Genomic DNA, 72,089 nt, shown 5'->3' with positions numbered 1-72,089 from the left:
ATGAAAAAGGCGAGAAACTCCATTTCTAACTTTTTAAAAGAAGCTCAAATCAAACTTATCGTATCTTTTTAAAATGCAACCTTTTGACAGCTAGATCTTCTCCTAGCCAAACAGAAAAAAGATGAAAACACAGGTTGCTGGACTTCTAAACAGCCAACAACCCGCGTGAAAAAATACGTCAAACAAAATGTAGGTAGAACACACATTTCCCCAATTCATATTTGAATGGTTTATTGATAACGACTTGGGTTGGATCATGTTAACTTTGGCCCTGGCCTGTTCAGTAAATGGACTTGAGTATTAAGCCTCCCTCCTGGGTATAATAGTTATCATAAAGCTCAGTAGCCCAATACTTTGCCTAAGTTCGACTTCTTATATATCCATTAAAAAAAGTATAATGAAAAAGCTTCGGCTGGGCATTGAGACCGAGTGTTGTGGGCTGAGTGGTTGTTGAATGGGCTGTGGGAGCTACTAGTCCTCTTTCTAGCTTTGGGATACTTTGTGGAATTTAGGTTTAAGATATATTTTCAGATTATATCTATACCTGCGATATAAAATAATGTTGTATACCTCACCCATCTTCCCCTTGTTCTATTTCTCCTTCCTTGCATTCTCCTTTTTTTTTTTCTTTTCAGCCCTCTCCCTAGGCCTCAAATTGCTCCAAACCCCCTCCTAATTTTTTTTTTTTCTATTTTTAATTAATTTTTATCATAAACAATTCATCCATGTCATCAATTTAGTATATGTTTGACATCAATGCTTCAGTTCTACTGATGTGTGGCTTGGAGCACTATTTTCTGTCTTTTTTTTTGTTTGGAATCGTTGCTATCAGGTATGACATTTCCTGAAGCAACAATAACTTTTTCTATTTGGTACCAATGCTCCAGTAAACGTTTTCTGCACTTCTACCCATTATCTACTGCCACATCACTGCCATGTTGGCAGCAACGAGCTGCAGCTCCAGGAAACACCAAATTTGGCATTGCTCCAAGTCATGCCTTCTTGATTTCCAAAGTGTGGCTTGGAGCACCGTTTTCTATGGAAAAATGGTTCCAAACATATGGCTGTTTTCTACAGCAACGTTTTTTCCTACATGGCGCTGATGTGGCACCATTTTATGGAGCAACAGCAATGGTTCCAAACAGATGCTTAAACTATCGCATGACTCTCTACAAGTGTCTTCTGTTTGAAGATGTTTTCGATTCCAATGAATCTTCACAAATGTCTTCATTCCAACTATCACTAGGGCTAACTTTAGGCTATGTTTGGCTTGAAGCAAAAGGTAGAAAAAATGAAGGGAAAGGTAGGAAAATCTATACAAGGTTTGTAAAGGTTTCTCTACCCTTCCCTACTTTTATCTTCAAACCAAACACAATCCTAGTGTTTCTATAGATAAGTTTGATCAAGTCAAAATCTCAGAAATGGTAGAAACATCATTTGTCTCTGAAATGAAGTTGCAGCTCTCAAAAATTCCAAAAAAAAAATATTAAAAAATCAGAGTTTTCCGGAATGAAGTTGCATAATCTTATAAATTCCAGAAATGTTGTTAAGGTTCATTTGAAAGTAGTAATACAAATATGTACGGTACAAATACATACAAAATATAAGACTTTGCACTCTATATATTTATATTTATACTCCTTCCAAACTGAGCCTCAAATACAAATATATACAATACAAATACATGCAAAATAATACAAAATACAAGGTTTTGCATTCTACATATTTGTACTCCTTCCAAACTGAGGTTAAGGGGATCAAAGTTTTATCCCATTTCTCTCGTGTACATTTTCTTCAAATGTGGTATTTTTTGCGGGTTTCTTATTGAAAATCAACTCATAGGAAATCTCTGGCATCAATACAATATTTTAAAAGGCTGATAATGGGTCAGTGGCCCCTAACAGCACTCCTAATCTGTTATCAATAAATTGTTCCCATATACTTACCCACATAACACCATCGCCGTATATTAGGAACATCTCTCCATGAGTGAAAAGGAAGATATTCCCAATGCATTACTTTAATATCTTGTGGAGTAAGGACACGGGAACAACTAGTGGGTAGCAGATCCGTGCCCCCTTAACAGCTGCTATGTTCGTTGTTTCAAGCAAACCCAACTTAAAGTCGGGTGAAGAAGATAGGTTGAATGTGTCAGATCATGGCACCACATCTAACCAACCAACCCAGTACAAAAACACACTTGTTGACTCATTCATCCCTGCCCAAAAGCAGCAGAAATATAAAATATATATAAGACACCCTTTTTATTACAAACCCAAAGACCACACAATCTATACCGTGAATCACACTATATGAGCTGAGTTCTAAGTTAATCCTCTCTCTCTCTCTCTCGTTTAAACGTATAATATGACTAGCAAAAGAAAAACCCATATCAAAGTTCCAAAGAAAGAAAAAATCAAAGGTAATGTGATGGCAAGAGCCAACACGAATGAAGATGGTGACATGGAGTACCATTATTTTATGAAGATGGTCACTTATAAGGCCTCAAAAAGGTAATACCATATACATAATTACATACATAAAAATCACATATTCCAATAGTTTTATGAAGAAAAATACCATAATCAACATATGTGAATACATTCAAATTTATCAAAGTATGTAATTATCATGTTCACACTTGGCAATTCACATTTGAATTCATATTTCTTGCTTCTAAGAGGCTATAATGAAAGAATTTAATTATCTAACTCCATAAAATAGAAATCATTCATAAGAACTAAAGTAATAACTCTTTTGGTATTCAAATTAAATGGTTATTTTCTATTTATTTTTATCTTAAAAAATAAATATAATTTAAATTTTAAATTTTTGACATAAAATTGTATGGGTTTGTGGATATATCGATTTCTGCTTCTTAATTAAAAAAGAAATCATAAAACCGTATCATCATATCATATTGAATAATATCAATTTATTTTTTTTTGTAATTTTATCTAATTTTCTAATTTAATTAAAAAAACCCTATGTTCAATTATCCTATCTAACCATAAAGCATACATTGGCACAACTTCTAAGTGAATATATACTTAATATTTTTTCTTATTAAAATAATACTATCTATTTTCTAATTCCAAAAATAAAATAAATAAATAAATTTTAATTTCTCTATGGATAATGGACATGATAGATCACCCATATATATACAACAAATTCAATCCTTATCGTTAGATCACAAGAAAATATAAATAATTATTTTTTTATTACTAATTCCAAACATTACAAAAAAGTAAAAAATAAATATTAAAGAAGAAATTCCAATTGTTATATGGATATGATAAATCATACATAGATCTACAACATACTCAATCTTTATCGGCAAATCACAAAAAAATATAAATAGTTATTATTTATATTTTAATTCTAATAATTACAGAAAACGAAAAATGATGAATAAATTTTAATTTTTCTATTGATATGATTGTTTATTAATAGTTTGCAAGAAAATATTAATAATTATAATTTATTTTTTTTAATTATAAGAATAGCAAAAAAATATTGAAGAAGAAATTTCAATTCTTATGTGGATATGATAGATCATCCATAGATCTACAACATACTCAATCTTTTGAGAAAATTAAAAATATAAAATTTTTATTATTTTATATTTCCCCAAATTTCTTCAAAAAATATCCATAAATCCATTTATAAACCAAAACATCTATGATTTTTAGTACAAGAAATGTAGATCAACATAGATTTAACTATTCTCAAGCATTCAAGCAAAACAAAAAAAAAAAAACACAAGAAACATTATATTATAAGAAAATATGTCTATTTTTGCAATATTTTCCGAATCTTAAAAGAACTTCATAAAACTTGATGGCTGACACCTTTCTTGTGTGTTTCTTTTTGTATATCTCACAATTTGGAAATGGGATTTGTTGTTTTAGAGGCTTTGGGGGTGAAAAAATGCTTCTTTTGAGGGTTAGAAACCCTTTTTACCCCTATATTTTTTTTGTTTTTGCCCTTCAAAAATTCATAGCTATATAGATATGCTACTAATACTACCAATACGGGGCAATACAATAACAAGATGGTGGAAAATTAAGAAACACTATCATGTCCATGTTTTAAACCTTGGGCTACAATGGTCATCCCTTCAAATGGGGGAATGCCATTCCACCAAAAATGGGAATCAAAATACTATTCTACCCAACTAAATGGCTAGAATTGATATGGACCATTCTTTTTCTAATTGTAAACTCCTATTCTTGCAAATCAAACGAACCCTAATACAGATTGAGAAATTTCATACTTCCTCCACTAATTTATTGCAGATGCATTTGGTACATGACAAGTGTCCCATTAAATGTATAATTATGGTTTCTATTAGCAAAAATACTAGTATGAGTATCTTTATGTATGAGGTGAGACATTTGTCACAATTTAAATGAAAGGGAACCGGATGGACTAGAGACAAAATCATGCACAACAGGCTTGGCAACCTATCACGAGTGAACACGCTGGTGTTTTGCACACATGGGCCACGTGGGACTAGGGTTGTAATCAAACCGAATCGAGTTGAGTTTTAGGTGGCTTGAGCTCGAAATTGTCTCAAAAATTTGGAGCTTGAAACTCGATTCAAGCTTGATTGAGTTATGAGTTTCATAGTCAAATTTGACTTGAGTCGATTCTCGAAAGCTACTTGACGAGCTCGACTCGACTTGATCTAATTATAAATAAGTTCTATTAAAAATTATAAAAAATCAATATTATGAAATATTATAAATAAAAATATATAATGAAACTTTATTATAAATTTATTTATTTATTTATATTATAAATTAAGTAATATAAAAATAATATTTATTTATAATAAAAATAATACTTTATTAAAATCCCGATTAACACTCATGAGCTACTCAAGCTAGGTATTCTAAAGCTCAACCTTGGCTTGACTAACTACTTGACTTGAGTCATGTTCAACTTGACTTGATAATCTTCAAGTTGAGCTCAAATATTTAACGAGCTAAGCCCAAGTAGCTCACAAGTTGGCTCAACTCGCTTACACTCCTATAAAGAACCCACACCTTATGTGTACAAAATTTGTCCCCAACCAAAAGTGGAGAATAAGTGTAAAGCGATCTCATGAAGATCTGAATCTAGAATTAGAGAAAGCAAGCAACTTTCTTCTTTCTTCTTTCTTTCTTCTTTCTTTTTTTTCTTTCTTTTCTTTTTTTATTTGAATAAACCCAAGTCCAAATATCCATTCATCAACATCTTGGTTTACAAATGATTGGAAAGTAAACAAATCAAAATTGACTAAATAATCATTACAAGAAGGGGTATCTCTAGTTTAGAAGAAGTGGCCAAAAAGGCCAAGCTTTGCAAAGCAATAAGCAACCTTGTTGAAAGGCTTCCTGACATGCTTAACAAAGATCAAATCAACAGAAAGGAGGAACCACTTGCAATTAGACACATGTAAGCTATAGAAAGCTCATGATTGGTTCAAGAAAAAGGAGTCACCACTCATTTTTTAGAGGAAATTGGCCATCATTTTAGCTTTAAAATTTTGATTTCATCTGCAAAATAGTGACTCCATTTCTCTACAGGAAAGACAATCAACCTAAAGATCTTGTATTCAAATAGATTAGGAAAGGGAAGATGTTATGTATCCCTCTTGCTCTCTCTCTCTCTCTCTCTAAGTTGTTGTGGTATCCCAATATAATAGTTGTTTAGGATTAATATTATAAGGATTACCTTTAAGAAAAAAAGAGGTAAAAACACCAAACCTTAGGAGAATAATTCAAACTTTCATTGGACTTGATTTGAAGTGATGTTATCAAGATTTAGGTACTGGTTTCCCCAGATCCATTGCCTCTCTACCTCATTCTTTAAGCCTAAATGAAATATGGAATAAGCTAAAAAAAACTACAAAAAAAAATTAAAAAAAAACAAGTTGAGAAACTTACTTCTTGGATGTAGAATGCTTTCAATCACTTTTTTCAGTCAATCAAAGTTGGGTATGTCTCTTAGATGCAAGGAAGCCTTTAGGGCAGATTGGAAACTCAAGGGTTTGAGACCTAAGGGTTTCTTGTGAGAAACGAAAGTGAGGCCCCTTCAATTGTGGGAAAATGCTTCCAACTTGTATCTTTTCCTTTTGGGCTTGATTTGGGTCATTATTTATAGAAAAATGAAAGGAAATCAAGTCTAAAATTGGCCCAATTACAAGGCTTGAGTTTCAAGGGAGTATTTTATGAAAAGTGTAAGAGATTTTGAAATAAAAGGTAAAGATGAAACATTTTTCCTCGATTTGTGGTTAATTTCAAGGGGTTTTGTGCATCCAATGGGAGCCTAGGGCATGCCTAACATTTCTAGTTCGAATAGGACACCCAATGGCATAAAACATAAATTTAAGTTAACCATAAATGCCATTTTGTTTTTTCTTAGATTTAAGTAGGGGTATCTTTGGGTTTCTAGGGTTTTTAAGCCTATTAGGCACAATTTTACTGGTCCAAGTGACCTAAGGGGTTAAGCGGAGGGATGACAACAGCCCTCACCCTTTTGAAGTATGAGATGGGGACTGATAATAGGGCAATTTGATCTAGTGCATCAAAACAAAATCTTTCTTATTTAACGGTCAAGTGGAGGAATTAAGTTGTGAAACTTGACGTATTAGGGTTTTTTGGGTCTCTGAACATAGTGGTGAGGTTTCATTAATCAAATGAGATTTGAATGTTAGAGATCTACTACTAATAAGTTTTAATCAGTGAAATTTATTAAAATAGAACTTGACTTGATAGTAGGTTGAATAAGGGAATCATGGGATAAAATTTGGTGGGTAGATATTTTTGAATGTCTTGAATCTAATAGAAAAGATGGATCTTTGATCTAAAATGTGGATTAAAAGATTTAGTTCAAATTAGGTTTTAGTTTATGCTTCATCAATTAATGAGAAGGCTTGAAATGGAACCTTATTTTGGAAGGAAATGAAGGAATTTAAGGTTAAAATTGGATGGGTAGGTTATTTTGATTTTTAAGGATTTTTTAGTTAATGAGAGGGGCTTAGTTGCTTAATTAGGTTGTAATTTATTGTATAATTTATCAAAAACATCAAATCAAAATCTTTATTGACCGGATAGTTAAACAAAGGAAATTTGATGTGTGGACATGGATTAAGATGAGGAATCAGGTGGAAGGTTCAGATTTGAGAAAGAATTTGTTGATCTTGACTGTATAACTTTATCCATCTAAGGCCGTCGAAATGAAATCTTGGTATTTTATAGTTGATCATTGTAGATTTGATGTGGGATTTAACGGTTGACCTTATCTTAGATCCTTTAGGCAATGGATGTATCGGATTTGATTTTGTGAAATTGGTATGATGAAAAGTGAACCTCTAGAGTTTGATTATGAAATTCAACATATAGTTAAGTTTTAATTTCCTAAGTCCAGGGATTGTGCTTGATCGGGGTACAAAAGCTTATAAAGTGTCAGACATTGATCTCAATATTCTCATTAATCGAAGCTTAAGTTTATTGGTATAGTTTAATCGAGTATTTGACGTATAGATTGTGCATCCAAAAAAAAAGAAAATTTGGGTTTCGATAAGTCTTAGATTGATCTTATTATACTTTTAAATTTTAGGGTCTAAACAGAGAATATAAAGAAGCAAGGTGAAGGGGCTGGACAAAAATGAGGTAATGACAACACATAGCAGCTAAGGAGGAGAGAAAGAATCCTCCAACAAGTAATGAATAAGCTAACAAGTATATCTCCCTCTAGTAAGTTAAATGACTAAATCAACTCAAGGCTAGATAAAAGGGCTTGCGATTCGCCAACAAAAACACTACGTACATTGGAGGAACACACATATAAACGGGCCACTTGGTGTCCGACTAGTCACGACATAGTAGAACCATGCATGCCTCATTTACTTTAATATACCGAAGCCGTTGTGGCCTGGCCGCCAAGGACCGTTGGAAAGTTGGGTATTAATGAGAATATTGTCACTAATGGGGTCAGTGCCAACCCACATTAATCTACTCATCTTTGAGCATATGCTTAGACTTGAGGGCAGATGCAAGCAAGTATGCAACATGCAATGAAGGATGGCTCATGGCTGGGTCAGAGCTATCTACCATTCGAAAATCTGAAATCGCTCGTCCATTGGCTCTGATGTGTTCCGCCTTTCACGGCATTAAGGGTTATTTCTCCACGTGTTCGCTCCTTATTGGTTATTTGGCCAGATTCGCTCACTTTTTATTCGCATTTAGCATCATGAAAGTGAAAAAGAAAGAATGCTTAATAAGCTACCATTCTATGCTCTATTCCCCTTCCCCCAACTGCTCACGAACGTTTGGTGGCAACCACGTGACGGTGTCCCAACTAAAATTGGCTGAAAGGTTGCAATTGCCTGCTCTCTATTTAAACACTAATACTCAACGGCAACAAAATTGTACCAAACCCAAAGCAAATCAAGCAACACACACACACACTTCGAGCAAAATAACATTGAGCCTTTGCAACTCTCAACTCTCAACTCTTTTAAGCACTTGTCAATTTCTGCGAAAATTAAAGCATGGTCGCCGAGCGAGGTACCGTGTGTGTGACCGGTGCAGCTGGTTTCGTGGGGTCATGGCTCGTCATGAGACTACTGGAAGAGGGATACACCGTCAGGGCTACCGTGCGCGATCCTGGTTGTACTTCTATGCTATATCGCTATGTTCTCAACAATTAATCAAATATTCGTTTTTTGCTTTCGCTCTCTCTATTTATTTGTTGATGTTGATGATTTCCATTTTCCGGCGATTATTTAATTTACAGGCAACCCCAAAAAGGTGAAGCACTTGCTGGACTTGCCCAAAGCAAGTACGCACTTGACGTTATGGAAGGCCGACCTTGTCGACGACGGAAGCTTCGATGAAGCCATCCAAGGATGCAGCGGTGTATTCCATGTTGCCACGCCTATGGATTTTGAATCCAAGGATCCTGAGGTGAGTACTGATGATACTCTCTCACTCTCAACCCAACGGGCGTTTTGCCAACGCTCTTGACGTTCCAATTTCCAACAACTAAGGGCTTGTTTGGCATCGATGCCATTGCTCCTAAAAACAGCAACACATCAGTGTTATGTCAGAAAAAACGGTGTGCCAGGAAATGCTTATTTATCTAGAACCATTTTCCATAAAAAATGGTGTTCTAAGTCATGCCTTAAAAATAGAGAATGTGTGACTTAGAATAATGCTGAATTTAGCATTTTTTGGAGCTGTAGTTCATTGCTGCCAATAGGGACATGAGATGGCAATGACAGGGACATGATGTGAAATTAGATAATAAGTACCAGTGCTGAAAATGTTTCCGATCCACACATCACAGCACTGTTATCTAAAAAATGATACTGTATCTACAGCATGATGCCAAACATGTGTTAAAACGCCAATTGTTTTTTGAAAACACTGTCCTTTCTTCAAGAAAGGAGCCAAGCTAAAAAGCTAGTTCTTTGGATTTTGCTCCCAGGAGCACCAAACTTGTCATAATCAGACCTTAGCTGCTCAGTCCTTTTTTTTAGGGAAAAGTACAGATACACACTATTCAGAATTGTGAATTCCAGCCCCCCCCCCCCTCCCCTACTACTAGTCCTCTCCCTTATAAACCACGTCCTGCCCGTAAATTTAACATCAATTCACCGTCATGATGCATTCCCCCTTTTGGGCTATAAAATTCTGATCTGAGCTGATTGGTCATTCTCCCTTTTTTTTTTTAACTGCTTCTTCTTGATAGAAGCGTTAAGCGTGAGGCACTTTGATCGTTGTTTTAAATATAATAAAGTTGTTGTCATTTGGCAAAGTTTTTTTCTTAACTAACAACTTTAGTTTATTAGTTTTCTAGAAATAAACCCAATCGATTGAGGAAAGACGATTCTATCTACTGTGTCTGATGAGGAAAAGTTTTCACTCCGAGTATTAGAGTTGTTTTGGCCAAAGACGTTTGCGTCCTGAATTAAACCACTAGTCCTCTCCCTTATAAACCACGTCCTGCCCGTAAATTTAACATCAATTCACCGTCATGATGCATTCCCCCTTTTGGGCTATAAAATTCTGATCTGAGCTGATTGGTCATTCTCCCTTTTTTTTTTTAACTGCTTCTTGATAGAAGCGTTAAGCGTGAGGCACTTTGATCGTTGTTTTAAATATAATAAAGTTGTTGTCATTTGGCAAAGTTTTTTTCTTAACTAACAACTTTAGTTTATTAGTTTTCTAGAAATAAACCCAATCGATTGAGGAAAGACGATTCTATCTACTGTGTCTGATGAGGAAAAGTTTTCACTCCGAGTATTAGAGTTGTTTTGGCCAAAGACGTTTGCGTCCTGAATTAGATGAAATGATTTCTTGGTGGGGGATAGTATGATAGCAAATTTGAACTAATGAAACCTTCCTTCTCTAGATTTTCTCCTCACACCGAGCGGAGTCTGGGATCACTGGATCAAGCACCACGTCGCTTCATTCGTTTGGAACGATGTGAAGTATCACCATACGCATCAAATCATTAGAAAACGAGATACCAATAAAAAGCAGCTCAAATAAATAGCACCGGAAATAGCTGGTCAGGGGGCCTTGGCCTTGGGGCATCACTTATTAATTTTATTATGTTTTTTGGATAAGAAGGGAAAACGACCTTGGGGCTTGGGTTAGGGCATTATTAATTATTCTTGCATACCTAAAAATCAAAGCCCTCGGAATGTCATTATTTCTTTTCATGCTACTCAGTATTTGGTTTTTTCATTTAAACGCTCATATTTATGATAATCTTTTTTTATTGGGCCACGTACATATCCATGACTTTTTTAATCCTCAAAATCTGATCATTTCGCGTTTTGAAAAACATTATGTCGGTCTTTTGTTACCTCTAGGATGGCCAACTTGCAGCTGATAGAAGCTATTCTTTAATTGCCAATTGAAACCCAAAACAAATGAGGATTGAGGAACTCTCTCCATATCAACAGTCTTTTTTTTTTTTTTTTTTGCGTTTTCGATTTAATTATTAAAAAGTTGGGTGCCAAAGTCGCTAGAAAAGAGTGAGGAAGACTAGAAGAGAGAGAGAGAAAAGAACACAGTGCCAAGAGAAGAAGAAAAAATTAAGGGAGAAAAGCAAATGGATCAGATTTTTATTTTCTTGTTTGCATGGCGGTCCGGACATGATACCCATCTCTTTTTTCTTTGTTTTTTACTTCATAGGGCTACGTAACAGGGGTAGTCCATCCAAACTCATAACCCCTCAGTCCTGGTGCGGGTGGGATATGATCCTCAGTCTTGGCTGCAATTAGAAACCTTACCAATCAACCAGTTGGAACCTTGTGTCCAGACTTGAAATTAGAGCATTGCATGTTAACTAGTTGAGTGGGAACTTGAATTTCATCCTCACACCACTCTTGGTCTTTTTCAGTCATGTATTAGGAATATCTCTCTACTTGTATACTTTTTATTTATGGGACTATAAGGACAGTGTGAAAACAGTTTTGTGAGGATGAAATCCCAATTAATTAATTGAGAGGTACATTCCAAAAAAAAAAAGAGAAAATAGAGAATGTATGGAAATGGAGAGAGAAAATGTGAGGGTCCTGGGGAGTTTACATCAGCACCTCACAGCACATCCCGACCTTGTATTGAGAATATCACCTGATGATATCTCATCATCTCCTATACTTATCATTGGGAGATATTCCCAATACAAGGTCGGGATGTGCTGTGGGGCATTGTGAGGCGCTGATGTGAATTCGTGATGAGGAGAGAGAAAAGTAAATGTCTTAACTTTTTTTTTTTTTGTTATTTCAGGTTTATGTGGAAAAACAGCATGTTATCCCTTATACAAATTATAAATATCATAAATCTTAAGCCTTGAGGTGGAAGGTTCCTTGAGAGATTAATGTTTAGATGTATTTCCCAAGTTAAAATTTAGTTTGCAGTAAGTTTTTTAGAAGGCCCTTGAAGGAAAAAAGTTAACAGTCAGTTTAGGGAATAGAGCGCCTCCTTGATTCATTATCATTTTCTTTTATGCTTGGATTCTTATTATTTCAGAGGAGTTCTAGTAGAAAAAAAAACAGATTTATGCAACTCATAGAATTCAAAAATGGATTGTGTCGAAATAGTATTCTCATTTTCTGGGGTTGAAAACTCACCACTTGCTTGGAGATGTCTAACGGATTGGCTTGGTTGGATTTGGTTTTGCAGAATGAAGTGATAAAGCCATGTATCGAGGGTGTACTGAACATAATGAGATCATGCGCCAAGGCAAAAACTGTTAGGAGGGTTGTATTCACATCCTCTGCAGGAACTGTAAACGTTCAAGAACACCAACAGCCCGAGTATGATGAAAGCTCATGGAGTGATGTCGACTTTTGCAGGAGAACCAAAATGACTGGATGGGTTAGCTTCTCATTTCCCCTTCTTATAAGAAAAAAACATTCTAATTCAATATATGGTCCCTGTCCCTATACCCACCAATTTCTATTTCTAAAAAGAAAAGAGAAAAAAAAAAAAAAGGCGAAGCTCATAACTTGACTCTAGACGGGTGGCATTTTGGTTAGGTACTTGGGTGTAGATGGTTTGGTATGATCCACCTATACCTACTCTAAATCAATCCAATTCAAACCAATCCATGCCGACCCACTTCACTTTACCTTCCTAAATGGGTCTTCAGGTGAAATTGGGAATGTGGGATACCCAATTTAAAGAATTTATGCATCATTGGGCCCATTCAAATCCTCAACCTGAGCCTATCCAAATGGTATATATACGCCCCTCATGCATTATGTTGCCGACCCACTTAACTTTACCTTCCTAAATGGGTTTTCGGGTGAAATTGGGAATGTGGGATACCCAATTTAAAGAATTTATGCATCATTGGGCCCATTCAAATCCTCAACCTGAGCCTATCCAAATGGTATATATACGCCCCTCATGCATTATGTTGGTTGGGTCAAAGACTACCTGCCCCCACTTTATAGCTCGCTACAACTTACAAGCCACCTACCTCCCTCGCTGTTCTCATCTTCTTCTTAGTCTGTGTTTGGTTTGAAAAAAAAGATAAGAAAAGCCCCACTTGTTGTATTATCGGGGGGTTCGCAAAAACACTGCATTGCCATGTATTTTTAATTTATTTGAGAAATAGGACAAAATCACAAAACAGAGACCTCAGTAAAATGGATCAGAACTTAAGTTAAAGGCCATCTCCTTTTTGTTTGTTTTTTGAAGAACCCATCTTTTGGCCAAATTCGTTATTGGAACAGTTGCATTATTTTGTAGACTTGGCAACTAAACTCTTTGGTATTGTGTCTTCAGATGTACTTTGTCTCCAAATCACTGGCGGAGAAAGCAGCCTGGGAATTTGCAGAGCAAAACAATATAGATTTTATCAGCATCATACCAACGCTTGTAGTTGGGCCTTTTATCATGTCGTCGATGCCACCAAGCATGATAACTGCACTTGCCCTCATCACTGGTAATTAAATTAATTAATGCTAATCGACCTTTTCACCACAAAGTATACTCGATATCCTTGTCAATTCATTAATTCAACTCCACTATTATAGTAACTAACTGAATTAATGTGCATTCATTCAGGAACCGAATCTCACTACTCAATTCTAAAGCAAGTTCAATTCGTGCACTTGGATGACCTTTGCAACGCTCACATTTACTTGTTTGAGCACCCAGAAGCCAAAGGAAGATACATTTGCTCGTCTGACCAGGCCACCATCTATAGCCTAGCAAATATGTTAAAAGAGAAATTTCCCGAATATAACATCCCCACCAAGTAAGCCTAGCTTCATCCCCATCAACTCATTATATATAGATACAACCCATAAAATTATACATATATGCAGTAGATTAGATCTAGTAATAATTAGAAATTAATGGCGATCATCAATTACAGGTTCGAGGGCATAGATGAAAGTTTGGAAGCCGTCCGCTTCTCGTCGGAAAAGATTAGAAGCTTAGGGTTCGAGTTCAAGTATAGCGTGGAGGACATGTACGTTGGGGCCGTAAAATGTGCGAGAGAGAAGGGATTGATCCCGCTTTCCACCGCCGCGGAACCACTTGTCAATGAAAATGCAAAAGAGGTACTAGTACAAGGGGAAACTCAAGCCATTGAAATCATTAATTGAGATTGATGAAAATTAAAGGATGATGCTGATGCTGCTGCTGCTGCTTATCGTGGTTGTTTTACTTGGGATTTTATGTCAGTTCCATCATATATCTCAAGACTCAAGTTGGGTGGTTGTTTCAGGTTGTCATATGTCAACTTTTTTTTTTTTTTCCTTTCGGTGTTTCTTTGCTTAACAACTTTGTTATGTATCAGAAATAATAAGTGCTAGCTTGGCTTTTAACTAAGATGAATTATGATATGCGCATCAAATTAAAATGATGATGATCATCATAATATAATATATATATATATATATATATATATATATATATATATATATAAACTCTTGGTTGAATTCTTAAATAATTTTAAATGCATTGGACTCAAGTTTAAAGAAACACCTGTGAGTACGATGATCATGGCTTAAAGAAGAAGAATAAGAAAAAGGAAAAGCCTCTATGATTATTTAACAACCTGTCAACACTCAGCAGTAAGGCTGCAACTTAGCCCTGATTGGCCTGAATCCAACGCAAAAAATATCAGATTGAATTGGGTAAGGTTGATGTTCGGATTAGGGTAAAGGTTGAAATTTTTGAATCCGATTTTATTTTGGGTTAAATTGAGATTGACCCCTCAAACAATCCGACCTATCCCAGCTTAACTTGCAGCCTAGACAGCAGTGTTATCGGTGTAGTCATGGCGTAGCCATTGTTATTGGTGGACTGCACCTCGATTTTTTTTATACAATGTAACCATTGTGGCCAAAGACACAATAGAAACATAGAAAAGAAAGGGAAGTTAAATACTAGTTTATACTTTAGTGTACTGTTAGATTGATGAATTGATTGAATATAAAAATTTAGACAACAGACAAGAAGAAGAAGAAAAAGAATCTTTTTTATACCATTGTGGTCATCGTACTCACGGGTGTAACCATGATGTCGGATGAAACATGAAACTAATGCTTGCAAAAGGCAGACCAATAGGAAAATAGAAAAGAAGGGAAAGCTAAATATATATTAGAGTCTATATTCTCCACTTTGACTATTAGATTGACCAACTGATTGAGATTGAACCAACAAGTAGAAGACCTTGTGATGATTTACCAACCTGTCATCGTGGCAATCTTAGTCATCAGTGTTGGATGGACATCAGAAGAAACATATATGAAATTGCAAAAGACAAAATAGAAAAATTAGAATAGAAGGGCTGGAAAGCTAAATACTTATAAAGTCTAATATTCTCCGCAATGACCGTTAGATTGACCAACTGATTGTGAGCAGCACCTAAGAAAAAGTAGATTAAGCCTTTTTTATGATTTACCGAACCTGTCGTTGTATGGACTCCCATTGCATACTTATATATGGACATAAAATGTAATTTAAATAATCATTAATTCCATTTATATCAAATCCCTGAAGGAAGATTTGGCCCGATCTCGTAATCACTCAACACGTGGCAAAGGCAATAGCTCGGCACACCAGCGCGCCCAAGGCGCGAGTACCGAAAGGAGGAACCAGTAGTCCGAACTCCCTAGTAGGAGTCCGAACTACCTACAAGGAGCCCGAACTCTTCCTTAGGCCCTGAGCCTCACACAGGGCAACGACCTGAACTGGCCTGCCCCATGGCAGTTCGGGACACTCCCTATCCGAACTCAAGACTTCACCTCGCTCACCACTCCAGCACTTTGCCTCCAGGACACCGAACTGAACAAACGTACTATACCTAACACCAAGGAGGTCCGTATCCAAGGGCGGCGCACCTGATTGACTTGGGGTCTGACACTTGACAGCCGCACTTCAACGGCCACCTGCCACCGTCATCGCCAGTCGCAGAGACGGCTCCGACAAAGAGAGCAGTGGCGGTTTTGTCCAGTAGAGGGGATGACAACCGAACTGGCAGGAGCTCAGAGATAATCATACCCGACCTGACAGAAGCTTAGAAGTGAGTGCACGAGGTGGTTATAAAAGGCTCCCTACCCCGCCAAGAACAAGGTATGTGAACTTTGTGCCATCTGGTTTTATCTTGCCTTTGAGAGAATTCTGACTTGAGCTTCGGAGCAATCTCACCGGGTTCCCCCCGAAGTTTCCTCCTCTTCTCCGTTTTAGGTTCCCTGTAGCTCCGTTCAGAGGCAAGGTCGTTGACAGCTAGGACCAGCCGGATTGCGCACCATCAATTGGCGTCGTCTATGGGAAACGCTTCTAAAAGCCTCCCTCTAAAACTCTCATAACCTCTTCTTCTTCCAAAAACCCCAACACTCATGGCTTCTTCCAGCAATGTCGGACGTGGCACAGAGACAAACACCATCGGGGAACAACTCCAAGTCCCCATGGTGTGCATCGGACAGTTCACCATTCCCCTTTCGGTGGATGGGATCCCTAGCTTGAATGCGCCACAAACAGTGGCGCCTGTAAACCTTCCTACCATGAACATCCCTCTTCCACTCCCTATCGAAACAACTTTTGTTGAACCAACTGTTGTCCCCCTGGCAACCCGCCAGAACCAGTTTGACGACCTAATGCAATGCATTCGAGCAATGCAAGCCCAAATGCAACAATTCCAGCAGCACCAACTCCAACAGCACCAAGTACTACACCACCTCTCTCAACACCACTATCAGCAGCAGTTCCCCCAACTACCCCTGAACCAGTCACTGCTTCCACCTCGGCACCCTGCCCCGAAGCTAGTTAAGGCCTCCCCTCAGGGTGGACGCCTCACTGAGGAGAAGCCTCCCAACTCCATAACCCCCCTAACAGCCAAGCCTCATCCCCAGGCCGAAGGGAAAGGAAAATCACCACCGCCTCGCAGCCCGTAGGCAGGTCGGGAACCTCGCCCGCAAAGTCAGCACCTCGGCGCTCCAAGCCTGAGTTCCCGCTCATAGAGAACCGATTCAGCGCCCTAGCAGCAGACTACTAACATTCCGGGCCCATCGAGCTCGGCAACACAGAGGCCAGCAGCGCCAGTACCAGGCTCACTCAACGAAGGCACCGGCGAAGTCGCCGAACTGCCACCCGTGTCCTACCCGAGCTCAGAGGTAAGGAAGAGACGAGCTCGGACGAGGTAAAAGCTGCCCCAATTCTCTCAGTTCCTTCCCCACTCGCATCAGAACTCCTGGCAGTCCCCATGCCCAGAGACCTCAAGCTCCCACCTTTGGACAAGTATGATGGGTCCTTTGACCCCAAGGACCACGTTGATGCTTTCCAGTCCCAAATGCACCTCGCTAGGGCTAGTGAATCATGCATGTGCGTGGCCTTCACCACCACCTTCAGGGGGGTGGCCCGCACCTAGTACAGGAACTTAGCCCCAAGGTCAATAAGAAGCTGGACCCAGTTCGTGCAGGTCTTCACCGCACACTTTGTTACCAGCAAGCGGTGCCCCAGAACTGAGGAAAGCATTTTCGGAGTAGTCCAGAGAGAAGGAGAATCCATTCGGGGCTACATCAAGCGGTTCAATGCAGTGTGCTTGCAAATACCATGATTAGACCCCGTGGTACAGCTCGCGGCGGCCAAGAGAGGAGTAACGCACAAGGAGTTTAAATGGCACATGGTAGCTAGCCAGCCCGCGATCGTGGCCGAATTCCTCAAGCTCGCGGACAAGTTCATGAGAACAGAGGAAGAGATCAACCAAAGGACCGAAGGCGGGGTCGAGAAAAGGAAAAGAGAAGGTGAGCCCTCCAACCCAGGTGACAGAAGAAACCCGGCCCGGGAGGCAAAGCCGAGCCAGCCGTCCCGAGCTCCCTTAGCAGTTCGGACGGATTATACATCGTTAAACACAAGGCGGACCGAGATCTTGATGACGATCAAAGACGCCCCATACGTTAAGTGGCCACCTCGCTTAAAGGGGAATCCAAACGAAAGAAATAAAAATCTATACTGTAGTTTTCATAGAGATCACGGTCATAGTACCGAACAGTGTAATAATCTCCGGGACGAGATAAAGGGACTCATCCGTCGTGGATACTTGAGAAATTTTGTACAGCATAATAATAATAATAACAATAAGGCAGGTCGGCAAGGGGAGCACGGAAAGGACGCCCCCGAATCCAGCAACAGACCATCCGAAGCGTTGCAACCACAGCCTCCGGAAGAGAGGCCAGTTCGGGGAACCATCCATGTGATAGTGGGAGGTTCGGTGGTAGCAGGGTGTACTTCGGCAGCAGCTCGGACGTCAGTTCGCGAGGCAGCCCGAGAAGAACAGAACCCTCCAAAGAGGCCAAAGACAGAAGAACCGATCTTCTTCACGGAAGACGATGCGCGAGGTGTCCACTACCCCCACGATGACGCGTTCATCATAAAACTAAGGATCAGCGACTTCGAAGTCAGGCGCAAACTTGTGGATTCAGGTAGTTCGGCGAACATCCTCTTCAAGTCGGCATTTGACCAACTACAGTTGCGGAGAAGTGAGCTGAAGCCCTTAAACACTCCTCTAGTGGGCTTCAGCGGAGAGGAAGTCAAGCCCCTCAGGAAGATAACAGTACCTGTGGAAGTCGGCACATGGCCTTGTGCGGTCAGACTCAACCACGATTTCCTGGTGGTCACGACCCCCTCCCCATACAATGCCATAATAGGGTGGCCAATTACGCATATTCTACGGACAGTGGTCTCCACCTACTATCTGGCAATGAAGCTCCCCACAGACTTCGCTGTGGGGGTAGTGCGGGGCGACCAGCTTGAGTCCCGCAAGTGTTATGTTGCCGCCCTGAAGGGAAAAACCAAGGTAGCCGACGACCTCGATCTGGAGCGGCCTACGGAGCTACAGGGCGAGGAACGAGCTTCGCCCACAGAGGAAATGGTCGCAATCCCAACCTCAGCTACGGATCCGGCTCGAACGCTATAGATCGGTGCTTCCGTCAAGGAGCTTCTACGAACCGAACTGGTGAGTTTTTTACTTCAAAATTTAGAAATTTTTTGCCTAGTCCACGGCCGATATGCCCGATATTGACCCCAACCTTATAACTCACAAACTTAACACTGACCCTGTAATCAGACCCATTGGACAGAAGAAACACAACTTAGCCCCAAAGCGCTGGAGAGCGGTCGACGAAGAGGTCGAAAAGCTCCTCGCAGTAGACTTCGTAAGGGAAGTTCATTACCCGAGCTGGGTAGCCAACCCAGTACTGGTAAAAAAGGCAAACAGCAAGTGGCGCATGTGCATCGACTACACCGACCTGAACCGAGCTTGCCCAAAAGACTGTTTCCCCCTCCCCAGAATTGACCGCCTAGTGGACGCGACCTCGGGACATGAGTTGTTAAGTTTCTTGGACGCCTACTCAGGCTACAACCAAATCAGGATGGACCAGTCCGATGAAGAAAAAACCAGCTTCATAACCGAATTCGGCTTGTACTGCTACAAGGTCATGCCCTTCGAACTGAAGAATGCTGGGGCGACCTTCCAAAGACTTGTAAATAAGCTGTTTCGGCCCTTAATTGGCACGAAAATAGAATGTTATGTAGACGACATGGCCGTCAAGACGCAGTTTTCACAGGAATTAATAAAAGACAGATTCTGTTTTCCAACTTCTGTGCCAATTTAGCATGAAACTGAACCCAAACAAATGTGTCTTCGGTGTCACCTCGGGTAAGTTCCTAGGGTACATTGTCAACCGGCACGGTATTGAAGCCAACCCGGACAAGATAAAGGCCATCCTAGATATGAGACCACCCCGAAAAGTAAAAGAAGTTCAGAGGCTAAACGGCCGCATAGCCACTCTGAGCCGCTTCATGTCCAAATCGGCAGACCGCTGTCTGCCTTTCTTTAAGGCAATCAAAGGCAAAGGATTCGAATGGACCCGAGACTGCCAGCTCGCGTTCGACGAGCTAAAAATCTACCTCGCTACTGTGCCAACCTTAGCCAGGCCCGAGGAAGGCGAGGTCTTAGAACTATACCTCTCGGCAAGCGACGAAGTGGTCAGTTCGGTACTAATAAAGAAGTAGATCGGGTCCAGCGGCCCGTCTATTATGTTAGTAAAATTCTGCAGGAACAGAGACGAGATACCCGCAGATAGAAAAGCTGGCATATGCACTGGTGATTGCAGCTCAGAAACTCCGCCCATATTTCTAGGCTCACACTGTCATGGTCTTGACCGAAAAACCTCTGAGGCAAGTCTTACTCAAGCCCGAGGTTTCCGGTCGGCTAACGAAGTGGTCCATTGAGCTCAGCGAGTACAAACTCCAGTATAAGCCACGAACTGCTATTAAGGCCCAAGCCTTAGCAGATTTTATCACCGAGTACACATTCAGCCTTGAAGTCCCTAGGCCGGTTGAGCCCGAGACCCCCAATCCGGGTGAGCCCGGAGCTCCGAGACAATAGAGTCTGAACCCCGTGAAGTAGCAACTAGTGTGACATCTCTCCTAGTTAGGCCAAACGCGAACTGGGATGAGGAGCCCTGGATCCTTCACGTAGATGGCTCCTCGAACCAGCAGGGCAGCGGGGCTGGAATCGTGCTACGCGGCCCAGGTGGCACGAAATTGGAATACGCACTATGCTTTGAGTTTGCGGCATCCAACAACGAGGTGGAGTACGAGGCACTGATAGCCGGGCTGAACCTAGCGCAAAAGGTAAGAGCAAAGCACATAGTTATCTACAGTGATTCTCAGCTCGTGGTCAACCTGGTTACGGGCGAATACGAAGCACGTGAGCTCACTATGATTGCATACTTGGCGAAAGTAAAGGAGGCTCTGTTCAACTTTCAGTCACACTTCATCAGGCAAATCCCGGGGTCAGAGAACACTGAGGCCGACGCCCTGTCCCGGTTAGCCAGCACGAGTCACAACACCATGAGAACCATGTACATAGAGGACTTACCTTGGCCTAACATTCTCGGTGGGGCAGAGGAGATCGCTCCCGTCCTTGAAGCAGAGCCGAGCTGGATCAACCCACTCGCGAGCTTCTTGCTAGATGGAACCCTCCCTGCGGACCGCAATGCAGCCAAGAGGGTGCAGCGCCAGGCAGCCAAATATGTTATAATAGACGAACGGTTGTACCGACGGTCCTACACGCTCCCCTACCTGCGTTGCTTGCGACCTGCCGAAGCCGAGCTCATACTCTACGACGCTCATGAAGGTCAGTGCGGCGGACACCTGGGGGACAGAGCCCTCACCCAAAAGGCACTTCGACAAGGATACTACTGGCCAACGATGATGACAGAGGCTGTCGAGCTCGTCAGAAAATGCGACAAGTGTTAGAAGCATGCCAATATCCACCATCAGCCTGCTGCCGACCTCAAGTACCTCACCAGTCCATGGCCCTTTGCGCAATGGGGGATCGACCTCCTGGGGCCATTTCGCCAGCAACAGGTGGGAGAAAGTTCCTAGTGGTGGCAGTAGATTTTTTCACAAAGTGGATAGAAGTTGAACCTCTGGCAACAGTCACAGCCCGAAACATACAGAACTTCTTTTGAAAGAACATAGTATGTCACTTCGGGCTACCTCGGGTACTGATCTCCGACAACGGCAAGCAGTTCGAGAATATCAAGTTCCAAGATTGGTGCCAAGATATGGGAATTCGTCAGAACTTCACATCGGTCGCACACCCGCAGGCAAACAGTCAGAGAAGTAATGAACAGAGCCATCCTCCGCGGACTGAAAGCACGACTAGACCGAGCTAAAGGGTTGTGGGCGGACGAGCTACCAAGTGTTCTATGGGCTCACCGAACTACGAAAAATACCGTCACGGGAGAGACCCCCTTTAACCTCACATACGGCACTGAAGCGGTAATCCCAGTGGAAATCGAAATACCTACACTACGACTAGAAGCATATGACAATCAGATAAACGGAGACGAGTTACGTACCAACCTCGACCTACTGGATGAGGTAAGAGACCTCACGCACATCCTGACAGCGGCCTACCAACAAAAAGTAGCTCGGTACTACAATGCTAGAGTAAAGAAGCGGAGCTTCCACGTCGGCGACCTGGTTCTCCGTAAGATCATGGTACCCGAACCCGGTGTGGGCAAACTTGGACCAAATTGGGAAGGGCCTTACAGAGTAAAGAAAGCGCTCGGGGGGGCATACGAGCTCGAAACCTTAAAGGGCAAACAAGTACCCCGAGCGTGGAACATCGTCAACTTAAGGCGATACTACCTATAGACCACCAAGCGAAGTGGACAAAATCACTACCAGAGCCCAAGGGCTAGGGTGCCGAGCTAATGAAGGAACCTCGGCATAGGCAAGCAAAGAAAAGTATCAGCCAAAGGCGAAGCGGAGACAACGAACTAATGGGGACATCAGCATCTCAGAGACTAAGTATTAACACCAAAATAGGTTGTGCGAGTACAGTAACCCGATCAAGAAACAGATCGGGCATATGGTCAGTTTGGCAAATACGGTCAGTTCGAGAGAAAGAACAACCAACACTTAACCAAAAGAAAAGTCATTCCATTTCAAAATAAGAGTGTACATTTCGAACAAAAAAAAAACAAACAAAAAATTTTTCATAGGCCCGGAGCTACTTCTTTATTATCAGAAGGCACTTCAACGATACCCGAAGGTCCCACCTCGCCCTCGGAATCTGGCTCACCATCAACAGCATTGGCCATCTCCTGAGTTATGCGTGAAGTGGATATGGCACTGATATCGAGCTCGGGGTACGTCGGGATCATCCACCGGCTTAGTTTAAAACCCCTTCTGTACGAGTCCACCATCAGGTCGACAAAGCTCGGCGAGGCGATGTACTCATCGACGGCCTTCTTCTCGGCATTCAATACCTTGAGAAAAGATATGCGTCATCTCCCTAATGTCCTCCTGAAGGTACTCGAACTAATGCTGCAAATCCAGCCTCAAGTCCGCCATGTGATTCACTACGACTCCCATGGCCTCGGCATCTCTCTGAGACCTCGCCTGCCTAGTCTGTGCAACGCGAGCATCCGCCTCAGCAACTCGGGATGTCGTCTCGGCAGCACGGAGAGCCTCTTCGGCAGCTCGCGCCTGCCTCGAGCTCCTTTCCACCTGAGCCGCCAAGGCATGGATAGAAGAATTCACCTACCAAAAGGGAAGAACAAGTAATCAAAAGAACGACAGCAAGATTTTCTCAAAGCCACATCATCCATGTCATCATCACAAGTTTAAGATTTTCTCAAATATCAACAACGCCAATTTGTTATCCACCATCAAATGGAGCATTCTGTCCTTGAAAGGAGCCAAAGCTTTTTCATTATTGATGACTTTGGATGATATCTCCGTGCCAATGTATAAGCAGATCCATATTTAAATACATGCCCCATGCCTAGACCTATAACCCTGTCTGCATTACATCTATTGTCATGTAATTGGTATTGCTGCCTCTAATGCATCACCTAGTTTCCTCAAATAAAAGTGTCTACTTCTATGACTATTAAAAGTGCCTATACTTGACTTTTGTTGGAGTTTTCTCTATTCGGTATTATTGGTACAACTATAGATGCAACCATCCACAATAAGATCCTTATGAAAAATCAATTCCGTGTGAACCTAACAAATGATTGACTAGATTTAGTTTTGATGCTTGTGTTTCCATTTCAGCAAAAACAGATATCAAGGACTTTCTGCATATAAGCGACTTTGACAAAGCCACTATTCTGAAGATCCTCAATCAAGCCACTGAGATCAAAGCTTTGCTGAAATCAGGGGAACGGACATTTCTCCCATTTAAAGGGAAGACAATGGAAATGATCTTTGCAAAGCCATCCATGAGAACTCGGGTTTCATTTGAGACAGGGTTCTTTTGTTAGGTGGCCATGCCATATACTTGGGACCGGATGATATCCAGATGGGTAAGCGAGAGGAAACACGTGATGTTGCTCGTACATTATTATGGCCCGTGTGTTTGCTCATCAGGTATGATGGTGAGTCTGTTGTGTAGTGACCATTCTCTTTTACACTTTGTCTAATGTATTTATATGCAAGTGGATTCCTTGTCTTGTCAACCTGCCTATCCAGTGCTTGTCCAGCAAGTTACAGTAATACATGCTTTGTCAAGATCAATAATTTGATGAGATTGAGATTTTAGTCAACTTTGAGGAATTGCCTTTGTACAAGCTCTTGTTGACTAATATATCATAGGTTGTGATGTACATCTGATTATTTCTTTAGTTTAATAACAATGGTGAACAAATGATCTTTCAGCATTCGTAAGAAAAAGAGATCTTTTTTTATCAGCAACTCAAGAAATTTTATTAAGACTTAAAGAAAAAGAGAATACAACAAGAAGTTGTTGGGAGAAAAACCCTTTACAACAAAAAGATCCTCCACCCTATTAACATTGAGCCCAAAACAAATGATGTCTATATACTCCTTAGCTAATCCATCCGCCAAACCATTAGCATACCTCTGAATCCATCTTACATGAATTTGCAATTGTCTTGACAGCAACTTGAACCTCCTGAATTCGTTTCTGAATTTCCACAATACCCCTTCTTTTTTCAACCAATCAATGACTATTTTCGAGTCCCCTTCAACAATCAGCCTTGTAATTCCCATATGCTTAGCTTTTTGCTCCCCAACAATAGCAGCCATGAATTCATCTCTCACTGAATCACCCTGATCATAAGAAAAAGTATCTTTCAACTTGGCAGTGCTATGTTACATGGACTTCTTAAAACCCAAGGTAACCTACTGTTTACATACTAATACCCACACAACTCACACATTCATGAGGGAATCATCTCCAAGCAGAGCTCATAACATGTAGCTAAGAAATCACAAATTCTTAAGCTAAATTTTAGGAATGAATTGTAAGTTTGTAATCTCTGATGTAATCTGTAGGTGTTCAAGACTGCTATCAGTCTTGAACACAGATTTTGTGAAGAAAAAGTAGAAGAAAGAGTGGTGAGAGAGCAGTAGAACACAGATTTTGAGGAGAAGAACAGAATGTCAATCTTCTGCCGCCGCCACTTTAATTTAATATATATATGTTATGCTAGTTACATAAAATGACATATCTGCCCTTGGTGTTTACATCATAACTGTTAACACATAACAAACAATATAAAACTGAAAAATAAATAGCAACTAGGAATAACAGAATAACAAATTGACCACAGCTGTGACTAGATACATTCTACCCTACGGACAGAGTGGAACCACAGCTGTGGAGCCCACATCAATGTTCTCTACACTCCCCCTCAAGTTAGAAGTATATGTTCATCATTCCCAACTTGGATAGATCCGCTTCTAGCTTCTTTCTTGATACGGCTTTAGTGAGGATGTCTGCTAGTTGCATACTGGATGTGATGTAAGGGAGGCATACTTCTTGAGATGAGACCCTCTCTCGTACAAAGTGGCGGTCAACTTCAATGTGTTTGGTTCTGTCATGCTGTACTGGATTATGTGCTATATTAATGGCGGCTTGATTATCACAGTACATCATCAGGGGCTTCTCATACTCAATACCCAACTCCTCAAGTAGAGATTTTAGCCATAGGATTTCAACCACTCCGTTGGCCATGGACCTGTATTCTGCTTCAGCACTTGACCAGGAGACAACACTTTGTTTCTTACTTCTCCAGGAGACAAGATTTCCTCCCACAAGGGCACAATATCCTGAGGTAGACCTTCTGTCATCAACACTCCTAGCCCAATCAGCATCCGTATAGACCTCCACCTTCATGTGATTGTTGTTCTTGAATAGTATACCCCTACCTGGGCATCTCTTCAAGTAGGCTAAGATTCTTTCTGCCGCAAGAAGATGTGTGGTTCTAGGAGAATGCATGTACTGACTAACAACACTAACATCATAAGTAATATCTGGCCGAGTGAGGCAGAGATATAGGAGCTTTCCTACCAATTGCTTAAACATAACTTTGTCTTCAAGAAGCTCCCCACTCTCGGCACTAATCCTGTGGTTCTGTTCAATTAGTGTATCTATAGGCTTGACACCTAATTTTCCAGTTTCTGCCAACAGGTCTAGGACATATTTCCTCTGAGAAATAAAGATCCCCTGTTTGGATCTAGCAACCTCAATACCCAAAAAATACCGGAGTACACCAAGGTCCTTCACCTCAAATTCTTGATGAAGGAGCTGTTTAAGAGACTCAATCATGGCTATCATTCCCTGTGACCACAATATCATCAACATATACTGCCAGTAGTGTCAAAGAGGACTCCACCCTCTTTATGAGTAGGGTATGATCTGACTGGGCCTATACATAACCAAACTTCACAAGAGCTAGTCTGAATCTATCGAACCAAGCCCTAGGTGACTGTTTCAAACCATACAAGCCTTGTTGAGCCGGCAGACCTTCTTACCTATTTCTGCATCATAGAATCCAAGAGGCAAACGCATGTAAACTTCTTCCTGCAGATCTCCATTCAGAAAGGCATTTTTCACTTCCATTTGGTATAAAGGCCAAGTGTGACTTGCTGCAAGGGACAATACTCGAATAGTAGTCATCTTGGCTACCGGTGCAAAGGTCTCCAAGTAATCTATGCCATAAGTTTGTGTAAACCCTCTTGCAACTAACCGAGCTTTATACCTCTCAATAGATCCATCTGCATTATGTTTCACCGTAAATACCCATCTGCATCCAACTGGTTTCTTTCCTTTGGGCAAATCAACTACCTCCCAGGTGTTGTTTTTCAACAGGGCATCCATCTCAACTTGCATTGCATCTTTCCATTCAGGGACGGATAGGGCTTCTTGCACTGTTCTTGGAATAGGGACATTGGAAATGGAACTAAGGTAGGACCTGTAGGTAGGAGATAGGCGATCATAGGATAAAAAATGGGAAATACAGTGGGTTGTGGATGTGGTACAATGTCGTTTCCCTTTACGGACTGCAATCGGAAGGTCAAGATCATCTGTAGGGGAAGTCTCTGTGGGCTCTGGGACTATAGTATCTGGACCTAGAGCTGTAGATGAGATTGGAGCTGGCCTGGATTGCTGATGATCATGATCAACCTGCCTGCACCGCCTGTGATAAACCCGCAACTTCTGATCCCTCTGACCACCCTCACCATTGCAGCTCTCCCTCAACTCCAGATCCCTCTGACTACCCTCACCATTGCAGCTCTCATCACCCAATGGAATAGGTAAAGGAACTGCCCCACTCTCACTGCTCTCCCCCTTAAGACAATAACTCAAACCCCCACTCTCACTGCTCTCCCCCTGAGGGGAAACCCGAGGATAATAGGGTGTCCCCTCAAAGAAAGTGACATCCATGGAGACAAACTTTCTCCCGGAGACAGGATCATAGCAGCAATAACCCTTTTGAGTTTGTGCATAACCAAGGAAGATGCATTTGGAGGCTTTGGATTCGAACTTGGAGTGATGGGGTCCGAGAAGCTAAACAAAGCAAGTACAACCGAATGTCTTAAGAGGAATAGAAAACAAGTCCCCACGTGGGTGTAGGAGGGAAAAAGGAGATCGCATATCAAGGACCCTGGAAGGAACTCGATTAATAAGGTATACTGCCGTGAGGATAGCATCACCCCAGAAGCGAATAGGAACATTGGAAGTAAACATGAGGCTTCTAGCCACTTCCAAAATGTGCCTATTCTTCCTTTCGGCAACTCCATTCTACTGAGGTGTATGAGGGCAAGAGCTCTGGTGGATAACCCCATGATGAAGAAGATAAGATGTCAATGATTTAGCAAAGTATTCCTTTGCGTTATCAGATCTGAGAACTTTGATCTTGGCATCAAACTGGGTTAGGATCATTTGGTGAAAATTTTGAGTCAGGGAAGGTACCTCGTCTCGTGAACGCATGAGATAAACCCAAGAAAAACGGGTATGGTCATCAACAAATAACAAAAAATATCTGTACCCACCCATGGAAGGGATATGATAAGGCCCCCAAACGTCAGTATGCACAATATCAAAAGAATTATCACTCATTTTATTACCCAATAAATAAGGCTTTCTACAATGCTTAGAAAACTCACAACTTTCACACTGTAACTGAGACAACTCAATAGACTCAAATAAAGCAGGAAACAAACTCTGTAAAGATCGAAAAGACAAATGACCTAATCGGTTATGCCAAAGCATAACCGAACTCACACTCTGAGAAACAAAAGACATCTTCTCAACTGACTCTCCCTGACAGAACTGCTCCCCGAGCAGATAGATCCCATTCGCTCACGGCCAGTCCCAATCACCTTTTGCGTCTCCAAGTCCTGAAAAACACATCGGTCAGGGAAGAAGGTTACTGAGCAGTTCATATGCTTGGTAATACTACTGACTGAAAGAAGGTTAGTATCAAGCTTAGGAACATGCAAGACAGATGACAGGAAGATAGTATCTGAAAGCTTGATGTCACCCTTCCCAGAAATAGGAACCAGGGAGCCATCAGCAATAGATACCTTATCCCTACCAGAAAACAAATGGTAAGTAGTAAACAATGAAGGCAAGCTAGTCATGTGATCAGATGCACCTGAGTCTATTACCCAACAAGGTTCAGTAGTACCTGGAGTTGAGGCATGATAGGCTGAAGCTCGAGTACCTAAATGGGCGAAGGCAGATGTGGTAGGGGCTGATGGAGGCTGCAGTGGCTGAGCTGAATTTCCAACTTCATTTTCTATCTGTATTAGGGCAGCCCGAACTGCAGCTAAGGTCTCCAAAGATGTTCCTTTTGTGCCAGATGAGGATGCTGAATCAGTGTTCACGGCTACATGAGCAGTGCCCTTCTTGTTTCTCAACTTTGCAGGAACCAAGTGAGGATGCAGTTTCCAACATGTCTCTTTTGTATGTTTGGGCTTCTTACAATGTTCACATACCACATCCTTCTTGTCTTCCTTCCTCCTGTCCTTCTCTGAATCACCCCCTGATTTGGGTGTAACCACTACAAAGGCTGGTGTGGGTGGCTGAGGTTGCATCATAACCTTCCTTCTGGTCTCTTCACTGTGTACAAATGAGTATGCCTGAGAGAGAGTCACATTGTCTCTAGTCAAAATCTGTTGCCGGATAATATCATAATCTGAATTTAAGCCTGCCAAAAACTCAAATACTCGGTTTGTCTCAACCTGCTTTCTATATATCTGTGCATCTCTGGGGCTCTCCCACTCAAGAGTCTCTAAGTGATCAATCTCACGCCACAAGGACTACAAGGTAGAGAAATATACTGAAACCGGTCTCTCTCCTTGTCTAAGATTTTTCACTTCACATTTCAATTCATATGCTCTGGCAACATTAAGGGGTTGGGAATAAGTTTCTTTCATAACATCCCATATCTCCTTAGCTGTCTTTGCCCACAAATAATTCCGGCTAATATGAGGATGCATAGAATTACACAGCCATGCCATAACCAAGTAGTTTTCTTGCATCCACTTGGTATATGTCGGGTCTCCCTTGGGAGGTTCTTTCATGTCTCCCAAGAGGTACCCTAATTTACCTCTTCCACCAATAGCCATCATGGCTGATTGGGCCCATTCCAAATAGTTTGATCCATCAAACTTTACGGTGGTAATCTGACCACCCATCTCAGAAACACTACCATAACTGATGTTCCCAAGGCTACCTTCTGCCTGACTTTTAAACTCCATTGCTGTCAAGTCTCAAAACAGCACTTGAACTACCAATCTCAATCAAAACGATATAGGCCTGATCTGTATTCTTAGTGTATGTGCACAAAACTGAGATAATTCTGATCTGAAACCAACTAGCCAACACAGCAGTAGCTGTCCGTAGAGCTCTAACCCCTTAGGACTCTGAGAACAGCTTAAAAAAATGTGATATGCTTGCAGTAGGGTTTAATCAGTCCTTAAGTAAGCAATTCAGTTGCACAACCCAAACAAAACTGTATAGATAGGCTTGCAGTAGGGTTAATAAGAAACCCAAGAATCTGATCAGACCTACCAATAAACTTAAGGGTAGCTCTAGGTAGATCATAGGGTTCAGTCAAACACTAGGGCTTGCCACAAGATCACTTTCAAACCCTAGAGTAGAGAGAAACACAGTTGAGACAGTTCGGTCCAGGGTTTGTTGTAAAACCCTAGTGAATCAAAGAGAGAAAAACCTAGAATGGTTCGGCCTTCCCCTCCAGATAGGTCCAACCTATCTTCTCTGATAGAACTTCTCTTAGAAAGTAAACAACTTACAAGGAAAAATTGTTCGCTGCCTTCTAGGGTTACCCGAACCCTAGTCTTCTCTGATCCTTCCTGACCACCACCACTCTGCAACCCTAGCAAGTTTCCAATAGCTGCTAGCACCTCTGGCAATCTCCAAGAATCAGTCTGCGAACTCCTCCTTTTCAGCTTCCAGTCCTAGGAGATTCTCATGTGGTCGGCTGATATTAGGCTCACATGAGAAACCCTAACTTGGCTCTGATACCATGTAGGTGTTCAAGACTGCTATCAGTCTTGATCACTAAGAAGTTTCAGATTCGATGAGAAGAGAAAGTGAAGAAGAAGTAGAAGAAAGAGTGGTGAGAAAGCAGTAGAACACAGATTTTGAGGAGAAGAACAGAATGTCAATCTTCTGCCGCCGCCACTTTAATTTAATATATATATGTTATGCTAGTTACATGAAAGGACATATCTGCCCTTGGTGTTTACATCATAACTGCTAACACATAACAAACAATATAAAACTGAAAAATAAATAGCAACTAGGAATAACAGAATAACAAATTGACCACAACTGTGACTAGATACATTCTACCCTACGGACAGAGTGGAACCATAGCTGTGGGGCCCACATCAATGTTCTCTACATAATCAGTATAGTCAATTTTCTTTAATAACAGTTCAATTAATCAACTAAAACTTATGTAATTGTTGAATGTTGTTTGCATTGATTTATGCTTCTATATTTAATTTGTGTTAATGTCCATCAATTATTGAATGATTAATGTGATACTAAAACATATTATAAAACATGAGAATGAAGAACATAATTGCCAGATCTTGGAATCCTATTTCTCATGTTGATAGCCTTGTACATATCAGATTCTTAAAGTCATATCAGTATCAACTTAACATTGCCTGTCTATTTTGCTGAAGCATCTTGTAAACTTGTTTCTTATGATGGAGCTCTCCTATTCTTAATGTTTTTTATGTTTAATTTTACTTAGGATAAGGCAATGAACTAAAATGGACTTAAACATGCTAGGGGTTATTACTGTTATTATTTTATGTTCAATTTCACCATAACAAGACAAAGGAGTACACAATACAGAAGGGGTGTTGGGAGAAAGTCAAGAAATACAAGTTTAAAGTGACATCAATTGTTAGGGAACTGGGGAGCCAACAAAAGGGAATAAGGGTATATTCTAGAATGAAAAAGGAAGAGGCCACATCAGCAACAACCTAACTAATTGAACAACTGAACCAAGTTGTGAAGTTGACAGCAGTTTGTTAATTGGTTGAGGAATTAGTCACATGTAATAAGAATCAGTATAAAAGAAAATATGTACAGAACTGAGAATAATGAAGAAGTGTGGATCTCTTTCTATTACCTCTCCCTCTCTTTCATTCTTGAAGGAGGCAGCTCCACCTTGAAGAGGAGGGGCCTGAGTTGGGGCAGCAACCCCAACATCAATATGCCAATGTACACCCTCTGAACCCCAGGTTTTACCAATATGCGGTGTCATTTCCTTCTCTACAAGGGAAAGATGCTCAGTGAAAGTTCTAGGACTTTATTTCCCTAATCACATGGGCCAGTCTCCAAATGTGTGTTCCTCTCATTCCTCAACAGTGCATGGAGCACTCCTTTTGAGTCTCCTTTTACAATTACCTTGGTGAAACTAAACTCTTCCATGTTCCCCAGCCCTTGGAGGAAAATAAAATCCTTCTTATAAGCTATAGGGTTCCATATCTACATCATACTTATTTTCTGTATCAAATAGTTGATGCTCATATTCATGTTCCAAACACCCTATACCTGTTTTAGGTTTACATAGATAAAAGGTTTCTTTTGACCTAATTAGTGTATGACTTGCCTCTTACAATGGATTAGTCCCAAAATGTTCAACTTGCCATTTACTCCCCAGTTATTGCATTCCTTGATCTCTTACAGTTGGTGAAATTAAACTCTTCCATGAGTCCCAACCTATGGTGAGACTTCCATATTTTATCAGGTTTGAAGGTTACCTTCTGTTCAGTCAATTCTTCTTACCACAGGTTGCCTAGGGCTGTAATGAAGCCAAGCTGTCTCAGCTAATTCGTACAAGCCAAGCCTGAGGTTGAAATTTAGCTCATTTGGCTAAATGAGACTGAGAACAATTAGCATAGATACCATAAGATATATGATGTTTGATGTATTATACATATAATTTTTGTTCTTTTTTTTCTTTTAATGTATATCAATTATGGACCTTAGAACATGGGAAATGGTCCTAAACTCCTAATATCAAACAAAAAAGGCCAAGCCTGAGATTTGCTAGATGAACCTGAGCCAACCCTGTGCAGGGCTGCACCCACCCTGACCCAAACCCAAGTTTGCACAGATTGGGCTTGGATTTTTTAGCTTTCGTCTGGACTTGGACCTGAAAACTGAGGCTTCATGTTATGGGCCCGCGCATAGGATCTCGTCACGGGTCGGTCCACGGGGAGAAAGCCCTGCTTTCCCTTGCGCCTTCCCTTGCGTGCAGACCCTATTGTGGAAAACTGAATGGGTGATTTGTCCAAGAGACCACCCGAACTCTCCTTACTCTTCTCTTGACTAGAAACTGAATACCTTTACTTCAATTCGTAGCTCCTTAAATAGGAGATTACATAAGGAAATTCCTTGTTGGATTCGGCTAGGCTAGGGTAATCCAACTCAAACTAAAACTCCTAATTACCTACTCCTAATGGTAACACAACTCTTACTTAAGAAGAAATAAGATAAGGATAAGGGATAAGGGATAAGGGATAAGGAATGGTGAAGCTAGCGGCGAGTTGGTGAGCAGAGCTGATGTGGTAGGATAAGTGTGGACCCACCCTGATGAGCTGTCGTGTGGGCCCCGCCGTACTGCTGCTGCCGGGCGGTGCGTGCGTCTCGCAGTGCTGCTGCCGTGAGGTGCGTGCTGCTGCCATGCGGTGCGTGCTGCACGCTGGCGGGCGGTGCGTGCTGCGCGCTGCCAGGCGGTGCGTGCGGCGCGTTGCCGGGCTGCTGTGCGGCGCTGCCGGGCGGTGCATGCTGCTGTGCGGCCCGCTGTGCGTGCTGCTGCCTATGACTGTGCCGCAGTGCATTGCCGGGCGGTGCATGCTACTGCCTATGACTGCGCCGTAGTGCGCTGCCGGGCGGTGTATCCATAACACTTCACCTGAACTTTGGTCTGGCTTGGGTTGAGGACTAAGGGTAGCCTAAGCCTGGTCCAGCACAACCCAAGCCCACTTACCTTCTATAATATATTTATCCCATGCATGTATGTCCATTGTGTATTTATGCATCGTATATATGTCCAAGGTAATATGATCAACCTAGGACCACACTCATGCACAATATGTTCGTGTATGTGTGTGTGTTGTGTAGAAGTGCATAACATGAGCACGAAATCCTTAAAACCCCACAAACCTGCCTAATTCTGCTTGAGCCTGCCCAGATTGACTTGTATTGGGCTTAGCCTGATAAGAGCTCAGGCTGGCCAACCTGGGCTTTGATCTTGGGTTGGTCCAGATCTTAGGGTTGGACCTGGGTTGGCCTTAAACCAGACCCAACCAACTCAAGTTACAGCCCTAACACTGTGCTCAAGTATTAGCTCAAAGCCTGAGCTGAGTGAGCTGGTCGAAGTTTGGCTCAGCTATGTTCATTCCTTCTTTACACCCATAGGGGTATGTATTCTGATATTCTCAACTGGGCACCTTAAAATCTTTTGATTGTTAGGGTCTATGGTAATTCAACATATTAAAATTGCCATTAGGAGGACATGGTGGCATGTGGTTAGTCCAAGGCTTTACTAAAATCTGGATCAATTAAATTAGGGAACATATGAAAAATAAAAACCTCATTAAACCTCATAGTAGAAATCTGCTGAATTAAAAAATATGAAAGTAGTTTCTTGAAGAGAGAAGGAAAAGTGGAGAAGAAGAGAAGAAGAGAAGTTGAGAGAAAAGAGAGCAATAATCTGGCCGCCCCTTTCACTTATTATTTATAGTAAAATAATAGAACAGTATGTTGAGTGGGCCGACTTGTGTTTAGTTTATTTCCTTTTAAATTAAGATGTTGTTGGGCCTTGGGCCCATTAGTTTTTATTTTTTAAAGAGTTGTAATTACTTAGGTTGAGTTGCCGCTCTACTAAAGGCATCTTTGTAATATCTCATACTTAAGTTAATTATAAATAGAATGAGGGGCTGGCGGCTAGGGTTAAGTTAATCTATCCTACTCTACCTTCTTCTCTTTTCTTCCCTTTCCTCGGTCTCTTGCTGAAATCCCCAACTTTCTACTCTTCCTTCACAAGAAGCTTGGCCGAAATCAGCACATAAGGTTTTCTACTTGGTATCAGAGCGGGTTGAAGGTTCTTGAAGAGATTCGTTCCTGTAGCCCTAGATCAGCTGACTGCATGGAGATTTAAGAGGCTGATCGAAGCTTTCAGGTAAGCCCAGTTTTTGGATTTTCTTGGTGGATCTGTATGCCCTGTAGCTGGTCTAGGGTTTCTCATCAGAATCAGAAAAAACTGGAGAAAGGGAAAGAGTCATGATTTGTTGGACTCTTCAATTTTGACCTAGGTAGTGGCGCCCTATTCTTTTTAGGGTTCCTCTAGGTTTTTTGTAAGGGGCGATTCAAGTTCCATGTGGTTTGGAGGCCTCTAGAGAGGGCGGTTGCTTCTTCTCTCTCTTCTCCCCATCCCACCGAAAAGGAATCTTTTGTGGGAAGAAAGTTCAGGACACCAAAGGAGTGTCGTTGGTTCCAGAAGGTATTCTGTTTATTCTTGTTGCATTTTTTAGTTGTTTTATGTACCTCTTTGAGACACATGGAGGGACATAGAGTTGAATATAAGCCCGGGAATGAAATGGGACCAGTGGGAGGAGGTGTTGGAGACCCCTTCGGAGCCGGAACCATTACTACAGTTAGGTTGGGTGGTACAAATTACTTGGAATGGTCCCAATCTGCAAAGATGGCCATTGGGGCTCGTGGAAAATTGGGATATATTACTAGTGAAGAGGTAAAACCCGAAACTGGCAACTCCCGGTGGGTGCAAGAAAATTATATGATAATGACATGGTTGTGCAATTCTATGTTGCCACATATAAGTAAAAACTTTTTATGGGCAAACACTGCTAAGGAGATATGGGATGGGGTGGCAAAGACCTATTCACAGAAGGAGAATGTTGCTAGGGCTTATCAACTAAGAAATCAGATTATTGCTACTAGGCAGGGAGATAGATCTGTTGCAGCTTATTTTTCAGTCCTTAAGACCCTGTGGCACGAGATTGATCATCTAGAGACCTTTGCTTGGGAAACCACCAAGGATGCAACTACCTATCAAAGACACTTAGAGAAGTATAGGGTGTTCGAATTCCTTGTTGGCCTTAACCCTGAGTATGACATTGCACGACAGCATCTTCTTTCCAGGGACAGTGTCACTCTCTCCCAAGCATATGCATTCGTGTCAGGAGAGGAGTGCAGGAGGGATGTAATGATGAAGAATCTCATGACTAATTAGTCTACTATGGTAAGTGCTGTGAAACCTAAACAGAATGGCAATGAGAACAAGAAGGAAGACAAAAGGGACTTAGTCTATGACTACTGTAAGAAACCGAAGCATACAAGAGATACTTGCTGGAAGCTTCACCCACATCTTGTGCCGACCAGATTGAAGAATAAGAAAGGAAATGCACATATGGCAGTTACTGGTGACACTCCAGCCCCCCCTACTACAGATGCCTTGGAATCTGTTGCAGCTGCTGCAGTAAGGGCCGAGCTTGAGAGGTTTGGGTTACTTCTGAATCAGAGGGATACGGCTAGTTCCAATTCAGCCGCAACCGGACAACAAGGTACAAGTAGCACAGGTGGAACTCACTCTACCTCCCTTGCCCACACAGGTAGTCCACATGTCACTGCAAACTATGTTTCTGCTTCAGGTAAGGAGAGATCTCCTTGGATTATAGACTCTGGAGCCTCAGAGCACATGACCCATTGCTCCACCATTTTCTCCTCTTACCAGCTCAGTTCTGGCGGAGATAGGGTCTCCACAGCTGATGGATCCCATGTTCCTATTGCTGGGAAGGGATCTGTCAAGATTAATGATTCAATTTGTTTACCCTCTGTCCTCCATGTTCCTAGATTGAGCACCAACTTGTTATCTGTTAGTAGTTTGACTAAGAATCTAAACTGCTCAGTAATTTTTTCTCCTGGACATTGTATTTTGCAGGATCTTGATTCAAAGAGGACGATTGGGAGTGGTCGTGAAGTGAATGGAATCTACCTCCTGGATACTCTTCCAATTCACCAAAGTCATCATGTTTGCAAGGACAGTGAGTCAAAACTTGTGGATCAGATTATACTTTGGCATAATCGTCTGGGCCATTTGTCTTTTTCTTCTTTAAGTTCTTTGTTTCCAAAACTGTTTGAGTCTGCGAGTCTGTCAAGGTTGAAGTGTGAAGGTTGTGAACTTGGAAAGCATTGTAGACACTCTTTTAAACTGGGTAATAAAAGATGTTCTTCTCTTTTTGATGTTATTCATTTGGATGTGGATATTCCTGGATTTACTTGATAAAATCACGTGATGAGGTGTCATCCTTGGTGAGACAATTCCATCATATGGTATTAACACAGTTTGGAATTAGAATCAAGATGTTCAGATCTGATAATGCTAGGGAATATTTTGAGAGACATCTTGCCTCATATCTGTTGGAGTATGGTGTTGTCCATCAGAGTAGCTGCTCCTACAGTCCACAGTAGAATGGTGTTGCAGAGAGAAAGAACAGACACATTGTTGAGACGGCAAGAAGCATGATGATCACGGTGACAGTTCCGGTTCGTTTTTGGGGTGATGCTGTTCTCACGGCAGTATATCTAATTAACAGGATGCCTTCTCGTATACTTGGATTCAGCACTTCATTCAGCCTTCTTTTTCCTCAGGGGGAGATGTTTCATATTCCTCTAAGGGTATTTGGGTGTGTCTGCTTTGCGCATATTCTTGGTCCTTACCGTTCGAAGCTTGATCCCAAGGCAAAGAAATGTGTCTTCCTTGGATATGCAGAGAATCAGAAAGGGTACTTCTTCTCAAGGAATCCTTCTCAGGGGGAGTTTTTTGGGGAAGTAAGTAAGCAATCTATCCCTCTCCCAGTTCCAGTTCCTGTGCCTACTACTATGCTTGACAACCATCCGATGTCACCTACCTTGCCCCCCCCCCTTTGCGTTCCGTCTCACAGTATTACTCACGGCAGAGACTTCATAAGGAGGTTGATTCCACTACAGCAGAACTCATACCACTTCCTATCGATCCCTTGGAGACTCCAGATTCGGATGATACAAATCCAGGTATTCCTCTTGATCCCTCTACTATTTCAGTTCCCATTGGTCCCACTAACACTGTTACAGATAACCTTGATCTCCCTATTGCTCTTAGAAAAGGGAAGAGGAAGTGCACTGCTCATTGCATATCACAATACTTATCCTATAGTGGACTTTCTCCTTCCTACCGTGCTTTTCTCTCTTCTCTTGATTCCGTGTCTATACCCAAGGGTGTTAGTGAGGCTCTCTCCAAACCTGAGTGGAAGGAAACTATGCAAGAAGAGATTGAGGCTTTGATTAAGAATCAGACATGGGAAATTGTGGACCTACCAGAAGGCAAGGAGACAGTTGGATGCAGATGGGTTTACACAGTAAAGTATAAGGCAGATGGAAGCATAGAGAGGTACAAGGCAAGACTTGTTGCAAAAGGATACACACAGACCTATGGCATTGATTATCTAGAGACCTTTGCACCAGTTGCAAAGATGACCTCTGTTCGGATACTCCTTTCTCTTGCTGCCTCATACTCTTGGCCCTTGTTTCAACTGGATGTGAAGAATGCTTTCCTAAATGGGGATCTGCAAGAAGAGGTGTATATGGATCTTCTAGCTGGTTTTTATGATAATGCTAAAGAGGGAAAGGTATGCAAGCTGAAGAAGTCACTATATGGCTTGAAACAATCCCCTAGAGCATGGTTCGACAGATTCAGAAAGGCCCTGATTGTTTTTGGCTACACTCAAACTCAATCTGATCACACCTTGTTTGTGAAGTGCAGGGGATCCTTGGTGTCAATCCTAATTGTTTATGTTGATGATATTGTTGTCACTGGGAATGATCTGAGTGAGATTAATAGTCTGAAGAGGAACCTGCATAAGGAATTTGAGATTAAGGACCTTGGAGAACTAAGATACTTCTTAGGCATTGAAGTTGTAAGATCGAAACATGGAATTTTTATCTCTCAAAGGAAGTATGTCTTGGACCTTCTCCAAGAAACAGAGAAACTTGGAACAAAGGCAGCTAGCACCCCCATTGATCAGAACCATAGAATCAGTGCATCAGAAGGTGAACCAGTAAAGGACCTTGGGAGGTACCAAAGACTTGTGGGTCGGCTACTATACTTGTGCATGACAAGACCGGACATCTCCTATGTAGTAAGTGTAGTGAGCCAATACATGCATGCTCCACGAGACCAGCACTGGAAGGCAGTTGACAGGATCCTTGCTTATCTGAAGGGACATCCAGGCAAAGGCATATTGTTTACTGATCATGGACAACTCAAGCTAGAGACCTATACAGATGCGGACTGGGCAGGATGCCTCGATGACAGAAGATCAACTTCAGGAGTGTGCACCCTAGTTGGGGGCAACCTAGTCTCATGGAAGAGTAAAAAACAAACAGTTGTGGCAAGATCAAGTGCAGAAGCCGAATATAGGGCCATGGCACATGGAGTTTCAGAACTTCTCTGGATCCGTTCTCTATTGGAAGAAATCGGTGTTCAGGCAGAAGAACCTATGATGCTATACTGCGATAACCAGGCAGCAATTAATATTGCTCATATTCCAGTCCAGCATGACCGAACTAAGCACATTGAAGTAGATAGACATTTTATCAGAGAAAGGGTAACTTCTGGAGAAGTTTGTCCTCCATACATTTCTTCTGATCTGCAGCTTGCTAATGTCCTCACAAAAGGCGTTGCAAAGAATAAGCTGGAGCATGATCTACGCAAGTTGGGGATGTATGACATTTACTCCCAACTTGAGGGGGAGTGTTGAATGGGCCGACTTGTGTTTAATTTATTTCCTTTTAAATTAAGATGTTGTTGGGCCTTGGGCCCATTAGTTTTTATTTTTTAAAGAGCTGTAATTACTTAGGTTGAGTTGACGTCCTACTAAGGGCATCTTTGTAATATCTCATACTTAAGTTAATTATAAATAGAATGAGGGGCTGGCGGCTAGGGTTAAGTTAATCTATCCTAGTCGACCTTCTTCTCTTTTCTTCCCTTTCCTCGGTCTCTTGCTGAAATCCCCAACTTTCTACTCTTCCTTCACAAGAAGCTTGGCCGAAATCAGCACATAAGGTTTTCTACTCAGTACAAAGACAACTATGCCCTTATAGGGCAGCAAAACATAAAACAGCATATATAACACTCAAAAAACATAATAAAATTTGGACTCACATAACTACTGTGGTCCCCACCTCCTATCTAACAACTAACATAAAACATCTACTCAGAAAAACATCATAAAACTAATTAATCTTCAACACTCATAAAGCTTACTCTTCTAAATATCCTTCTAGACTTCCATACAACTCCATGTTTCTCTTTGTCATGAAAGAATATGAATGTATTCCTTCTGCATCCTTGTTGTGACCAAATAAATGTTCTCTGGGTTACCCAGTCATTTTGCATTCTGAGCAAATGGATTAACATAAATTTGCATTTTCTCCCTTCTAGGACAGGTTTTAGTACTGATTTATGACAATAAAACCTCATGGGAGTCAAAACTATTGCTAGTATTGCGGGGAATCCAGACTTTGATTCTTTTTGTGTATGATTAATCTATATGCTCCTATTTTCTTACTAAAAGTATCACAGGAACTAGGGGTGAGTTGAACATATACATTTTTTTGACAAAGGAATTATATATGATGAAACCCATAATTATTAGTCAGAAAGTGTCTTAAAAGAAAAGGAGTACACCTATGAATTAATTTGTTATTATAAACAGGGATATATATTGTCATTTTCATGGTTGTGCCAAAAGATATTATTGTAACAGAAAACATGGGCAAGGGCTTCAAACCAACTGACTTGGCGAAACATCAAAAAATGATTGGAGTTGTGTAAGCTATAGGGCTTGCATTCTTGCACTCAGAGTGCTTCATAATTTCGTACAACTGAATCAAAATGTTATATTTTACCAAGACCTATAAAAAATGATACTTTTTTCCAAGTGCCAAGAACCATTCTGACATATATTCTGTCTTAAGCCACTTATGTTATCATTTTTTCTTTCCTGTAGTTCCACCTTTCATGGAAGAAGACACTTATGTTGTTTTAAATTCAATTTTTATTTACATGCTACGAATGTTGCAGGACATCCTTGATCTGGCTAAATATGCTACTGTGCCTGTAATTAATGGGCTGACAGACTATAATCACCCTTGCCAAATTATGGCAGATGCACTCACCATAATGGAGTATATTGGTCAGCTGGAGGGAACCAAGGTTAGACTTTTTTTTGTTCTTTTTTCTGTTTGGTTATCTAATTTTTAAGTTGCTCTCCTTGGTGGGGTGGGGGTTATTCATGCCCTAATCTAGATTCTGGTTCATGGAAACATTCAGGTTGTCTATGTTGGAGATGGAAACAGCATTGCACATTCATGACTCTTGATGGCATCAGTGATTCCTTTCCATTTTGTCTGTTCCTGCCCCAAGGGCTTCGAGCCTGACCAGAAAACAATTGAGAAGGCCCGAAGTGCTGGAATCAGCAAAATTGAGATAACTAATGATCCTAAAGAAGCCGTTAGAGGAGCTGATGTTGTCTAGTCTGATGTGTGGGCCAGCATGGGTCAAAAGGACGAGGCTGCATATCGTCATCAAGTCTTCCAGGGATTTCAGGTACAATTCTTTTAATTTTCCCGATTACATTAGATGATTGACCTTTTATATTTAAAGGGTGATGAGTATATCGAATCACAGGAACGCCTGACATACCTGCCCCTCATTATTAGAGTTGTGCCCAAAAGCTCTGAATATAAATAAGATCATAATAAGGTCCAACTAGGGTGCATTGATTTAAGATCAATGGGGAATTGGGTCAAATATGGAAATATGGAACCATTTGGTAGCGCACAGTAAATATACGATTATTTGAATACATGAGATTTATATAAATCCACGTTTTTTTCATTTTTAACTGTTTATTGATGAAATTTAGATTTTTAAAACATTTTTCAATAGAATTTTGACAATGACCAAATACCCAAAATTAGTAACAACTATTTAGTGGATCAGATCAGGAACCATCTGAGTCTCTGATGGGAAGATCTGAAGCTGATAATGCGCATGGTAGGAACTCCGTCTGCATATGGTGACTTTTAGTCTTGACAACTTTTGATGGTTAGGCACCGGACTAGTTTTGGAAATTTGGTACAAAGTACAAACCAGATAGTTATGCTTGTTGGTCCCATTCATTAAACAAATGCTTTATAGGATTTAGGATTATTACACACTTCTGATCCTCGACTCCTTGTAGGATATTACCAAATGGTGGTTGCATAAACCGCTGAAGACCCATTTTCTGACCTGTAACTGTTGTTTGTAATGGAAGAATAGAGGACATCGAGAAATGATACTGATAAATCGATAGTGTCTGAAAAATACATTCCATCCGTTTCATAGGTGGGCACCAGGTGGCTGTGGGCCAAATTTTGTTTTTATGCTTAAGCACGTGAACTATTCTTGCAGGTGGACGAAGCCCTTGTGGAACTAGCAGGCCAGAAGGCTTATTTTATGCATTGCCTACCAGCAGAAAGAGGCGCGGAGGTCACTGATGGGATCAACAGGCTGAGAATCGGATGAATCATGCTTCACATGCTTGGCTTATGATTTATGACCATTGCAGTTAGCTTGGCAATGGTGTGAACCGTGTGACAACCCCCCCCCCCCCCCCACACACACACACAAATTTGTGTCGAGCCAATCATGATGGGGTCTTTAGACAGATACAATGGAATGTTAAAAGATTGTAAGTTAATTGCAATTTGAATGTAAGGTAAAACTCTTTTAGGAACTAATTATGTATTCTCTTGTTGTGAGCTTTTTGTTACGAGTCTTGAAGCACATCCAGGTAGAGCGGAGCGGCCTGAAAACTGAAAAGAAAGCAGTAATCGTGCCTACTACCTCTATTACTAAGCCTTTCACTCTTAGTGTCAAAAAAATAAACGTTTTACTTCTGAACTTCACAAATGGATGTACAGAAATGACAGCACGTGCACGCTCGACGGAATGGAGATGAATTGCTTCCACAGCACAATTACCGCTCTTCTGAATTAAATTTGTTCCAAGCCTCCTGCCATGATGCCAAGTATTTTGGTTATGAACGGATTTAGAGTTACGAATATCCAGCGAAAAACAACAGAAAAGTAATACAATACAAAGCAAAACCCTTTATTTTGTATTATTTTATATATGTAATTTTGTACATAAATACATGCAAGTTGAAGGATTTTCATGTTAAGGTGTTTATGCCTTACACACAAGCATGTATAGCAAAAGAATAGACGGAAAAATACACCACCACTAAGAATTCTGACCGTAGACTGAACAGTCATTCTCCCAAAATAAAACAAAGTGGTACATTTTTGTCAGAAAGCGTACATTTTGACTTTGTTCACTTTCACTTGCAGCCCTAAAATATATTTTGTTGTTACTGTGTCCCCCACAGCCCCACTAACTCAAATTCGTAATCAATGTCATCCCACATATTTTAATATTTTAAGAGTGGAAGCTTGAGCCTAGGCCTCGTAAAATGCAGGAATCTTACAATACCACACTACCTTTGTTTAAATAACACAGGTCCTATTTTTTAACCTCTAATCCAATTTATAAACTTTGAAATTAGTATTTTAAATATCAATAAAATTTATATTTGTTTTCTTAAATGCTTGCTTCTTCCATTTCCCGAAATTATCAACGTAAATCCCAGTAATTCACAATTTACATAAATTACTAAAGTGTTTCTTATGTACTTATACCTTAAAATTATTTGAAGCTTAGATTCAGTGTTAGTAAGTATTATTTTATTTTATTTTTTGATCAAGGGGGATTATTGAATGTATTTCCACCATATCCGTGTACCCAAAACTAGCTAACTTGAGAGAATTATCCGTTGAGATTTCAGCTGGGTTGGCTAATCAAACTTTTATCTATCAATCAACGCATCACAAAAATGGCATACTTTCAACAAGTAAAATGAGTGTAATTTATCCAAAAAAAAAAAGCCGTGTACCCAAAACTAGCTAACTTGAGAGAATTATTCGTTGAGATTTCAGCTGGGTTGGCTAATCAAACTTTTATCTATCAATCAACGCATCACAAAAATGGCATACTTTCAACAAGTAAAATGAGTGTAATTTATCCAAAAAAAAAAAGCCGTGTACCCAAAACTAGCTAACTTGAGAGAATTATCCGTTGAGGTTTCAGCTGGGTTGGCTAATCAAACTTTTATTTATCAATCAACGCATCACAAAAATAGCATACTTTCAACAAGTAAAATGAGTGTAATTTATCCAAAAAAAGCAACTAAAAAGTGTACAACTTATCTCTAGATTTCTTCTTGTCCATGTCCATGCTTATAAAAAAAGTTGAAGTCCGATAATTATTAAATGAATGTAATCAGGATCATCATATAGGATTAGGGCAGATCCCAAGCATGGGTATTGATTGATTCTCATATATACATAATTAAGATTTCCCTAGTGTGTCACAGTTTAAGTTATCGATATTGCTCGCTTTGGCTCCATAAAAAACTTGGAGATTTGCTACTTTTTATTTGGTCATAAAAGATTTCCGTTACAAACTAAAGAGTGCAGGATATAAAGTCCAAACAGAAGCAGGAATATTGGATAAAACCAAACAGAAACAGAAAGTAGATTAGTAGATCAAAACATTGCTAGTCCGAGATTTGTCCACGTTCATCATGGACAAATCTAAGATTACTGGAGATGTGACAGTTAAGATTTAACACATGTAAGATATTTTACTCAATAAAAAAAATAAAAAGCTAAGATGCTCTAACACAAATCTGGATACTATTCATAATATAACCCAGTAGGAAAATTTTGTGGCTCTGCACAAGGGAATGATGTCATGGAGCATTTGAGAGGAGAGATATCACTTGTAAGTTATTTAACTATAAGATAATGTCATCGAATAGCAAGGAGTTCAGACATTTTCTCAGTTGATGATGATGTCAGACAATTGCAATCGGTATCCACTTCTAGTTGGGTTTGGTTTAAGATTCTGATACCACTATTCTCACTGTACAGGTGAAAGGTGATCCAGAAGTGGTTCTTGGCTAAATGTCTCCACTCTTTTACTGGTCCTCATTCACTTAATCACCTTATTAGCTAAGGCTAGATGGCTACGCTGCGAACATCTCCAGCTGCCAACTCCAGTAGTTCTATCATAGTTGTCAAAGGCAATGCCTAGGCAACAAGGCACCCTTGGAGACTCACCTCACTTGAACACCAAGCAGTTTTGTATGTTGTGTAATAAAATACTTTTATATTTTTAATTTTTTGAAATTATAATTATAAAATAGGCATTATATTTTTAATTTTTTGAAATTATATACTAATTTCTTTTTATTGTTTTTTATTTTGTCTAATTTCTTCTTCCACCTTTTCTTTTCTTTTTGTCCTATAACAAAAATAGGGCTTCAGCCCCTATATTTTTTGAATTTTTTTTTGTTTCTTCCTTCTCTTCTCATGAATATGTTGATTTCAATACCTTTAACATGAACTTTATACTTTTCTTATGGAAATTATGGATAAATTATTAAGGAAATATGGTTATGGAACCTAGGGAACTACCCTAGGATATATATTTTTTACTTAAAAAGAATCCATCGCCTAGGTGACTAGGCGACAAGGTGCCCCCCTGTCCCTAGCCTTGCCTTGGTGCCTTGAGAACTATGAGTTCTATGTCCAATTTGGTTTTCAAAATTCCATATGAAACAAACAATGGTCATGCCAGATAAAAGGGAAACTTGGGCAGTCAAACTCTGGGACAAGACAAGCCTGAATCTAAGTGAACAAGGTCTAACCCAAACCCAACCCAAGAATAACTAGGACTTCCTCAGGTTAAAGACAATCTGTATCGGGGTTTATCTGGGCTAGTTTTATATAGAATGCTGACAGTTATAGGTTGGAATTTTTACCATATTTGTATGTGATCTTTGGGGGAGAGCTACCCCCGCGCCGTGTATCCCTTTCCTTGTCAAAAAAAAAAAAAAAAAGAAAGAAAGAAAGAAAGAATGCTGCTAGTAGTAAAACATGATTTAATAAAGTTTGATAACAGGTCTTCTGAAGAAAATATGACACTCAGCATTTGATAACATTCTACCAAAAAAAAAAAAAAAAGCATTTGATAACATTCCAATTTAGCACATATTCTCTTCCCAGAATACCAGAAGCATTATGAAGCATTGCCTCAACTACTGTGTTTATTTGAACAAATTCCTTTTTGAAAAGAAGGTTCACTTCAAAAAGGCCCTGATTAATAGTCAAAAGAAACTTATTTCAAAAGATTAGTACCTATACGATTCAGTATATTAAATTTATCACCGTAGAATGGTCAGCTATTCTTTCTCATTAGGAGTTTGTCTTACCAAAAAACATATATGGTTAAGTTACCATCCTTAGACACAATTAGGTAGAGCTTGCCAGGACCCCAAGCCAATCCAGCTCAACCCCAACCTCAAATCAGTAAAAATAAAATGCTGAACCTAAGTTGGATTGGGTCTTTTTTTTTTTTTGGCAAACAGGTGTGCTCAAGTTGGACCGACCTAAGTTGCACCCTTAAAATTTGATGCAAATTGAAGTACATAAGGCCACAAGGGCAATAGGAAGTCCACGGATCTTGAATGGCATAAGGAAAAGATAATGACAACATTTTAACAAAAGATAAGGGCAACACTGGGACTATGCCACCATTTTTTTTTTTTGCAATATAAGAGAAAAGAAAATCTACATCTCTAGATAAATTTAAAACCATGCAGATTACAATATCATGACTATGCATTATCAGTGCTGATGAATTTATTTCTAGATAATTTTTTAGTGCAATCATGATTAGTGAAATAGGAAGCCAGTGATGCACCTTTAGAAGATCAAAGACCTTCTCGCATATGTACTTCTGCTGAATGCTTGCACCCCTTTGCTGCAACTTGTCAGGATGAACACAAAGAGTGGCTTTCCTGTAAGCTTTCTTTACCGCTGCAGCTGTTATAACTTCTGTTAATGGAATCGGCTGCCAACCACTATCAGGTCCAAGGATCTGTCAGCAAATCAAATCAATTTAAAATAATAATGACTGATTTGCCATCTTTTCATTAAAGTCATATTGAACAATAATGTGAAAAGACATAGGATAATCAAAAGTGAAGGAAGGGGGCAAAAAAGGAGCAATATCCAGCTAAACATCACAATTAACATAACAAAAATCTATTACAGAATATCTGTGGTAATTAAGAACATGTGAGATACTTTTTAACCATTCAGAAAGATGATAAAATCTTTTTTAGTAACATAATAATCAAATACATTTTTAACAGATGAACTATTATTATCCAATAAACTTGGAATATTGCATTTTTCATTGTTTCTTGATATTAATATAACAGGGCCATTTGACCACATCATTTAGCAATGCACTTATGCCTAAAATACATAATACTTAAGGATGAATCATTCATGTAATACAGTATTGAAGACACTTATTTTCATTATCCAGACCATTCATATGTTAGACTACTTTTAATGGTTGTAGCCTAAAGTTTGCACTAACGGCTCATCAAGAAATGGATGTGCAATCAATGAAGCAATATGCATCTGAGTAATTAGAAGATTCAGCTGGTGGAATCTGTAGGCAACAAGGCCCAGAAAAGCAATGTAAGTCCTCAGTAGATGATTAAATACACGTGTGGGCATCACTTATTGAAGGTAACAATGCAATATTATACCAGTAGATGATTTTACATTCCGATAAGAACAAAATGCCTTAACAGTAGTAGTTAATCAAACCAGGATGCAAAATAAAAGGCATAGAGTTGCTGAAAGATTGAATATACATATTGCAGTGTAGAAAGTAGTGCACGCAAATTCCCTTCTTTCCCATTGGACCACCTTTTGACATCAGCACCCAGGGTTTCTGCTAGCCTCTGCAACCAGAATAAGAATCAGGTACAACAATCCAAGCTTAGTACCATCCTCTCAACAATTTGGTCTTCTATAAAAAACAAGCAAGCAAATCTCTAGATTATATAAGCAAATATTTACATGTCTCTCTGCTTGCTCTCTCTGAGCGAGAAGGTCGCGCATGTTTTTCTCTGCTAGAGCTTTTGCCTGAAATAGGAAAATTGAAAAAAAAAAAAAAAGAACGGATTTATCTTGTTTCAGTTCAAACACACCCCTCCCCCCCCCCAAACTAAACACAAGCATGGCACATACCGCACGTTCAACTGTCCGTTGATGCCTTTCTAACCTAGCTTTACATCTCTGAGCTGATTCAACTTCTGCTCCTTGAAATTTCTCAGCTGCATGGGAAGCTTCATAGTAGAACAGAAACATAGTTTAGAACTTTATATTAACCTAAAAAGGAAATGCAGCAAAATTTTCTAAATGGACATCAAATCATGGATGCAACATTCTGCAAAAAAAAAAAAAAATCTATATATCTGTGTATGTGTCTGAATGTATGTATATATACAGTTATGTACCATCATGATTTGATAAATTTGGATATCTTGAACTACTGAAGGAACTTGAGCTTTGAAATTGTGGGTCCCGCAGTTCCTGCATTTGGACATATAGTCACCATGCAGCTGAAAAATATGCACCTCGAATAAAAGTAGAGAATGGTACTAGATAACTAAAAACTAATCATACTCACAGAGGAAGAAGTACTTTGCTTTATCCCACCATCTGTCGGGGTAGTAGAAAACTTATCAGAAGCAGATCGTTCCATGCGTTCTCTTGCCTCCATAGCAGCTCTCTCAGCCATTGCTTTCTCAGCAGCACGTTCCCGAGCCTCTGCAGTTGCTCTCTCCACTGCAGCACGCTCTAACCTAAGTTTGGCTTCCATGGAAGCCTTCTCAGCTAATGACCTCTCCCGAGCCTCTGCAGAAGCCTTCTCTAGTCTTTCTCGAGCCTCTGCCATTGCTCTTTGCCGAGCTTCAGCTGTTGCTCTCTCCACGGCAGCCCTTTCTGCTCTTTCACGAGCATCAGCAAATGCCCTTTCACGAGCTTCACGGGTTGCTCTTTCAACAGCCATCCTATCTTTTTCTCTTTCTCTTTCCCTCTCCCTCTCTTCTTCTATTTTTCTTAGTTGCTCTTTTTCCTGATCTATTTCTGTTTGCATCTTATCTTCTTTCTCCTTTGTTTCTATTGTAATGATCTCACTATAGCACTTCCTTTTCTCTGCAGCATAGCTTGTATTAGCTTCCTGAGCTACTCTTGGCATGTTTTCTTTCTCTTCTAAAACACTTCTCCTATTTTCATCCCACTCATTGACTGTCTGAGCAAGTCTTTCTTTTCTCTCAAAGTTTTCCTGAATACAGTCAACCTGATATTTTCTGTTAGATTCCTCTTTTTTATCTTGACCAACATCTGCTTCACATGCTCGTGATTTCTTCTCATTATCATCTAGTGGAAAGACCCATGTTGTATCTTTTATCATGTTTCTATTTGCTTCATGTGCACTGGCAGTCTGAGATGCTTTATTATATTTCTCAATTTGATCTTGACCAACATCCTCTTCAGATGATCCAAATTTCTTCTCATTATCATCTAACTGAAGGGGCTCTATGGCATCCTCCATTTTGTTTTGATTTATTTCATGTGCATTGGCAGATTCAGTTATGTGAGATCCTTTCAACCTTACCTTTTCATCTTGTCCATTTGCCATAGGAGTTGCTGCCCATTCCTTCCCCTTCTTTTCATGTCCGCAAGCATCTCTAGCTGAATCTTTTATGACTTCCTCTTTATCTGCTTCCAACTTCCTACTCATTTCATATCTGCAGGTTTCTTGGGTTGCCTCTAAATTTGTTTCTATGCCATCAGGATTAGAAATCCCACTCACTGCCTTCTGATTCATCTCCTTGTGTTTATGAGCTTTCTCACCAGCTTTTAGTTTCTTCTCATTTTCTTCCCACTCGCAAGAATTATTTTGTCTTCTTTCATTTTCTACTTGCTCAGAAGATTCCTTCTGCCTCTTTTCATCTTCATCCAGCACACAACCCTCTCTCCGTCTCTTTTCATTTTCTACCTTGTTACGAGCCTCTTTCGGTCTCTTTTCAATTTCTTCCTGTTCACAAGTCTCTTTCAATCTCCTTTCACTTTTTTCCCTTTCAAAAGCCTCTTTTAATCTCCTTTCATTGTCTTCCCTCTCATGACTCTCTTTCAATCTCTTCTCGTTTTCTTCCCTCTCAAGAGCCTCTTTCAATCCCCTCTCTCTTTCTTCCCATTCACAGGCTTCCTCCATTTTCCTCTCATTTTCTTCCCTCTCACAAGCTTCTTTCAATTTCCTCTCATTTTCTTCCTCCTCAAGAGCCTCTTTCAATCTCCTCTCATTTTCTTCCTTCTCAAGAGCCTCTTTCAATCTTCTCTCTTGTTCTTCCCTTTCAAAGGTTTCTTCCAATTTCCTCTCATTTTCTTCCCCCCTACAAGCCCCTTTCACTGTCCTTTCATTTTCCTCCCTCCTATGAGCCTCTTCCATTTTCTTCTCATTTTCTTCACTTCCACAGGCATCTTTCAAGCTCATCATCTCCTTTTCTTCTCTTTGATGAGCCTCTTGCATTTTCCTTTCCTTTTCATCTCTTTCATGAGCCTCTCTCAACCTCTTTTCATTCTCTTCTCTCTTAAGAGTCTCTCTTACTCTCCTCTCATTTTCTTCCCTCTCAAAAGCCTCCTCCAATTTCTTTTCATTTTCTTCCCTCTCACGAGCCTCCTCCAATTTCTTTTTATTTTCTTCTCTCTCTTTAGCCTCTTTCAATCTCCTCTCATTTTCCTCTCTCTCCCAAGCCTCTTTCAATCTATTCTCAAGATCCTCCTTCTCACAAGCCTCTATCAATCTCCTTTCGTTTTCTTCCCTCTCACGAGCCTCATACTGTTTCTTCTTATTTTCTTCTTGTCCATGAGCCTCTTTCAGTCTTTTCTCATTTTCTTCCATCTCACAAGCTTCTTTTATCGTCCTCTCAAGTTCTTCCTGCACATGAACTTGTTTTTGGTTCTTCTCGCATCCTTCCTTCTCAAGAATTTCTTTTAGGTTTTTTTCACTTCTTTCCTGCTCAAGAACCTCTTTATGTTCCTTCTCATTTCCTTCCCATTCACAAATCTTTTGAGCCTCCTTTAGTTGCTTCTCATGGTCATCCTGTCTGCATACCTCCTTAGCTGTTTTCATCTTCCTATTACTTTGCCCCTGTTCTTGAGCTCCCCAATCTGCTTCAGAAGCTAATCTCAAGTTATCTGTTGTTACAAATTCATAGAATTGTTTCTCTTCTTTCCATCTACCTGTTCCATCTTTCTGATTGCTAGATCCTGGAATTGATCTTGATTCCTTCATGTACTTTTGCTCTATAGATTCTTTAGGTAGATTTACTTTCCCCTTCTCTCCTAGATCAGGAGCTACCTTGGTGGCCCTCATGACTTTTTGCCCTTCCTCCCTAGAAACTCCTTTAATCCCACCATGTTCTCTTTCATATTTTTTCTGAGTTTTCTCTTCTTTGAATATGTGGGCCTCATGAGCAGCTTTACCTTCTCTCTTTTCTTTATTCTTTAAGTCATCTTTCAACCCCAGCTTCATCCGCCCTTGAAGACCATCCCTTTTTCTCTCCATTGATTCTTTTGCACTTTTTAGTCGTGCTTGAGCTTTCTCCATTGCTTCTTTCATAGCAGCTGCAGAGGCTGCAGCTGCTGAACTCACTTCTTCCTCTACATTAAAGAAATGTAGTGAGCTGTTGCCAGCAGCGCCTTCAAGATCACAATTTTCAGAAGTTTTAAGGTTGGGTGGCATCTTGTTAGCCAATTTAGGTGGTGGTCTTGATGGTGGTGGTACGTGGGAGGGCTGTGTCCTAAGGTTGATTTCAGAGACAGTTAAAAACACCTCATTAGGATTAGACCTGTTCCTGCCAGATCCTTGTTGAGGTTTGAAGTCATTCAGACACGTCATTGGTTCAATACTATATGTAGTGGGCTGTGACATGGTTTTCCTCAAACTTTTTCTTTCCAGTATTCCTGCACTGACATCCAAGTTGAAACTGAGATCATCACTTGCCCGGGATGGTGGTTTCTCACTGTCAGATCCATGCAAATGGGCACTTTCATCAACTACATATGTAAACCCAGGAACATCTGGGAGTTGGGTTGTGTCTGCTGTCCCACTTGTCCCATCTTCGTTTTTCTGATTAGCTTTATGAAATGAAACATCTAACTGCTTCACACAATTAAATGAGTGATTAAAGGTTCCATTTGACAAAACTTCATTGTTTTCTGAACAAGAAATATCTCCATTTGACCCTTCTGAAGGAGACCCTGTTTCAGCCGGTGTCCTACACAAGCAATGGAAATGGGGAAAAACAATGTTAGATCAAACATTAAATCCAAAATATTCTAAAAAAAAGGAAAAAGAAAAAGAAAAGGATCCTTGATATCAATGTATCATAAAGGACCTGGGAAAATTAACAAAAAGAAAAATAATAGTGATATAAAACCAGTGACCTTGAGGCTGAGTGATAATTCAGTGGATGATCAGAGATAGGCTAATTCTTATCTTTGGGGGATAATACAGCAGAGGCATGTATGCTGCTTCAAGACTTTAAAATTGAAAATTAACTGGCTTAGGAAAGCTAATGTTGTTAACAAAGATGACTCCACAAATGCTATTACTTGAACAACCTCTTGGAAACTTCTTCGCATTGTATACAATATTCAGGAATTTGCCTGTTAAAAAGACAATTGTCCCGGTTCCTAAGCTGACTAATGAAATGTGGACATTTTCACAAAAGGGTGAGTGCAGACTCTTTCTTATGTATTTTGATTTAATTGAAATTTTGTTTGGTATCACTATAAAGCTTCTCTGCAGCTGTATATCCATTTATTCTATTTTTCCTTCTTTTTCCAAATAGATATACTTTTTTTGAGAAAACAAATAGATATACTCCACTTTATCAATAAAAACATAAAATAATGATAATAAAAGAAAAAATAAATTAGGAACCAAAAGTAAGATATTCAACAGAAGCATACAAATGTAACCTTTTACCATTTTACACAGAAAACAATAATAAGTTAAAGTTGTTTTTTTCAGGAATGAAGTACTGTTTCTCCACCATATCATCAGGGTCATCTAAAGTATGATTTCTAGGCATATCTACAATTTGACCACACCATAAAGGCACAAATATATTTCATTAAGGTTTTTGGGCAGCATTGGGTGATTGCAAGTGATATGAAACTCCTAGTCCATGAATGGCTAGTGAAGAGCATTAGTAGGAGACACCATATCCTTAGGAATCTTTCTTTTTTATCAATTTTTGACAGATGACAAAAAAGAATTTTAGTTAAAATAATCAAAGAAGAACAAATATAAGGCAATTATAGAGTACAGATATTTATCAAAAAAAATAACTATAGAGTACAGATTAGGTAATGAAGTTTACAAATCTTAAGGTTCGCCAACTCCTATGCATAGCATATCTTGTATACACCATGCTGCTTGCACATGGAAGCTGAAAACAATGAAAATGGCAGCAGAAACAAAGAAGGCCATTCCCCATGTTGGGCCCATCTATCTAGTGTCTTGGGAGAGGTGGACTGAATATGGACCTACTTTTTGCATTTTTCTGAGCAATTGGCCACTCTCAGACTTGAACCCATATTCCCATCCTTGTTAGCCCAATATTTTACCATTACACGAAGCAATAACCCCTTGGGAAGCAGCAACAAAAAGTACAAAATTCATCATGTTGGGCCCATGGCACTCTTATTAGGAGTTAAAAAGGGTATAAGTGTTTCTTATTGTAATTGTGCAGGCATTTGATATTTCCTATTTTATAAATCTAAGTCTAATGTTACTTAGGAATTAGGCCATTGTTAATAAATATTAATATTAATATTTATAACAACATAAATATTAATATTAACTAAGGAAAATATTAATATTATTCTAATAAGGCAAATACACTATGATTCTTGAGGTTGTGTACATAACAGTTAGTTTTTGGATGTAAATAATATCAAAACTAATTGTGGGCATGAAATTGTAGATTTATATCTAAGGCTCAGTTTGGAAGGAGTACAAATGCAAATATGTAGAGTGCAAATCTATGTTTTTTGTATTATTTTGTATGTATTTGCACTGTATATATTTGTATTTGTACTCTTTCCAAACTGAGCCTTAATCTTTAGAGTGGAAATTCAGATTTGGCTAGATGTTTTCTTTTCCAATGCTCCCTAGCGTGTGATATCTTAAATCTGAAGATATTTCACCTCGGAGCCTTGAATACAAATTCAGCCATATTGTTTCATGGATGCACCAAATTAATATCTCGTATACACATTCTTTGTTTGTGTTAAGTTTTTTTCTTCACAACCAGAAGGGAAATAACTGTGCACCATGTTAAAATCCAGGATATTCAAGAGTCTTCATCCTTTTTACCTTTTTTGTCTTTCAGTTTTTCAGTGTGCCAGACGAGAGCAGAGCAGTTTCCATAAACAGAACAGAGTCCCCTTCCCCCAACACAACACATATACACACAAAGAAAAAAAGCGAGAAAAATAAAGTAAATGAAAAACAAGAGAGCTAAAAAACATATCATTGCTTCCTACTTGACCACACTTGGCGTGTCATTTTCCATAACGCGGGCACATGTTAATAAACTTCCAAGGAGCAAAATTTCCTCCACAAAGCCATGGTCTTTCCTTCACTAAATCGGTCCTATATAGTATCAAACCTATGATGGTTGGCCATGGTCCCACAAGCTTTCATGTTAATCGTTTAACTGGTTTAGAAGCCAATGGCTGACCCAAATTGTAACTACCAGTCTACCAGGCATGAATACTGTTCTTCGCGGAAGTCGGTTCAACTTGAAATTCCACCAACTACCGAGAACAACCAAGCAACAAATAAAGGCGCAGAAAAGAAGCCCAAGAACAAACATTTCTTCTCCAAAGTTCATCAACTAGTTTAGAGAACAGGAAAGAAAAAAAAAAAAAGGAAAGAAAAGAAAAGAAAATGAAGCAAAGCCAGAACTCCCAGAGGAGAAAAGAACATACCAGACCTCCTCAGAGGAACTCTCGTCTCCTTTTGGCTCCATAAACAGTTCCTCGTAAGAATCAGCGAAAGCTACAAAATCGAACCCGCCAAAAATTTCCGAGTAATCGAACTTTGAGCTTCGAACATCGAAGGAGATATCACCTCCGTCGACAACAGGAAGATCTAGAATCGGAATCGAAGAACCACGAGAAGAATGAAAACTGCCGAAAATCTCGCTGTAGTCTTCTATCCGAGACGTGAAAGTCGGAACTCCAAACTTGGGCGGACCACCAAAGACGTCATCGTAGACAGTATTAGCAGTGAAGCCATTTCCATTGGAAACTTTCTTCGAGAGAGTTACAGAGGCTTGACTCCTGTGCAGAGAACGTGAAAAATCCTCCATGGAAGCGAGCTCGCTAGGGTTTTTTTTTCTTTTTTGCTCTCTAGTGCAGACAGAAACAGAGAGAGAGAGAGAGAGAGAGAGAGACAGAGACAGAGAGAGAGAGAGAGAGAGAGCTCTGCGGAGTCAGAAAGGAGGAGCAGGACCAAAATCCAAAATGCGAAAAACAGAAGAGGAGTAGAGGACTTCGATTTTTTTATGCAAGAATAAAAAAACGGATAAAAATGCAGAGTAAATGTGGTCTTGCTGTATACCAGCTTTATAATAATAATCGGCGATCTTTCATCGACGACGGTACGTCAAAAGATCGGCTTCAAGGAAGAAGAATGGCCAACGAAACTGATAAGTGTGACAAATGACAAAAATAAGTTGTGAAGAAACACGACCTATTATTGGCCATCTTCACTTGCTTTCCAGTTCCCACCAAACTGTCCGAAGCCCAATGTAATCATTTTCTTATTTCTCTTGACCAACAACTCCATCGTAATTTACAGAGATGTCGTTGGATTCTATATTCTTGCAATTTGACAAAATTAACCTTCTAAAATAATCTTTTTCCACTTCACACTGCACGAGGGCAAATTTGCCCATTCAAATTTACCCGTATTCAGGAAAAGACAAAAATACTCTTAAATGACTTCTCATCCTTCCTGGATTTGCTAGTAACAAAACAATATATTAAGCACGTTACAATTCTCCACGTGGCTTTATAAAATCAGAGTGGATTTGCTGACTCGCTGTAAAATCCATCATTTAGGACGAGTTGGGATTTCCTATATATCTTCAACAAAACACGTTCCAACACCCTATCAAGTTGATCCTATACTATACATCTTAGCAACTATGGGCCACCATAAAAGTGGTACGGGATGCAGAATTTTAAATGATTTTGGTGTTAAAAGATATTGGGACTCATTTATGGCTAGTGTGGAGCAAAAACATTGACCCCATAGTTACTTACTCCCTATTTGATGATTAATTACTTGTTAAAAAGAAGTATTTGTTACTTATTAGAACTACTTATTTTAACAATCACCTAAATTGTTTGGTAATTCATTTTTCAAATCATTTATTATATTTTTAAGTACTTATTGGTAAGCTCTTTTTCTCATAAGTGTTTATATTGATACAAATGATAATTTTACCTTCCACTGTAGATTATTCAGATCTCTCCCTCTCCCTCTCATTTTCTTCACCAGAATTGTCGAAACTGCCAGAACTGTAGATTGGACAACAAAAAGACTCCTCCGATTGACAACCTTTACAAAATTCTCGGATTCCCATTTCCACCTCCCAAGTCTCTCTTGACTCCCTCTCCTTTCGTTGTCTTCTAGCTTTATCCCCAGCTAGTCCATTTGATATCTTAGCATCTAGTTTGCCTCCAACTTCATGCCTAGGAGGATTCGGTTGCTTCCAACTGATATCTTACAAGGTCCAACTCCTAGTGCTAAAACCCAGAACCATGAATTGTAATATGAATTACAACATGACAGACAACAGATTTTGCAGCAACTACAACTACCCTTTTTTCGAGTGCATAGATCCGCAACTGCAAGAAAAGTGAAGCAAACATGAAAGCATTACAAAGACCAAGCATTAATTAACAAACAGAACATAAATAGGCTAAAATATTTTGGGCTTACCTCGGTAGAGTTTTTCTTTTCTATTTTAATTCTCAAGAGTTGCAACGCCACAAAATTATCGACAAATTTTTGGTGGCTTCCACGGCGGCCTCTCCTAGAAGCGTAGCAATTGTAGCAAAGATTATAGACATCTATACTTTTGTCGCAGAAGCATTCCAAGCATGTAAAGTAAATTTCCTTTATCAATATTCTTCACCCACCACAGATTACTATTCTTGTTGTTAAGATGTAAAAGAAGACAATGGCTTCGTCAAAATCTAGAAACCCATTGTTGTCCCTATCCATTTCCCCATTTCCTAATGTTGGTATTGGAGCCCCATCTCCTATTGCACAAAGAGAAGCATAGCTTGCTAACGCTTTGACGTACAGGCAAAAAAGGTAAATGATGTTGATGCAGATGGAGTTTCTTCGGTGACTAGGGGATTTCTATCGCCAAAACTCGCCATTTCTACCAATTTTCTTGATTCTCTAGGGTGGGTGGGTGGATCAGAGATAAGGGAAGAGATGAAAAATTGACCTTTGGGGGACTTTGGGAAGGAAATGATTTTCCCTTCAAAATGGCAATCTGAGTCGAGCAAATTAATGGATTCACCCTTTGAAAAGAAACCCATCCATAAAAAGGGTGTCTTGTAACCCAAAGGCCAAAAGCTTTACTCATTCCAAATCTTCTCTGGCCACGGCATGGTCTTTGTCTTCACACCCACCAGCGGAATCAATGCACCACCTCTTTTCAACATGTCGGCTTCGTCAACCATACCAACAATGGCAACTTTTATTTTGAAACTCGAACAGGGGAGTTCAAGTGCAGATTTGCGAAGAATAGGGAGTTCAAGTTGGAAAAAAACCAAAAAAAATATTGAAATGAGAAAAAATTACTTCAGAAAATAGAAGAAAGTGGTCAAACAACATGACCGCCGGCCACTTTTCCTCAACGTCGATCGCCGCTGGTGGACCTGCAACTAGTGCGCCGCTACCTAGGTTTGATGTTTGAATGAATGGAGAAGGAGGTATAACCATCGTGGGGGTATTTTAGGCATTACAAAAAATTATTAGGGACTGGTTCGTCCCAAACACACAAAACCACTTAATGTGTGGTCCTAGCTCTTAAAAGAACTACCTTAGTTGTTTTGGTAATAGACCTGTTCATGGGCCAGGTAGTTTGACAGCACAACCCACTCCCCGATTGAGTTTGGACATGTAGTTAAGCTTGCGAGTTTGACCTCGGGCCCAAAACACCAAGTCCAATTGTATTTTCAAGTCCGGCTTGGGATTTGTCAAAAATATAATATTTATTATAATATATACATGTTTTTTTTTTCTTTCTAGTTTCTAAACTCCCAAGTCCCAAAACACTACTCGAGTCCAACATTCCCCTTTCCTCTCTCAATTTCTTCATTGTTTTCTTAAGAAACTCGTCTCTTAGAGGTTAGAGCTCAACATAGCAACGACCAATGGATCAACATATGTTCTTCTTCTCAAGCATTTCCTTTTTCGACGAGGTAGCGATCTTTGGCGGAACGAACTAGCAGTTCTCAATTCCCTATCCAGTTGTTCCCTCTCAACCATTTTTTTCTCCAACAATCTCCAAGGGCAAACTCACACTAACACCTCAACGATGCCTTCTCTCTGTTCAGTAGCGGCAACAAGCCTGACCAAGTCATGTGTGTGTGTTTGTGTTCAATGGCAACAAGTTGAGCTTCAGGCTTCAAGCTTGGGCTTAGGCTTGAAAAGGATCTGTTAATGAAGAGTGAAAGCCCGGCCCATGAATAGGTCTATTTGGTATAAAAGATTAGGATTAGATTCTTCTATACTTGGTTAAAATTTTGTTTCTAAGAATCCTTATTTGACAAATGAGTTTCAAGCTAAAACTAATTTTTAAACTTTTTCTTTTGCTCTAAATTACCAATTTTTTGAATAAACTTTGAATCCAAAAAGAGTCAATTCAAACAAATTTCATGCATCCAAACTAAAAAAGCGATTCATAAAAATAACCTTATCCAAAAAAAGGGAGAATGACAGTTCAGCACAGGATCAGAATTTTTAGGCCCAAAGTACAGTTGGGGTAGGTGCTAGCTTGGAATTGATGCTAATTTACAGGCGGGCATTGGTGTCTAGAGTGGGGGTTTTTGACATTTTGAATGCTTATAGGTCTGTAGTGGAATTCAGAAATGTGCATTGAGTCTGTCCGTACTTTTTCAAAAAAAGAGATTTTTAGACTGCATTCCACCTCAGAATTCTAATTTGGACTGCAAACCTACAACAATTCAAAATTATAAACAGCTCCACCTATAACACCCATATCCACCCGTGAATTGGCATCAATTCCGAGGTGGCACCTACTCCACCTGTACAGTGGAACTAGGAATTCTGAGGGTGGACTGAACAATAAAAACCCCAAAAAATCACCGGAATCAATTATTTAAAAGCATTCCAAACACATCTAAAGTTGTCAAGTAGAATTATCTAAAAATTGCAATTGTACGGGGCTCATTGCAAGTCAGACTCCAATAGCCATGCTCGGCCAGCAAGGTTCTGGATTTGGATTGTTTAAACAACCAGTGTTTGGGTTGATCGATGCAAATTTGCATATAACTGTTATTTGAAGCTGTTTATAATTGAAATAGACAGCTTAAAAATAATATTCTTGCTTGTGTGAGGGGAATAAATCTAATCATTTTAGTTGAAGTGATTCTTATGTGTGTTGTGACCTGTGACGATACATATCTGATATATATCTCACTAATTTGTATTATATCCATCCAAAATGTTTGAGATATAAGCAACAATGTCACCAAACATAGCCTAGGTCCCACCCTATAAATTGAAAATGAATAACAATTTTTAATCAATTAACAATATTATGAGTTAGTTTTGTCAATTAATATTCCGTTGGAGGAGATGCTATCATATTAGGTCAAGGTTCAAAATATCAATATAACTTATACGTCAGTAGAAACGTATCAAGCAGTATTGGTAATTTTTTTCTTTAAATCTAATTCAGAGGGACCAGTTTAAGGTCTGTTCACCCTCTGAACCAGTCAAAACCCCGATACATCTTCTATAGAAACGTATCGAGAAGCTCCTGATACAATATATATCCGCCGATATGTATCGATATTTTAAACCTTGGATTAGGTGATTATTAAGTATCATCTTATGCTTCCTAAGAATACATCGATATTATTAAATTGTTTACGGGTTAATTAATTGTTAATGAAAACGTATTATGGTGGCTTTACATCATGGGGGATTTTTTATTCCCTTATTCCATTGGTGCCGGCCATTTGAAGATTTTGATTAGTTATGATCATGACCTCAATGGAATGTTTTGTTTATTAGACAATGGCCTCAAACTTGCCAAGAGAAAATAATATAAGGTGAGTCAGGACAGTCCATCCTTTTGAATGAAATTGATGGTTTGAGTGGCCAAATAGGAAACTGAGAGACAACACCGAATGAAATCAAATGAGTTACATGGTCCACGTCCTATCTCACTTACCCCATTAAAGGGAATGATCCTTTATTAAAGGCAGCCCACGTCACCAACACACATTCCAATCAGGGATTTTGTTACCTGCCCTCTGGTTTTCTACTCCTTTATATCAAATCAAACATAGCCTAGCAGATGGCATATAATTGTCCTAAATCGGATATAATACCATTTGCTTATGAAAGCCCTCAGAGAATAAGAAGAAAAAAAAAGAAACATGCATCAAAGTGGTAATGTGATTAATCCAATGACTTGCAATGCAACAGAAAAATATGGCTATTGATAACTGGCATAATTGATCCCAAGTAGTTGGCTGAGACAAGATGATTATCTTTGGTACTAATATAGCTATATTATTTGATCAATCCTGCAAATTTTTTGGTATTTTACATGCATTTTTTTTTATTTATGCCACATGGCTAGCAAATACTAATTGGAAGATGATGAGGTTATAAATATGCAATCTGTGTTCGGGATCTCTTGCCCACAAAAACTCTATCCAGAAAATACTACTTCCGTGCATTGAAAATATCTTCCCAAAAAATAATATTTTCGTGCATTGACATCTTTCCGTGCATGACAATATGCAAGAGCATGATATATTCCCTAATGTGTGGCTGCCATATCATGGGTAGGTGTGGGTAGAGTCGTCTTAGATAGAAGATCCAACCTCCCCTTTTAAGCCATCAACTGAACTGTAGTGCGTAATATTAAAGGGGTGTTTGCCTATATGGCTATATATGGATGTAGGGATGCAAATGAATTGGGTTGGATTCGAATCAGGGTATATAAAATCCGATATGATCCAAAGATTTGATGAGATTTGATTTGTATTCGCATTCTATTGGTAAGCTGGATCTTTGGATTTGATCCGATCTAACTTGTTTTCTTTAAAAAATAAATTATTAAAAAAATGTACTAATTTAAATTAAGTAAAAACAAAAAATACAAGTATTTTTAATCTGATTTTTTTTTAATCTTATTATCTGATTCGATCCAATCCAAAGATCTGAACAGGGAGTGATCCGAATTCAACCAAATAAAATCGAATCTCGGATTGGATCAGATCATGATCCAACCCATTTGCACAGCTATCAGGATGAGCCAACAAAAGCACATGCTTTCATTATCCATGAACAACCCATTTGATGACAAATGACCCAATACTTGAGATGATGATCAAGTGACATCTTTTCCAAAATGGACTTCAAGCACACCCTGCATTTCGATAGTTGATTGGTCATGAGCTGATCCCAACCAACTTTGAATATTTTGTATAAATCATGTATTATGTATCTCCATATATAACAACAATGACCGGATGCAAAAACCTACCTCCAAACTCAAAAGGGGTGTTTGGCATCGATGCCATTGCTCCAGAAAATGGTGACACATTAGCGCTATGTTAGAAAAATCGGTACTTTAGAAAATGGTAATATGTTTGAAAAAAATGGTACTTCAAACCATGCCTTGAAAATTAAGAAGGCGTAGTTTAATGAAACACCGAATTTGATGTTTTTTCAATTTAGAATTCATTGTTGCCAATGAAGACATGATATGACAGTGACATGGACTTCCTATAATGGGTAGCAATATTAAAAATAGATATGGAACAGTGGTAGCAAACATAAAGTATCCTTGTTAGCCCAAAAAAACATCCTAACTGACAGTAATATTTCCAAACAAAAAGAAAACATTGTTTTCTCAGAATGAAAACAATACTTCTTACCCATACATATACAGCACCATTTTCTTATAAAAAAATGATGTTATATATACAACATCGATGCCAAACAAATACAAAAATTTGCAAAGTGGGTCGGACTGGATAAAAATAATCACCATCTAATAGCAGTGAAAAAAAGACGGAAGGGTATCTGAGTCATTGTAAAGTTAGATGTCTTGACTCTTAAATCATGTAGCGCCTATTTTTTTCTCCTTTCATGCCCTTGGATTTTGTTCGTTGCAAAAGGGGGAAAAAAAAAAGGAAGGGGTGATGATTTGGATTCCGTGTTGAACTTGGACCCACACCCGATGTCAGTATCTTCTTTTGGTTGTTTTGGTGTTCTTTTATATCGATCCTCACATACATTCTCCCACTCTGGTAAGATAAACAAAAACAGCTTTGGGTCTCGAGCATTGGAAGTTGGAACCCACTTCCTTCTTTGTCTAAAGAAGTCCATCTTTTTCCTTTTCTTTGTTTTCAAAGCAGTGTTACAAAGAGAAAGTGTGCACATCTGCACAAAAGCTGTTAATGGTTAGATCTGATTAAGTTTGGGAGCCTGGTGTTATGTAGAATCTACTTATAGAGTTACAGTGCACAGGTTGATTAAGGGGCCCTTTAAGTTGCCACATCTCTAAGAAAACTGAAGATTACTGATGGGACCCACTCAGAACAACAGTAAGATTAAAATCATCACAATTGAATAATTTCAATTTGTTTAAAAATAGACAAATAATTGATAATTAATAATCCCTAGATTAATTCACAAATCAGATTATGGAAGCTTATGTGATGTTTTTGAAATTTTGCACATGTTCTCCGTGATGTTTGGTACTGTGTGTTATGTATTCATTGCGTTTATTTATTGGAAATCGGCAAAAAAAATGTTGAGGGCATGAAGTGTGATAGTAACATTTTTCATTTTTGTATTACTTATATGCATCATTAGGCATTGGTAGGCAAAATACAATAAAATAAAGCTTAAAATGAAGTTTCAAAGGTGGGTTTCACATAACGTGAGATAAATAAAAAAATAAATTCTAAATTTTACTGCAACTTATAATAATTCAAATTTTCAAATACCTCCATCTGTATTGGCATCAATTTCGACTTGGCATTATACAATAAAATTAAAATTTATTAGATGGATTGGACAATAAAACCTCTAAAAAATACAAATCATTTATAACACATCAGCCTATCAAATAAGATTCAACCATAATTGTCTATATTTCACCCGTGTGTCACTAAAATAGAATTACAGTAGACACACAATATCACAATACCAAACACCCACCTTGTTGGGAAAAACCTATTTGATGGGTCCAGATGTTTCATACATCCAATGCATAGTGATTGAAGAGAGGGCATCATTATGTTCTAGTTATGATGAGTCCACCCTTATTATATCATAGATTGGCTTTTGTCATCTAGTTTGAAAGATGCCAACTGGCTGTGCCTCTAAGGGGGCATTTGGTAAAAGTGTAAATGCCATGGTTTTTAAAATCGACCTGGTGATCAAATTGGTCAGGGTCCAGTTATTGGGTTGAACGGTCCGATCGTTCCAATCAAGCACTCTCTGACAAAAAAATAAAAAACGGTCAAAATTGTTCGAACGGTTAATTATCCGGTTTAACGGTTTGTTGACCAAAATCAATAATTTTAGGGGAAAATTCGGTTTTTAGGAGAAAATGACCTGACTGGTTCCCGGTTTTTCCGGTCTGACCGTCCGGTCCGGTCCAGTTTTGAAAACCATGGTAAATGCATAATCGAAGCAAATTTATACTCTTGCTTAGTTTTAATGGTGTTAGATAAGAATTTTTTAATGAAAAGTAAATTTGTTTTTCAACTATTTTTTTCATATGAAAAGAGAGCAAATTTGCTTCTACAAAGTGAAAGAGTATAGAATAAGTTGTTTCAGTCAATCTAAGAAATGGGATTAAAAAAAAAGTTGTCCAATCCGATTTGTTTATGTAAAAAAACCAACAAAAAAAATCAGGAAACAACGATGTCACCTAGGAGGCTAGGACCAACTAATGGTTTTAGTTTTCAATTAATCAACCAATGACGAACGATAGTGGTTTGTGACACTTAAATGACAATATGACATGCGCCATTTGATTTTAAGTGATGTATTAAAACATAAAAATAAGGGAAATTGTTAAAAACTCATGAAATTCATCATGACTTTTTAGCATTTTTCTTAAACTCACCACAACTTTTTAAAATGTCTATAATTTATTTGAAGTTAAATAGACTAATGGCTATTAATATATTACTATTTTAATCTTCATAGAAAAATATAAAATATATATATTTTAATATTTAGATATGAAAAAAAAGAAAAAGTTCAAAAAATATTTTCAAATACAAAAACACAGAAACAACAAAAAATATAAAACATTATAGAAATTGCATACAAAATAAAAAATTATTTTCAAATTATAGAAACTATAGAAATTGAAAAACAAAATCAGAAAATAAAAATTGTAGAAAAAACACCATAAATTATAGAAAAACACAGAAATTGCAAATAAATAACAAAAAAATACAGGAATTTTTATAGATGGTAGAAAATAGAAAAATGTAAAAAAGCAGAAATTATAAAAAACATTAGATATTATAACAAAACACTACAAATTTAAAAAATTAAAAAATTGAAAAATGAAAAAGACCCTTTTCCTCTAACTCGCCATTCAAGGGTGATTTGGCCATAAAAATTGTTATTTATGCTGATGTGGACACCTCTGTTAAGAAACATTAACGGTGCACTAACGGAAGCTAGTGGGTTTTGGAAAAAAAAAAAAAAAAAACTTACTGACATGGTGAGTTTTAAACGTTTTGAAAAGTTGTGGTGAGTTTAAGAGAAATGATGAAAACTCATGATGAGTCTTAGACAATTTCCCCAAAAAAAAAGGATGGCCTTTGTAAATGTAGGGACAAAGTTCAGATCTGTTGATCACAAAACATTCATCTAGCCACAAATTAAGGTGATGTTTGACATCAATGATGATTTCTTGAAAATCACTGTTATGTTGGAGCCATATTAGTATTAGAGGAATTGACGTTAAAATTTCTATTTGGTTGGCAGATTTTGATGATTTTCAGGAAATTGGTCAAAAATAGATTCTTGAAATCAGCCCTTTTTCAAGTATCACTTTTTTTTTTTGTGATTTCTGATTTCTAGATGATTCCAATTTTTTGAGGATGACATTATAACTAACATGGCATTGAATAATAACTCTAATACAAAAGTAATTGGCCCTTGAGAATTGATACCGAACAGACTCAAAGTGGATTTCTCAAAAATCAACTTACATGACATAAATGTTACCAAATAACAAAATTTATTGATTTTTGAAAAATCATCATGGATACTCACACCATGCTCACACCGTCCACATAATCTCTTACCACCTTTCATTGAAAATATCTCTCCATGAAAACAAAGCATATAAGCACAAAGATATTCCCAATACACGAGTATAAAAAGCTGTACTAACGGTGCAAGCACTAAAATCGATCTCTAATACTCAATATGTGTGGTTGAGTGAACATGAACATCAGGGCCACCTTGGTCAACAAATAAGTGACTTTTTATTTTTATTATTTTTTCATTCTTATTGTTTTTCCAGCTGTATGCGTTGATTGTAGGAAATGCATTGACAAAAAGGTTTTGGCTATTTGCGTCAGCTGACAATAAAAAAGAAAAAGAAAAAGCTCTGAAGTGGGGCCGCTTCATTTGGAGTTCCGCAGTACCGCAGCTGCTCGTGAATTGAAATATTGAATTATGCCCTATTTCATTTGGCTACAAAATTTGAAAGAGGCCTATTAATTGTTCGAGTTCGACTTGCCATCACATAACAGGCGAGGCGGAATGAAAAGTCTTTTATCTGAACAATGATACGATCCCGTGAAAGTTAAAAGTTAAAACTCTACTTATTTAGCCGTAAATGGCCCCCCATAAATCACAAGGCCAAAAAGAGATCACGTCTTCTAAGTTCGCATTTCCAATGCTGATGCAATGATTGGTTCGAGATCAGATCACCCAAAATAATTGGTATGTGGTAATACTCGAGATACAAAATGATCGCCAAATAAAAGGTTTCCAAAATGGCTACGGAAAGACCTGTCAAAATCTGCGTCCTCTGTGAGAGTAGAGACTATGAGAACCCGTAATTATGTGTTAATTTTTGTGGTCCCACCCTCTCAACCCATAGCAAACGTGGGTGATTAATAGCCAGGTAGAAGTGGCCATTCTTAACACGGAATAATAATGATCAGTTGATGAACTTGCTGAGTCAGATCGTCTCCCAAAGTGCATGTCTACGTGCACAATCCAGCGGGGGAGATGTTTTCAATGCATGGTTGAGATATATTATAGGGTGCCGTATCCAGTATATGGAGAGACGGTATGAATGGTACCCGAGACTCATGAAGTTAGTGGCTGAGGATATGATGTTTACCTCATACTATCAGAACAGTAGTCCACATGTTACTAGGACTCAAAAAATAAAACAAAAAAAAAGAGAAAATGATGGTTCAGCCCAGGATGAAAATCTTTAAGCCCAAAATACAATTAGGGTGGGCATTAGTGTATAGAGTGGGGTTTTTGATATTTTAAATATTTATAAATTTGTAATAAAATTTAAAAATCTGCATTAATCTTGTCTGTACTTTTTTCAAAAAAAAAATCATAAAGTTATATTCAACTTAATGAACCCCAATATAATATATTAAAAGTTGAATATGTTTAACATCAAAGCCACATGATATTTTGAGTACAACCCTCATGAAACACATATCATAAATATCATGCTAGGGGGTGTGTCAAGAAACATCAATTTGATATTCCTATTTTGAAAATTAAAACCTAACCCCTTGACTTAGGTGGCACTGATGTGTTGTTGACATTGATAAAAAACACATATTTCTCACCAAGATTCAAGTAAATCTTTTCAACACAAAACAGATGAATTCAGATTCGATCCTCACAGAACCATCCTCACACCATTTTCACAGTCTTTCCCAATTGTGTATCAAGACGTTAATAAAAATATAGATATTCCAATGCTCAATTTCTAAAGACCAAGGATGGTTCTGAACCAAGTCCACTCTTAAAACAGGTTGAAAGACAATGGAATCAAATGACAGATATATACTTATACCTTGTGACATAAATTAATCAAATCAAGCATGCATGCATTCTTAAGCCATCCCCCATACCCATAAACCCCCCAACCCCCGGTGGTTGTGGGATTCCATTGTGCCAACACTCCAGCAACAGTACCCATTGAACTAGTGAACCACCCATCAATTGAACTAGCGAACCACCTAACTTGAGAGAGTCAATTTTAAATAGCAAAAGTTTGTTTTGATTAGATTGCACATGGATGAAATAATCAGAATAAAAGGGAAACTTCATTTACAAAATGCTAAAAAATAAACAACTTTTCTTTTTATTTTGAGAGTTGGAGGAGGAGAATTAAATAGTGATTCTTTGCATTTTAATTCAAGTTTTTTTTTTTTGGTGGTGGTGGTGGGGGGGGGGGACCCATTTTATTACATTTTTTCCCTGCTTCTATTTAATAACGATATAAATAAGGGACCTCCACCCCACCCACCAATATACTTGGCTCTGGCGGTAACCATGAGCATTAAGAATAAACAACTCGAGAAATTCTCTGAAAGTGGCATCAGCATTAATAAAAAATACCAAAAGTACAACAAACTATCAAAATAGGGTTCACATTAGCCAACATGACTCCCATAACAGCCGCAACAAGAACTAGAATCAAACCAACAAGCCCAGTGAACCTGGTATTAAGAAGAACACATATTACTATGGCATCCCCAAACCCGTAGCAAAAGTCAACAAACCCAAGCTCACGGGGATATAAGAAAAGGCCTAAAATCTCCCTCTGCAAAAAGGAACTAGTTATTCAATTATCCGGAAAAGAACTGCTAATATGGGTGTCAATGATATTTGAAAATTAGATTTTAAATTCAAGATTCAACATAATTAAATCGAATTCGGATATAACCTGATCCGATGCAATAAATATTCAAATATGATAAATTATCTAATTTTTATATATAAAATATAAAACATTTAAATATTTTATATAATTTATATATAAATATTTAAATTACATATTTTTATATAAATAAAATATTTATTTTATATATTTATTAATTATCTAAAATAATTAACTGATCAAATTCAAATTGAATCGAATATTTAAATAATTAATCAAATTCAAATTTAAATTCAAACATTGGTTTGAAAATCCATCGGATATCAAGTTTTTTAATGGAATTCAATTAGTTCACACCTAACAGCCACTTTATTTGTGCCCTAAGAAGAAAATAACACACCAAGCTCATTGATGATCAATATTAAAATAGCCAAACTGAACGCCCTTTAAAAACCACATAGACACACAACATGAAAGGGTGCAAGGTGCGGCAAAAATTGCACCCCTTCCAACTTCCAAGTCACCACTTTTTTTATGTTTTGTTTTGGGTAGAAATTGAATAACATCAAGGTGGTTAACCGCTAATGGAAATGGAAAGGTCACTGGAATGAGAGTAACACCACACATGCATCCAGGTTGAGGTCGTGGAGAGAAAGATCCCCCTTAATTTTCACCTATACAATTTCATGTCCATCGTTACGATTTACGATAAACAGATACATCCTGCCCACCAACGCTAGTGACAACTACACCCTCTCGACCAATATCGGCAACAACTACACCTTGTCCTCCTTTTCTGGTGACACCTACAACCAGACCACCATTACCAGTAGCAAATACACCCAACCACCAGTGCCGGCCGGCAACCATCAAATGGTTCATGGTCGGAGATATAGAAGAAAATCAGTGTTACCAGCAATAACAAATACACCCTATCCACCAGCACCTTAATCAGCGGTCCAAATGCACAAAAATCAGCGTTCAACTTTGAACCTGTAGTGTAGAAGCCTCATCCATCGTCGTTGTAATTACTTCATACATCGTAGCTTTCACTCGACTAGAAGCACAAACAAGATAATGCCCAACCAAAAATATATCGTACTAATTCTGTAATGCTAAATGCATTTATCCAGGTAAGTGTTCCTTAGGAAAGACTTATTCGGGTAAGTACATTTGTCCATGTTTTTTTATTTTACATGTAAATAAAACAATGACTATTTTAGCTATAAAAATTCAATATTAAAAGGGACATTTTTGTTTCATTCAAGTGTTGACAATTTTTCTCCCAAATAAGAAAGTTATTTACCCACTTAGGAGATGGGTATTAAGGAAAATAAACTTTCTCTAATCCCCACATAAATCTGAAAAAAAAGAACACGAGTTTCTTGATCAATGGGAATTTGATTCCCAATGACCAACTTTCCACCACTTCAAATTTAGATAAAGAACGCCCCAATAGTAGAATCTCCTTGTATGACCAACTTTCCACATTTTGTATTTGTACTCTTTCCAAATTGAGTCTAATTAACAAATTAATGTCCTAGTTCATTTTATGTATAGTATAAATATATACAAGGTTTTACACTACACATTTGTATTTGTACTCCTTCCAAACTGAGCCTAAATGATCAACCAGTCAACTTGAAGAATCTAATGAAAGTTATAATTAAAATTTCTAATTTACTGACTCACAAATCAATTTTGTTAATAGTATACTCCATTTCCAATGCATATATAACAGTGTACCTGCATTATTTGTCCAATAATCTAAATAATTATTTGTAGTTTGTTTGCAGTTTAATTTTGCATTTGGGTTGGGATAATCCAAATCCAATTTTCGATTATAGTACACCATCTCAAATCTTTTGCCATCTTAATTTGAAAGCAGAATCTAACAAAAATGTGAATAATTGATAAATTAAATGTCAAAGATGATATTTTTAACATTGTTAAGTCTTTAACATGATTGATAAATACACTATGTGAGATGCGCATAAAAGAAAAGTATATAGACTATGTAACATCATTAATATAATTGTTAAGTCTTGAACTGGCCGGTTCAGTGGTTTGTTAACCAAAATCAACAGTTTTGGAGAAAAAAACAGTTTTAGAGAAAAATGAAACCAATCAGGTGATCGGTTCTCAGTTTTTTCGATCCAATCGCCGGTCTGGTCTGATTTTGAAAACCACAGAGATCTCTAACACGTTTCACCTATTTTTTTGTGTCACTATATAGAACATTTGATAGGATTCTACATGCTTCAGGTTAGAACCAATTGCTAGATGTTCAAATTAAGCCAGCTTTTTAACAAGTTTAAAATATAACTGAACTAAATATAAGAAAAAGGAGATTTATGTGTTCATCATGATCCGATCTGAATTTGTCGGATTCAGATACCCCCTCCCCCTTGTGGCATTTTCAGATAAGTCTACATCAGATAATAGGATCCGATAAAAGATCAGATCAAATTCAGATCACTCTTATGATTTTGATAAATAACACTCTTATCCTATCCTATGGAAAGAGTTTTGACCAATCAAAACCCACCCATGAATTTTGATAAATAACACCTGATTTGCTATCATATTTATGATTCCAGTTTATTGGTCAGTTGTTTTTCTAAAATCATATCTTTTCTATATCATAGTTGAACTCATATATATATATATATGTGTGTGTGTGTGTATAGTTATTTATTTGTAAATATGCTTATATTGTATTTTTATAATTTTTATATTATTTATCTTTTATAAAAAGGCATGTATATATATGATAAAAATAGTTGAAAAAATGCTTGTTTTTTTTGTTTTTCTTTATATAAACTACTATATTTTTCCCTTTTAATAATTTGTTAAATTTTATAAAAAATTAAACCAAATCGGATTATATTTGGATATCCAACATCCTTAACGGATTCAGATTCAAATTGACCTTTTTGAGATCTGATCAGATCAGATTCAAAATTTATATTATCAGATTAGATTCAGATATACCTTGGTTTGAATTTAATCCAATCCGTTTGCCTCCCTAGTAGTGGTTTGTGTTCTATACTATTTTCTTTTAGCTCTCGATAAGTATATTTGATAGACTCTATTCTTAAAATCAATATAGCATACAATGTTGTCATTAAGGTCAATTTTATGTATATATTAGTTTAAGAGCACATGCTCTGCATGTTTAAATAAATATTAACGACATATGATATAATGTATTTTCAATTTAAGTTTAATGACTTGCACGTAACCAAAGGCAAGTATCCACTTTATATGTATAGATATAGATAATGGATATATTAACAAAAAATGTGATGTAGATCAAACCCTTGTAACCTCAGGCTCAATGTGGTTAGGTAAGTGGATCGCATGTACACCCGTACTATATATGTGTTATGTCAATGAACAAGAATAAGAACAAACTTAAAATATGTGTAACAGATTTTGACATCTAATACGGTTTTGACAGTACTAATGACTAAACCAGGGGCCAATGCTCACAAGACCAAGCTGACTGAGCCCTTAAGCTATCACATATGACATGTTCAGAGGTTTAGGCAAATGAGTTCCACCATAAAGACCCATTGACTGAAAACATTAACTTGTTTTATTATCATATCCATAGAACAATTCTAACAACACAAACCTTGGCTCTATTGGCAATCACGAAATCCTTAAATCACAAAAGGACAAGCCATGATTTTGTACAGGGAGATGTTTTGTTGCTTTATCTTCTTTTCTAATAAGTTCTATGGCTTTGGATGGTTTAATACACCAGTTTTAGTTTTAAATACTATAAGACACATCCAACTCTAATGGTTAATATTGATTCTCTCAGTGCGACAACATGCATGCCATATATCCTATATGAGGCTACAAACTTAGCTAGGCTAAGATAATTGTTAATATTGACCCATTACAAAAATTGCCTGAAACAAAGAAAGCCTTACAAAGGCAACACCAATCCGGATCTGAAAACCCCAAATTAATCAGGCCCAAATTGGATTAGGGCAGTTGAGATTCGGGTTGGGCCACCCTAAATCATAAGGAGTAAGCCCGGTTATTAGGGGACAACACCTAGCCTAGTCTACGTGCCTGATTATACGAGGCCTCCATGGCTCACTTCTCAATTCAGTCCCCTTGTAGTCGTGTGTTCAGTGTCCAGTGACCTTATTTTCGGTTAAAATAGATTTGTATTTCTTATAAAAGACTTGTTAATATTAATGTTTTAAAAAATGATTCGGAATCGGAATCGTTCTGATTATCGATTTTTGGATTGATGGTTTGATCATTCGGTCCAACACAATAAATTTAAACAACGCATATAACATGGTAATCAACTTAGTCGGAAATGGGTCGACATTGACCCGTTAATTGATTAGCAAAAAATAGGTCAGTGTAGACTTATTTATCTTT

The 72,089-nt window shown here is 38.8% G+C and overlaps 2 protein-coding genes and 1 pseudogene across 5 annotated transcripts; 2 read left to right on the top strand and 1 right to left on the bottom strand.

Moving 5' to 3' along the window:
• The first annotated feature begins 8,323 nt into the window (after positions 1 to 8,323).
• On the top strand, positions 8,324 to 14,357 carry LOC104601829 (dihydroflavonol 4-reductase-like). Its single transcript, XM_010265311.3, has 6 exons — positions 8,324 to 8,663; positions 8,791 to 8,960; positions 12,195 to 12,389; positions 13,305 to 13,464; positions 13,587 to 13,779; positions 13,900 to 14,357. The coding sequence occupies exons 1-6, from the start codon at positions 8,546 to 8,548 to the stop codon at positions 14,129 to 14,131; spliced, it is 1,068 nt and encodes a 355-aa protein (XP_010263613.2). The 5' UTR covers positions 8,324 to 8,545; the 3' UTR covers positions 14,132 to 14,357.
• Positions 14,358 to 22,330: 7,973 nt separating this feature from the next.
• LOC104601916 (ornithine carbamoyltransferase, chloroplastic-like) lies at positions 22,331 to 42,082 on the top strand (annotated as a pseudogene). The gene is made up of 5 exons (XR_016082277.1): positions 22,331 to 22,385; positions 23,613 to 23,927; positions 40,505 to 40,636; positions 40,754 to 41,029; positions 41,879 to 42,082. The product of XR_016082277.1 is annotated as an ornithine carbamoyltransferase, chloroplastic-like (transcript).
• A 58-nt stretch (positions 42,083 to 42,140) lies between these two features.
• On the bottom strand, positions 42,141 to 55,325 carry LOC104601830 (uncharacterized). Of its 3 annotated transcripts, none has more exons than XM_088893524.1 (8): positions 54,466 to 55,325; positions 48,086 to 51,740; positions 47,913 to 47,988; positions 47,644 to 47,741; positions 47,473 to 47,538; positions 47,265 to 47,354; positions 46,295 to 46,471; positions 42,141 to 42,482 (listed from the first exon to the last, which is right to left on the bottom strand). In XM_088893524.1, exons 1-8 carry the CDS (start codon positions 54,846 to 54,848, stop codon positions 42,447 to 42,449), a joined length of 4,581 nt encoding a protein of 1,526 aa, XP_088749650.1. In that variant the 5' UTR covers positions 54,849 to 55,325; the 3' UTR covers positions 42,141 to 42,446. The 3 variants fall into 3 exon arrangements, with proteins under 3 accessions (XP_088749650.1, XP_088749648.1, XP_010263615.1); XM_088893522.1 differs by lacking the exon at positions 42,141 to 42,482 and adding an exon at positions 45,449 to 45,687; XM_010265313.3 differs by lacking the exon at positions 42,141 to 42,482 and having other exon boundaries at positions 45,694 to 46,471.
• Positions 55,326 to 72,089: the final 16,764 nt, after the last annotated feature.

This window comes from Nelumbo nucifera, chromosome 1 (assembly GCF_055504915.1).
Source record: "Nelumbo nucifera cultivar China Antique chromosome 1, China Antique-T2T, whole genome shotgun sequence".
In the NCBI taxonomy this organism is placed as follows: Eukaryota; Viridiplantae; Streptophyta; class Magnoliopsida; order Proteales; family Nelumbonaceae; genus Nelumbo; species Nelumbo nucifera.
This window is presented reverse-complemented; position numbering and strand designations above follow the sequence as displayed.

Bases quoted from the DNA above. Each gene is read 5' to 3' on its own strand.
- LOC104601830 (XM_010265313.3), bottom strand. From the start codon at position 54,848: ATGGAGGATTTTTCACGTTCTCTGCACAGGAGTCAAGCCTCTGTAACT. The intron at 47,989-48,085 runs GTGAGTATGATT...GTCCAAATGCAG, and splicing joins AGCAAAGTACTTCTTCCTCT to GAACTGCGGGACCCACAATT. The intron at 47,355-47,472 runs GTAAATATTTGC...TTCTGGTTGCAG, and splicing joins GAGAGCAAGCAGAGAGACAT to AGGCTAGCAGAAACCCTGGG.
- LOC104601829 (XM_010265311.3), top strand. From the start codon at position 8,546: ATGGTCGCCGAGCGAGGTACCGTGTGTGTGACCGGTGCAGCTGGTTTC. The intron at 8,664-8,790 runs GTTGTACTTCTA...TTTAATTTACAG, and splicing joins GGCTACCGTGCGCGATCCTG to GCAACCCCAAAAAGGTGAAG. The intron at 8,961-12,194 runs GTGAGTACTGAT...TTGGTTTTGCAG, and splicing joins TTGAATCCAAGGATCCTGAG to AATGAAGTGATAAAGCCATG.